General features: G+C 35.7%; 2 protein-coding genes and 1 long non-coding RNA gene across 3 annotated transcripts in view; 2 read left to right on the forward strand and 1 right to left on the reverse strand.

Moving 5' to 3' along the window:
* Nucleotides 1–18,746: 18,746 nt before the first annotated feature.
* LOC121429191 lies at nucleotides 18,747–37,343 on the forward strand. Its single transcript, XR_005971878.1, has 4 exons — nucleotides 18,747–18,840; nucleotides 34,067–34,177; nucleotides 35,759–35,803; nucleotides 37,007–37,343. It is a non-coding gene; the product is annotated as an uncharacterized LOC121429191 (long non-coding RNA).
* Nucleotides 37,344–47,470: 10,127 nt separating this feature from the next.
* Nucleotides 47,471–62,257, reverse strand: LOC121429088 (WD repeat-containing protein 38-like). The gene is made up of 10 exons (XM_041625992.1): nucleotides 62,186–62,257; nucleotides 60,258–60,343; nucleotides 59,299–59,419; nucleotides 58,505–58,621; nucleotides 58,125–58,222; nucleotides 53,684–53,764; nucleotides 52,654–52,785; nucleotides 51,717–51,866; nucleotides 50,486–50,533; nucleotides 47,471–49,967 (listed from the first exon to the last, which is right to left on the reverse strand). The coding sequence occupies exons 2-10, from the start codon at nucleotides 60,333–60,335 to the stop codon at nucleotides 49,788–49,790; spliced, it is 1,005 nt and encodes a 334-aa protein (XP_041481926.1). The 5' UTR covers nucleotides 60,336–60,343; nucleotides 62,186–62,257; the 3' UTR covers nucleotides 47,471–49,787.
* A 3,579-nt stretch (nucleotides 62,258–65,836) lies between these two features.
* LOC121428358 (transforming growth factor beta receptor type 3-like) overlaps nucleotides 65,837–72,089 on the forward strand; it is a 16,114-nt gene continuing 9,861 nt past the window's right edge. The window contains exon 1 of the mRNA XM_041624938.1: nucleotides 65,837–65,934. The gene's annotated coding sequence lies outside the window, so the exon portion shown is untranslated. The remainder of the gene's footprint in view (nucleotides 65,935–72,089) is intronic.

Below are 72,089 nucleotides of genomic sequence, written 5' to 3' on the forward strand. Positions count from 1 at the left end.
TAACTGCATTTCTGGAATGTCTTGACCGATGATTTGAAGAGAAACTTAAAAGAGACGATTTTGGCCCATATCCTTCAATCCATCAGTCTTTGAGTTTACGAAATTAATTAATTCCTAGTTCGAACCAAGTTTACTATCAACATCACCATCGTCATCATTTTCATCATCATCATCAACATAATCAAAGTCATGATGATGATCATCATCATCATAATCACCATCATCATCATTATCATTGTCATCATCATCCATGTTATCACCATCATCACTATCATCGAATTTATTGAATGAATATTGTAAACTAAATCTCACTTTTGATCTATAACAAAATTCTACTTTCAAGCAATTCTAAGTATTATGACTCCTAAATTACGAATAATTTTACAGCAAATAATTTAATTCGGAATAGTAATTGCTATAACTAACACGTCTTTGGTTCATTGTCAAAACGTAAAATGCCGTATTTTTTCATTCAATTAAGAAGTAACCAACAACATAAAAAATTAAATAAAATCCTGTTTCATTATCACAGAAATACAAAAAAGAACCACTTACTTTTATATTCTGTTTATTCATGAACATCATACAATCATAAGCCTATTAAACCTACTTGTAGTTTGGCCTTTGCAATCCAAGGATCAAACATTTTACAAAGCATTTCTAAAAACCAATCAAGCTTTTAGTTTATCTTAACCTGTTCGATTTTTGTAAGCTTTATTTTATCAAGCACAGAAGCACTTCAGTTTTAATTCACCGAAAGTCACTTGCAACACCGTGAGATTGGCGTAACGGAACGTGGCCTAATGCCAGGCCGCGAGGGACCCGAGACCTTCACGTCTTCACACCGCATGGTGAAGAAAGGTCGACTAATGAGACAAGTAAGCTCTCTTAATCCAGCATGGCTTGAAACAGATTGTTCAAAATATTTCCTTTCCCCATCTTTTCATTTGTAATCCGTTGCAGTTTCTTTATGAATAAGTTAGGCAGGAAGATAGGAAAGTAGTGTAATTTCTTTCTCTTCTCTTACTCTTCTTTTTTCTATTTTCTTTCTTCATAATTATTCATTCCCTTTTTTATCATGTTTATCAATATCAGTAAAAATAAAAATGACGTGAGGCCTATACACCCCTCGTTTTTCAAGCAATCGCCTCTACATAAGAGGTATTATAGTTTAATGCATCCTTATTTTAAACCTTATTTTCAATATTTTTCAATCGTTGTATATTTTGTTCCGTCATTATAATTGTCCCCCGAATCGCTGGGAACCAGTCGCCGTGTGATAAATAACCCCCCAAAACCATATAAATATAATTATAGTCCCATCAGAGCTGAGTACCTATTAACCTGTACATTATGGGAAGATATGATTTTATTAGGGCCTATATCTGCACCCCCTTCTTATATGTCAAAAACCTAATGTCTTAGATCATTTTTTCTTTCTATTTATCATATTTTGTATTTTGTTTTATTTAGTATTTTGTTAGCTTTCTCGCTTCGCTGGCTCAAGATGTTAAAATACCATTTAATTTTTGATATCAAACTCTGCAACCGGCCTCATAAATGTCGGTTCATCTCAGAAATGAACATTATCAAATACAACTTATTTTGGTATTATTACTGTATCAATATATTCATGCACTATATACTTTACACCCTAGACAAACGTATTGGTCTGTGATGAGTTCAAATGATGTAGAAATTGTAAGACGAAAGAGAGGGAGAAAAAAAACTAACATCCCTAAGGAAAACGATTTTGATTTGACAATTCCCTTACAAGTTTCCAAACTTTAACTCAACAAATAATAAAATCACGGGGCAATCTTTCAAGAAGTCCAGACCACCAAAGTCAGTTTAGTCAGACGATAGCATCTTTCACGGTTTCAGGTACACCAAAGCTAGGAGGAAAGCGATAGGGTTTCTGACATTGACAAACGAGGAATTGATCACATACAACTCAAATTTCGTACGACGAGCGACTTCGCGCAACAACGCATGCATCGCTCACATAGCTGCTCACCTTTTGGTCTCGTGGGGGCCTCCTTCATGGTTGGCGGACGGAGCAGGTCAATGTCAAAAAAGATTTTGGGAAGGAGTCGTGGGGTGGGAGAAGGCAAGGGAAGGGGAAGAAATGGAAACAACGGCTATGATAAACATAAATGTGACAAAAAAGGTAAAGTCGAAGACTTTTTTTAAACTATCACTATCGTCTGGATATTTCTCTCAATGTTGTTTTTACTTCTCAGACTTTGATTATATTGCTGTGCTTAAAAATCGATAAAAATAAAGAATTACAATATTTAAATAGCCTTATGAGATCTTGCACTATTTACTGCTTAAACAATAAGCACCAATGATATTCGAGTAAACCATCCGCGTTTAATGAATTGAAATCGGATGGACTAAATCTGTGAGGATATTGTAGAGATATTGTGGCTCAGTTCTCAGTTGATAAGTCTTCAGACTTTGAACCATGAGGTCTGGGGTTCAAATCCCACGGCAGCACTCACACCCTTCCTTTGGCAAGGTGTTTATCTACATCATCTCCACCCGGTAGGGTGGAGATGATGTAGATAAACTGTTGTCTGATTTTCCTTCCCCTTTCCTTTTGAGGCCTTCATCAATTTCAAGCTCTAAGCTTAAAGATAAATTCCAGTATTGGTAACGATCTCAAAATGACTTTTTACAGAATCTATATAATGACCACCCAAGTGTCTGTTTGTATGAATAAAAAATATGTGCCAAAGGATTCTTGAAGAAATTGTGTAATTGCTGAGAAATAAGCAAAATAAGCGCGGATTCGGTCACTTCCGCCGGGTCTTTATTCCAGCAATAATAATACACTGTCCCACGTGTTCCTATCTGTGTTGGTGATTTTCAGTGTGAACATTTTTCAGCGTAGATTTCAAGATTTCACAAAGTTCAGTTTATGTAACTGTACCAGATCTAGATCCTCGATGATATACTGACAATTAAGCCTGGATTTACAGACTTTCTCATGAAATCAGTGTTTACTGCAACTACTGGCATTTCTCTTTAAGATGAGGTCTCCCACATTTCAAATGTACTATGCTGTATATGTATATATATATATATATATATATACATATATATATATATATATATATATATATATATATATATATATGTATATATGTGTATATATATATATATATATATATATGATTTTTTCTGCTATTTTTGTTAGAATTAAAAAGAAATATCAGGTATAAATATATTTTGATTAGATTATTAGATTGTATATGTATATGTTATTATTTATATCATTTACTTATGTTATGCTAAGAAAAAAAATAATTTCACTTGTATATGATTTTATTGGAATGTGGAAATAAATAAATAAAATCAAAATCAAATTCCTTGAATGATCGAGCACTACATCAGGGTAGCTGGGCTAAAGCCTGTGTAATAGTATGCATCGCTTAGAAACATTTGTATTACGCGCTACTTTAATTAATGTTGTATATTATTATTATTTATCATATTTTGATAGTGGGACAAGAAGACTAAAGCTTAAGTCATATTTTTTATTCCAAGATTTAATAGAGTCACACGACTATTCCTTTTTTGTCCATTTTGTTCCCCCTGTCCCCTAGCTCTCTTCGACCCCCTTTTCACGACTTAAAAATCACAGGGCGGTCGCCTCTGCCCATCACCACGTGGAGCCAACCGAATTGGATTCACCATGAGCATCTTAAAACATGGATTTTAAAAAGAAAATTACATTGGAAATTTTCAAGGAATATCATCAGATGAAGAAACAAGACCATAAATGAGCATGCGCGAACGAGTAAACTTCACAAGCGTCCACCTTTTGAGAGTGTGAAGGTGTTGTTTTGCCCCTGGGGCGACAGATAATGCACCCCTTGTCAACGCATTTCTCAGTTTGGTGTAACCATGGACCTACCTATATAGGTCCAGTTTGGTGTAACGGATTGATTCTAATGAGGCGGAACAAGGCCAGGAAGGTATCGGGTTCAAAGCCCAGGATAAACGATAGTTCATTCCGAATTGTTTGAGGAATGGTATATAAGAAAGGTCGTTGTTATAGGGTCAGTATAATGAAAGGGACAGATAGGGTTGATTGTAGAAGAACGAAGGGGAGGAGGAGATGAAGAAGATAATGGAGACAGAAGAAGGAGATGAAAAAAAAGAAGAACAAAAGGTGCTATATAAATAAAGTGTATTATCATTATCACTATAAGGAGGGGAATGAGAACCGGAATAGAGGGGGAAAAAGAAAAATAGAAAGGGTAGAAATCAGAATAATAAACGGAAGAAGAGAAAACATTGCTTCTTAAAATAAAATTTATGATCTTAAAGTTTCTATTACCAATTCAGTATTTAAAAAAAGGAGAAGCGTGTTTTTTCATCAAATCATTCACCAACAATGCAACTAGTATTAAGAAAATTAAGAAGAAAAGGCATCCAGCAATGGAATAATCAAATGACAGCAATGTTTCTTCATAATAATTAATAATTAAGTGAAAACCCTTACATTTCATACAAAAATAAAATGTCTTGCATGGTTTGTCATTTTCGTTTATCAGGCTTACGGATGTCCCCTTCTTAATCCTTCTTTGCTCCGAAAGATCAAAAGAGCGACTCGAATACCACGCATTTCATGCTTTCAATCCGACCAAAAACGAGGTAATGATTAAATTGTTAGTAAATTAAAAGGGAAAAAAATAAAAAGACAGAAAATGGATGGAAAATGTGCTAAATATAATATTTTCTTAATGTCAAAATCAATCACAAAATTCGATTTTATATTAAAAAGTTCAGTTTTGTCTCGCTTGTAGCTTTGTAGAAACTTTACCACATACGCCATGTCTGGCCGGGCCCCTCAAAATTTTAGGCCAATTGCGCTGCTGGTCTGTGTACTTGAAATCAACGTATATGGTCTGGTTAAAAGTCCTGGACCTGTATTTTTTTTATAGTCTCGTTACAACTTTGAGCAAAAGGTGTCGTTTTTGCCCAAGATTTGACCGACAACCTTGCCCTTTTAAGAGCAAAGATTATCCCATTGCGCCAGGTTTCTTTCCTAAATCCTTAATTCTATATCATTTGTATAACAATGTTGAAATAATTCCATATATTGCTGGTTTATTCCGATTGTACAGTAATTGATAGATATTTACATATCATTGATAAAAGTCTTATACTTATACCTTTGATTAGATTATGCTTGGTTTTACTTTTATGCTGTATCAGTAATTGTTAGCCTTTAGCTGATTTACATTCTTCAATTTAAAATTACTTTGTTTTATATACGATACTATGTTAATATTTATGTCCTACACTGCAAAGTGCATAGAGATTTTTTTTCTGTTATGTGCTCAATAGATCAATCTTCATTTATTATTGTCATCATTGATGAATTGCTCGAATCGTGTTCATCTTGAACAGAACCATGAACCTATATCGGTCCACATCAGAACAATTCTCACTCTGACACCGGAAGAGCGTTTCATCATTTTCGTCCGACAAGTTGCCAGATTTGACAACCTTCCTTAAAGGACAAGTCCACCCCTACAAAAAGTTGATTTGAATAAAATGAGGAAAATCAAATGAGCATAACACTGAAAATTTCATCAAAATCGGATGTAAAATAAGAAAGTTATGACATTTTAAAGTTTCGCTTATTTTTCACAAAACAGTTCTTTGCTCAACTCAGTGATATGCAAATGAGAGAGTCGATGATGTCATTCACTTTACTATTTCTTTTGTTTTTTTTTATTGTTTGAATTATACAATATTTCAATTTTTACGAATTTGACAATTAGGACCTCCTTGCATGAACCACAAAATGTTAAAATAATGGTATTCCACGTGTTCAGGGAGGAATGAAACTTCGTTTCACATGACAATGACGAGAAAATAAAAATATTTCATATAATAAAATACATAGTGAATGGGTGATGTCATCGGTCCCCTCATTTGCATACCGAACAGGATGTGCATATAACTATTTTGTGAAATTAAGCAAAAATTTAAAATATCATAACTTTCTTATTTTATATCCGATTTTGATGAAATTTTCAGTGTTATGCTTGTTTTAATTTTCTCTTTCTATTCAAATCAGCTTTTTGTTGGGGTGGACTTGTCCTTTGATTTGGGCAGAGAGGCGCTGTTACTATGATAACCGTCGGATAAAGCATGACTTGTCGGCTAGAACGTTCGACAAGCAACGCTCTCCAGGAAGAGAAAGTCGTCGGAAAACTCCGGGGGACAACTTATTCAAAGATCAACTTCCCTGAGAGATTTTCCAGTCACCAAAAGAGTTGTTATCCCTAACAGACATTGGCGGCGGAAGCCCAAAAAATTTGAGGGGGTATACCTGAAATTTTGTGATGGACACATGTAAAAAAAAATTGACAAGCAAAAAAAAAGTCATAAAAATTTTAGGGGTGAACGAGGGACATTTTAAGGGGGGTCCACCAGAATTTAGGGGGGACGCGGGTAACAAAATTGACAAGCAAAAAAAAAAAAGGTAATCAACTAAAAAATTTAGACTGGGATCGTCCCCCTCATCTAAATTTTTTTGGGGACCTGTCCCCCCCCCCCCCGCTTCCGCCGCCTATGCTTACAGATCCTAGATCCATTCCTAATGTACATGCAAACTTTCCAGTACTGGGTCATATTCAAAAGTTAGATTAATATTCCTCAATTAATCTTTAGAATTAGAAATCAAATGTTTTGAGAGTTGAATATATTCTCAGACGTATATGAGGGGCCAAACAGGCAATTGATATGACAACTATGCAAACATACATCCTCTCAACAATTGAGCACATTTAGAAATAAGGTTTCTTTTAAAAAGCAAATTTGGAAAATTCAGTTCTTTCTGTCCCACTCAGTTTTTCACCCCTCACTCTATCTCTCTTGCTCTTCTTTTAACTCTTATTTGATGTTCGCATCATTGAATGTATTCTTTTAGCCAATGTATAATTATTTATCATTGTATTTTTTCTTAGAACATCATGCTCCACTCATGTATATACAATAAGGATGATTACACTAAAATGAATATTATGTAATGTTTAAAATGATGTGTATACAGTGCGTATCAAAAACAAAGTTTACACTTAGAAAAAATCCTGTAAAATTATGTATTTCTAATATCCTGACAATTTTTCCACATTTTTCATCAAATCATTCACCAACAATGCAACTAGTATTAAGAAAATTAAGAAGAAAAGGCATCCAGCAATGGAATAATCAAATGACAGCAATGTTTCTTCATAATGATTAATAATTAAGTGAAAACCCTTACATTTCATACAAAAATAAAATGTCTTGCATGGTTTGTCATTTTCGTTTATCAGGCTTACGGATGTCCCCTTCTTATTCCTTCTTTGCTCCGAAAGATCAAAAGAGCGACTCGAATACCACGCATTTCATGCTTTCAATCCGACCAAAAACGAGGTAATGATTAAATTGTTAGTAAATTAAAAGGGGAAAAAAGAAAAAGACAGAAAATGGATGGAAAATGTGCTAAATATTATATTTTCTTAATGTCAAAATCAATCACAAAATTCGATTTTATATTAAAAAGTTCAGTTTTGTCTCGCTTGTAGCTTTGTAGAAACTTTGCCACATACGCCATGTCTGGCCGGGCCCCTCAAAATTTTAGGCCAATTGCGCTGCTGGTCTGTGTACTTGAAATCAACGTATATGGTCTGGTTAAAAGGACCAACAAGGATGATTACACTAAAAGGAATATTATGTAATGTTTAAAATGATGTGTATACAGTGCGTATCAAAAAAAAGTTTACACTTAGAAAAAATCCTGTAAAATTATGTATTTGTAATATCCTGACAATTTTTCCACATTTTAGCATTGGTACAGATCCATTTAAGCAAATGACGATATAACTGTCGAAAAATAATTCCGCTTGAGTGAGCACCACTTACTTTTGAAAAGTTGGTGAAAAATGATTTGCGCAGAACTTTTAAATAGTTATGCGAATAAAAGTGGACCTTAATCATGAAGAACACGTGGAATTTAGCTAGTAAAATTGATTTGAAGATATCTTTTACCTTTTTAAACTTGTTTCCTTGCCCAAAACACTTCGAAGAGTGCATTGCGCCCCACCCCACTCCCCCACATACCGAGTCCATCGTGACGATATTTGCTTTACACTGAGCTGTGATTTACATGAAATGGCTTAGGCTTGATTTTCATTTTGTTAATCATTGCCAAGCTTGGGAAAAGTGTGGAGAAACAAGTATTAAATGAAAAATGAAATGTAAAGCCACTTTAAATGATAAAAACTTAGTGAAAAATGCTGGAGATGGCTGATATAAACTTTTGTTCAGATTCAGTAATGTCCTCAGATCCAGCTGGCACAAAAAGGGTAAAGGTTGTGCTTACTAAGTGTTAAAATTTCAAATTTGGGCGGCAAAATTGTTACAAAATGCTTGAATGTATCTGTTTTATTTCAATTGGCTAAATGTGATAGGGAAATTTATGAGAAATGCTTCGCAGGGTAAGTTTGATTTCGCCCTTTCCCCTTGACACAGCGTGAAAACAAGCATTTCTGCGCAAACAGATTTCTGCGAGCTTTACAAAAATGGACAGTGCTCACTCAAGTGTAACATTCTGTCAAAACTTTTACTTTCATTTGATAGATGAGACCCAAACCGATAATTATATGTGAAAAAATTACCCACATGTTGTATAATTTTTAATTCCCAGGGCTTTTTCAAAGTGTAAACTTTTTTTTGATACGCACTGTATATATATATAAACCTGACAGAATGCTACGTTCAAGTAAAAAGTCATTAGTACAGGTCCCACATACTGTGACAAAGTCATATGGGGAAAGATCATTTTCACATGCAGCTGCTATTTTATGGAATAATCTGCCAGAATATCTTAGAAATATACAACCATACGAATAGTTTAGAAATAGCTTGAAAACACCTTTATTCACCATTTTGTAAAAAATTAATTTAAGAACCCAGTGCTCTTTCCTCCATCTCTACTCCTTTTGTAAAAAAGCGCTTAGAGACATGCAACTTTGCTTGTGTATTTTGCGCTATACAAAAACGTTTCATTATTATATAATTATATGAATAAATCAAATCAAATGATGGTTTGTACTTACAGTCACCATCGATCAGCTCTCCACATTGAAGAAGGCAATCTTGCATGATTGCGTGCAGAACATGTCCTGTTAATGACTAGCGAAACCGGCTGATTCAAACTTTTCCAAATTTCCTGCGTGGTGGGCTGGTGGCTCCTGAAGCAACAGAAGAAAAAAGAATCCTCTTTATAAATTTTGATCTTCAGAAACCTCATAGGACCGCATAATTACAACTGACAAACGGTAGATAAAGCACCTATTTCCGGAGATTTTCGTTTCGTAATGCAATCATTATTCATGTTTTTCATTGTGATAAACATTTCACCCCATTTTAAACTGATATAATTGGAGTAATTACTATGATTAATTACATTTCGTTTTCGTCGGAAAGGAATAATGATGTTCATGGCGTAACGGTCCCACTCAGTTCCATTTTCTTTCATTCGTTTGTTTTAAAAGGGAAATAGAAAATCGTTATTAATTAGACGATCTTCAATATTTTGTGTTTTTTGTGTGCACTATTATCTTTTCGAGGTCTTAAGACACGTGCCGTTAATTTGTATGTTTGCTACAATCCTCAAGTTCTGACATATCAAAACATATCTCATTTCCGGCTGGTTATTATCTTTAACCTTGTTGCTTTGAATTTATCAACATATGAAGAGTTTATTCTGATCAAAAGGCATGCATTATCCTCAGATTCTCTCTGCTGGTATTAGGTTTTCGGTAATCTTTGCATCCAAATGTACCTGGTTCAAAATATAAAATCATCTTTGGCTACGAATCACTTCAATTTTAAATCCAGCATGGCACCAAGTAACTAACAGTTCTTCAGCACGAAAATTAATATCTAATAATAAAACAGTACTGTTGGTAAACTTCTTGTTCACTGCAAAACAAATACAGTACTTGAAATCATAAGAATGTACAGAATTGGTGATATATGCACCTTGGCTAGGAAACGAACTTAAATCTTTACAAATAACTGGCAGTATCCGTTATGAAATAATTCCGAGAGTTTCTTATATAAGTGATAAAGAGGGCAATTAATAATCACTTAAACGGTGTCACATTATCAAATCAAGCAGAGGACATCCTTTATTAAATTTCACGTATTATCACAAGTTCACCGGCACCAATGTCACATAACGTGCAAACAAACGCTGGACCTTGCTAAACCAAACCAACAAACGTGGATCGGTAAATCCTTTATGCAATCCATAACTTGTCGTCGGCACTATTTCAACCTTCAAGCTCCAAATCCGTATTGCTCTGGTCAAATAATATAGTAACTTCATAACTTTTTAACCAACAAACCAATTTGTATCGTCATCAAACGTTCCAAAAACTAGTGCTCTATCCTGCAGGGTTAAATTAAACTCCGCATTGTCGCTCTTGAAAACCACATAATTTAATCAATGGCAGATTTCCATGATATTCTGGGGGGGGGGGGGGTTCAACTGAGTGGACTTGAGAGTTGACTCCAAAATCCAGAGACAAATGGGTTACTCCTAATCTTTCAAGGGTCACACTTTGGACTAAGATTATAGATGACCGTTTCTGTTAGACTATAGGCGGAGAGTTGAGATATCTGAAGAGGAATAAATATCGGGTACAAACGGCCTTGTTTACCGAGACATTCCATGATACAATGTTGGCAGAGGATGCATTTTACACATGGAAATTAATCAGAGAGACGAAAGTAATTTCGTTCCAAAATTGAGTTGAGCAGGAATACATGATTGTGTTAAGAAGAAGTTTTAATTGTGGTTACTCTCCAATTCCAGACTATGCTAAACTTGGTCAAATAAAATTTTCAATTTTAGATGGACTCTTATCAATATCTTAAACGTAATGGTTGCCAAAGTTTTCATGCTTTTACAAAATACCACTAGCGTACCTATGGGGGGGGCAGACTGCCCCCTTGATGAGTCACAACCCATGAAAGGGACGTATAACTGCCCCCCCCCCCCCCCCCGTCGAGTCACAACTTATCCCTGATGTACGAGGTCAAGCGAGTTTCAACAGTTACTAATTCTCAATATTAATAAATTCAGTTATGAAAAAATGAAAATTAAGCTCTTTCTCATATATCTCTCTCTTCGCTAAGTCTCCCATGTCAAAGAAAATGACAGGAATATGAGCATGGTGGGGGAATAAGATGTTTGTTGTGTTTCTTTACCCATGTATCTTACGTGCAAAATATGCGTTAACTTTTATATGTGAATTGGGGTGAGAGATACACTGTTTGGGTCAAACAGAGACTTGTGGCAGCCTATAATGTTTGCTGAATGAACCAGCGTAAGGTGACTCATGTGGGGGAACTAACGTCGTCGGATGGTTGTATAGGGAAAAGATGACGTAACTAGGTGCCAAAAGCATTGTAGGGGAACTTGATTTGATTTGGAAATAATTATTTACAATTGACCTGAATTTTATCTATTGCACACTTAAATTTTACTTGCAACAATGTTAAGGGGTTTTCCCCGTTAATCTGTTACTTCCAATTATATTTCATGAATACGTGATTGCATATTTTCACGTACAACACAATAAAAATCATTGTTTACAATTTTATACAACGTTGTTTACTATATGAATCATAGAGTTTACACAAAATGCTTAATTTATTGAGAATTAGATATTAAGAAATTACTCTTTGTTTAAGATTATAAACACTTGTTAAATTGTGCAAATAACTACTGTACATCTTAAAAAGGTTGGGCAAAAGGGACCTAATTTGTAATCGTCTCTGGGCAACATACTGTTCACACAACTATTGGTTAAAACCTGTCTCAGTTGGGTAATAAAAACTTAAAATTGGGTAATAAATTTGCTCAATTGGATAATACTTTCCCAGAATATATACATATATATATTTTACAAACATACATTACCCAACTCACAGTGGACAGTATGTTGCCCAAAATTTTAATTGTGTATATACGGTTAAAGTAAACAGCGTTTAATGAAAATTTTAAACGTTTTTACTGTGAATTGTGTCAACAAACAAACAAAATAGGTCTGTGAAGAACTTCTGCTATCAAATATTATACAGATATTTACTAATTGGGTGTGTAATATAAACATTCTTTGGACCGCCGGATTTGTATTTTCCAGAGGGGTTATAGTTTCCCGAAGCGCGCAGCGCTGAGGGAAAATATGATCACGAGGGAAAATATTAATCCTTTACGTGGTCCAAAGAATGTTTTTTTTTACACATCCCATCAGTCAATATCTGTTATATATTAGATAGCCAAGACAGATAGCCAAGCGCGATTGGCCCATAGCGCGTCACGTGATATGATCGATATCAATGTATTTTCCCAGCCGGTCCACCTTCGATGAATATATTGACCAACCGGTCCATGAATATATTTTTCTACGTGTATGGCGCCCTCTTGTGGATTAGATGTTACCATTATCGGCCTGCCTTGGGTCCTGGACCTGGACTGGGCTCGAATTTAGAGTTAGATCTAGGGCTAGGCCTAAACAAAATTGATTTGATTAGAAAAGGGTCATTCACTGCGTTAGACTAACGTTACTTAGATATCTATAGATCAAGATCTAACGTTAGATCTATACCAGTTCAATCAATAACTGTGAATATCATAAACATGCTGCACGCATCGTTAGGCCTAACTTTATCTTCATCATTAGAGTCTATCTAATATAACAGATATTGACTGATGGGATGTTTAAAAAAAAATCTTTGGACCACCTAAAGGATTAATATTTTCCCTCGTGATCATATTTTCCCTCAGCGCTGCGCGCTTCGGGAAATTACAAATCCGGCGGTCCAAAGAATGTTTATATTACACACCCCATCAGTCAATATCTGTATAATTAGATAGCCTCTAATGATGAAGATAAAGTTAGGCCTAACGATGCATGCAGCATGTATATGATATTCACAGTGATTGATTGAACTGGTATAGATGTAACGCTAGATCTTGATCTATAGATAATAAGTAACATTAATTTAACCCTTTTCTATTCAAATCAACTTTGTTTAGGCCTAGCCCTAGATTTAAATCCAAGTTCGAGCCCAGGACCCAAGGCAGGCCGATAATGCATGGTAACATCTAATCCGCAAGAGGGCGCCATACACGTAGAAAAATATATTCATGGACCGGCTGGGAAAATACATTGATTTTGATCAGATCACGTGACGCCTAATGGACCAATCGCGCTCGGCTATCTGTCTTGGCTATCTAATATTTGTTTTTATTCAAATATAGAAAAGGGAGAGAAAGTATAAAGGTATTTAAACTCAAAGCATTCTTAATGCTGTTACATTCAACAGTGCAAACACTCCAATCAAAATGAAACAACAATGAAACAAACCTCGAGTGCGGTTATAGGTGCAACCAGCACCTTCCAGACCTTTCAAAGTTGCAAAAGTGCACCGGTTAAAGCTTCTTCCTCTGTATAGTATTGCATGGTTTTTTTTTTCTAAAGCAGTGTAAGGGTGTGTTGATTGAACTGTGTATGTATATCACAGTCATGTGGCACACTGTAAAAATGTGCTAATTTACAGTGCTTGTATAGAGACTGTACTACGAGTGCTGATTTTCTAGTTGAAATTTGAACTAGAAAATCAGCACTCGTGGTGCAGTTACTATACAAGCACTGTAAGTGATAAATTAGCACTTCAATTTTTACAGTGCAGTCTTTAATAGGTGAAACAGTAAAGGGGTACTCCAGGCTGAAAATGGTATTATTCTTACAGATAAAAAACATCAGACAAACAAAACGCTGAAAATCTGATCGAAATTGGACAAGGAATAAGAAAGTTATGACATTTTAAAGATTCGCGTTATATCAGTGAAACAGTTCTATGCATATCTTCATGGGTGTCGATCGGTATTCTTGGTTGGGGGGATGATTGACACAAATAGTCATGTGGATGGGGATCTTTCAACATTACCCCCACTAAAATCACAAGTTAGGACATTTGAGAGTGGTTGATATGCATGGCGTTCTCGGAAATTCCTTCATTGTTGTAGTGTACTGAAAATTCAATTTGTGTTACAAGTAAGCCTATTCTAAACTAATACGAAAGAAAAAAAATGACAAAAAATTGTCTGGACCATGTACATAGTGATCTGTTTATTGAGCATTATGTATACACACATATATATGTATATATATAATATATATATATTTATATATATATATATCACCTTCACCAACAATGCGAGCGCGAAGTGCGAGCTGAAATTTTTGAGTATGACATGAAAACAGGAAAAATGTACCTGTTTAGGTTTGTTTTTAGTAACTCACTAGAGAGCGAGCTGAAATTCCTTTATATTCTGACCTGAAAGCTTGACATTCTAAGCATTTTTGGTACCAATGATTAAAGGGGAATCCTACCCAAATAAAAACTTGTTTTTATAAGGAAAAGAAAAATCAGACAAGTTGATAGGTGAAAGTTTGAACGATATTGGACAAGCAAAAAGAAAGATATGAATTTTTAAAAGTTGTAAATATTGGTAATCACTATACCCATGGAGATTTCAAATTGGCCGCATATGGGATGTCATAGTGATGTAAGGCAAGGACTACTCTTCCATGTACTCCAATACATATTATGGCTAAAATGTCATTTTCCCAAAAGTTTTATTTCAAATTATATTTTTCTTTCATGAGGACATAAAACAATATACTACACGGGTTATATTTAGATTACTGCCCCAGGGGAATGGGTACTTAGGAGAAAACCACAAATCCCTGATAATAAAGTACATGGCCTATGGGAAAGTTGTCCTTGCCCCTTGTCATAATTTACTTACCCAGTTGCCAATTTGAAATCTACATAGTATTAGTGATCTCAATTTTAAAGCAGCCATAACTTTCTTATTGCTTGTCCAATTTCTTTCAAACTTTCACCATTCTGTTTAATTCATTTTTCTCCTTCCCAACACAACATTTTATGGCCAAGGCTGGATTCCCCTTTAAGATGGGTATCTAGAAAAACAATAGATGCGAGCGCAAAGCGCGAGCTGAAAATTTTGATATTTCGATCTGGGGGCGTTTCATCAATATTTTCGTCCGACAAGTTGTCAGATCTGACAACTTTCCTGGATTCTGATTGGTTGAGAAGCACTGTTACTATTTTTTTTGTTTTGTAATAGTATTTATTAATCATTCAGTTCAATACAAATCATCGTACAAATACTCATGGTATTAACATAATCATATACAATGGATAAATTCAATAACAAAAATTAACCATTATTTTATAACCAATATAAATTCACAAAATCATACAATAGTTATGTAGAAAATTTATTACTCAACATTGATTAAACTGAATGAAATCTACAAAAAAAAAAAAAATATCCGATAGTTACTATAGTAACTATCGGATAAAACCGGACTTGTCGGATAAAACGTCTGACAAGTCCTTTCATGAAACGCTCCCCTGGAAAAAAAGATAGTTTAATGGACGCTTTTACTAAAGAACAAGATACATTATATCCAACAAAAGATTATTGCAAATCGAAGCGGGAGTTCTTTTGAGGTTTAGAATTGAAAACGGGACATTCTATTCACCTGTTTAATGATGAAAAGTATGGGTTGTTGGTACAGAAATCATGCGAACGCGAAAACTTATATATTCCAATCTGAAAAGCAGACATTTTGAGCACGATTTTAAATGAAAATCGAGTTGGTATCTCAATCTCGCTTGCTGATTTCAGTGTAGCATTACAATCTTATTCTATTTTTTAGTTGCACATGCGGAATTATTGGGGGGGGGGGAAAACGATATCCTTTCCCCCCCCCCCCCCCGATCGACGCCTCTGTGTATACAACTTCTCTAAAATATAACCCGACTGGCAATATCTTTTTTCTTAATGCATGATGATAAAATGCAGATTCGGACCAATTAAGACTAGCACAAATTACAAACTGTGTGGCTTCTCGTGCGCCATCGGGCTTACCGTCATTCCATAGAGCTATTACTGTAATAGCTATATGGTCATTCCTTAGACGATTTATCTTGCCACCCTTTTACTCTGGTTTATTTTTCCACCCTTTTGAATTATTTGATTCATCAAAATTAATTTATTCACCACTGGCTGGTGGGATGAAACTCCTATCAAAAAAAGTTGGATTTTGTTAGGGACCTTTTATGTCATGTGTTAAAAAATACATACATAAACATTTCATTCTTTTTCATTTGAATCTCCACCCATCTGTTTAATAGTCCTGAAAAGGAATGTTTTTATTTAATAACAATATACACAAATTGCGAGGGAAACAAACTGATTGATGGTATACTATAATCATCATGATCAAACTTTATTTTTTCATCATCATCACTATTAATTTTCTACCCTAAATTATTGGGGGGGATGATCATACAGGCCATCCCCCCCACTTGAAATATTGGGGGGATATATCCCCCCCCCCATCCCCCCGTGATCGACACCCATGCATGTCTTCAAGAATTATCCAATTAGCAAAGCTGATCGAAGACCAGGAAAATTAATTGAAAAAAAACATGGCCGTCCGCTGAAAATTTTGCAGGGGGTGTGAATTTTTTTATAAACCAAAAGCGAGGGAGCAAAGCGACTGAGCTTGTCAAGGAGGCGCTTTTGCATTATCGAAAGTGATTTCGTGAACACTTTGGGTGAATTTTGTGAAAAATGTCAGTAATTTTTAAAATGTCTGGATGGGAGGCAACTTCCTCCCTTCCCCGCTGTGTAAATGGAAACACTTTGGAGAAATGTTTTCCTCACAGGCACAAACATATGTGTGTGTGCTGTAGATTCATATTCCAATCAAAACAAAGCAGGCCAAAATCCCCATGTAAAGTATCCAAAAGTTTTTCAGTTTGAAGTAGGTCTAGTGGTCTTTGCTATGATTCAGCATAATCCAAAATCTTTTGAATATAGATATCAATAAATATGCTTTTTAAATTTAATATAATATCAAAAGAATACATATATACTTGCCATAGATGTGCATCTTTACCGAAAATTATATCTTCGTTGTTCAGTTCTGCGACCGGTTCTTACAAGCCGGCTACCACGGCGTCCACATCTCCTCTAGATCGCAGGAGGGATTCTGTCCTCCGAACTTTTACTTCCACATTCAAGTTCCTAAATTCGCACTATTGGATGAAGCAAATGAGAGGTTCCAATGCATGCTAACTATGGCAATGTCGAATAATCTATATGAATAAGATAATTCACTTACTTTGCTGGAAAAAAATCCTACATGCAATGTTGTGCACCTGTTACCTGCTTTTCTCTTGCGCAGACAATTAAGATCACGTGACGACAATCGTAAAAACGAAATCGATCAAAGTATCGATACCTCTTTTCAATTTACTGCTTCTTTCAATAATATTGCATGACTTGTATATTAGTTCAAAATAATTGGTTCGAATTATTTTTACATTTTTGCTTTGTGAATTGCAGTGTATAAATTTGATTTGAGGGAGGAACAATAAAAATGAACAATTACCAAGAATGCAAACAGAATATTAAATATACTTAAAAACTTCGAACATGTGTATATGGAATACATCATGATTATAACTCGTTTTATATATAATAACATCATAAATTGCTCAACTTCTGTAAGCCTAATCACATTACTGCGTATTGCCCCTTATAGACATTTGCAAGCATGCATTACCGTGAAAGAGTAATCAATAAATAAGCCAAAACTATCTTTTTATATCATTCGTGTATATAATTTCCAATCAACCGTGTTTCTTAAAAAGATATCACAGAAATGAGAAATCTTTCTTCATTCCACAATCACGAAATTTAACCTATTTTGGGGGTAAGATTTCGCTTGCTCGGCTGCAAGCTTCGTCAGACCTTCATCGTAGCTGGCGCTGTTGCTGATGCAGCACGACGGAAAACATTTTTCATTGAATTTGTTATCATCATACTCTCAGATGTTTTAATTGCTATATTATTCTTTACCCTCTCTCTCTCCATTTTTTCTTCTATATGTTGTGTATGGGTCTGTTTCCTGTCTCAAAATTTATCTTAGGTCTTGTTATTATAGTCCTAATTGCAAATTTCCAATTGTTGCTGGTCCACTTTTTTGCATGAATAACTATAAATTGATTTGCTCTTGTTAAAAATGTTCTATCACTTGTAAATTTGTCACTGATTGCAAATATTTTCCGCAACAACCCCTTTCGTCTCTTTTTAATCTCTCTCTCTCTTTATCTCGCCCACCCCCCTCCTTCCTCCTTACCGATTTGAAAGTTTACCGTTATCTATCATAACTAGTGACTGATTTCACGATGTATGAACCTATTCTAACCCCGCCCGCACCTAAACACTTTTTCATTGTTGGCCTATACAGAAATGCCTCTCCCAAAATTCGATAATGCTTCAAAAGACTTGATTTGAAAAGAATGCACGCCTACCCGCCCACTATGCATTCCACTCAAGTTGGCTTTAAACATAAAGTTTGATAACATAAGCTTTTGTTATCTAACTTTATGGTTTTTAATACATTTTTTCCTTCGATATTATGTGCAAGGAGCTACATTGAGGAGTAATTTGCTGCCCTCTACGGCAACCCACACATTTCGTTATGGTCTGCAAACTTTATAACTCTGCTCAATACAACAATAATGCCAATGAATACCCCGAACAGGTCATAGATCCACCACTTGTTGATCACCCTTCTTCAGCAGCAGTGCATGCCGCCGTTCCGCAGTCAGAACATACAATCGGAAACATTGCACAAGGTATGTTAAAACCTTATTTACATTTAGTAAGCTGGAACGTATGCAAACACTGCACTGTGAATGATCTCTACCAGTGTTGCCAAAATGTTAAATATCACTGTAAAAACTGTGGTGTTAAAAATGACACCAAATGGTGTTAATAGAGGACCACACCCTGAGGTGTTAAAATAAACCCCCTATAGAGATTGAACATAACACCAAAGACAACCATAGGTGTTGTAATAACACATATAGGTGTAAAACTAACACCACCATTTTAACACCGGTGTAAAATAACTGGTGTGGTCCTCTATGTACACCGGTTAACACCACAGTTTTTGCTGTGTACAGGAATTTTATATCTACAATGACATGTTTATTTTGTAGAAGCGGTGTTAACTGTTTTGAAATAGGGTGGATGTGTTCAATAGTTATCTTTGTGTAACGTGCAACTAATTCTCATAAAACACCGATAACAGAGGTTTGTTAGGTTACAGTCACACCAACGAAACCGACTCCAAACCGACCGATGGTGTGTCATTGATAATAACGTAATAGCTTTGATCGGTCGGGGATCGGTTTCATGGTGTGACTATTGCACACGTCCTACCATAGTACCTGTTCATCTAGCTCACGACACAGTAAAAAAAAGTTTAAAATTTGATTACAAATTACTTTGTTAAAAACCCCATTCCACCGTGAAACTTGCTTGATCTTTCAAGGGTCTTTCAACAAACTTCCAAAGATCTCCGAGGTCTTTCACGATTCCTGGTGTATCTTTCAGTGGTCTTCGTAGTCTCCATGATCTCCAAAACTTTTTGAAACGGTTCAAAACAGTCTTTTAGCGGGCTTACATAAAAATAGTCATTTGATGGTCTTTCAGTGGTCTTTCAATGAACTTTCAAAGTTCTTTTTAGTATTTCCATGATCTTTTGGCAGTCTCTAAGGATCACTGTAAGACTCATGAGAGATCGTTGAAAGATCATTGAAAGACCAGGCAAAGTCCAAGGAAAGAATTCTGAAAGATCACTTGTTGCATAAAAGATCTCTGAAAGACCACTGAAAGATCTCTATAGGACTAGTCTAAGACCAGTAAGACAAGAAATATCCATCAGTCTTTCAGAGTTCTTTGAGGGGTTTTCTAATCCATTCCACAGAGATGAAATTTTTAGTGATCTTGGAGACTGATACAAGACCTTGCCAATTTTTTATCTTTGAAAGGTCCTTCAAAGCTCTCCTCTCTGTGGAATGAAGGCCAAACTTAACAGTAATAATTTACAGAACTTACTGAGGATCCGCACATGCCATCTTGGTAGTGTACCAAAGCGGATGAGTGAGTGAGTGGGGGGGGGGCTATTCGCCCTTAGTAACCCCAAAACAAATTATAATTAAGACAAATAGTGTTTAAAATCTTAAATAACAAAAAAAAATCATATTTAATATTTGATAAAATTGACTTGCCATCAATTGCGACTGATAAAATACAACTACATTACATTAAACTTTGCTTTTGTTATTGTTCCAAGACTGTACGACTGGCTCATCGGAATTTTTGTCTCATTACGCCACCATGTTATACAGTATGAGCTTTGAAAATGTTTAGACCTACAGTGTATTTCTTCTTTTGAAACAAATATAGGGGAACTGTTAAAAAATTCAATAACGTCAGAACAGCCCAAATAGCCTGATGTAAAACCACTACATGTGTCTGGTCCTGTATATATATGTGTGTGTGTGTTTTCATTGAAGATAATGCCATTTTCATAAAACTTGTTTGTATAACAAATTTCGAAATCGCAGTTAAAAACTACTGACACCCTTCTATCTCATTAGCTGACAGTGCATTTCTCACTACACAGTAAAAAAAAATAGCACGTTGTTTAAGTCTGTCACTCGAACAACAGGTTTTTTAAACTGTTTTGTTTAAACTTTTTAAACAACTTGTTTTAAAAAGTTAAAACAGTTGTTTAAAAAGTCTAAACATTTGTTTAAAAAGTTTAAACAGTAGTTGTTAGAGTGACGGGCTTAAACAACGTGCTTCAAATTCTAAACAACTTTTTTACAGTGTAATGAATCGGGAACCTGGTCGCGCGTTGCATTTCACTGCGTACAGGGGAAAAGAATATGTTTTTCACGTACACGGTAGTATTTTTGTGTGCAAGTTTACTCATTATTTAGTTGAATGCGTAAATACCAAATATCATTATTTGCGTTTTGAACGGGAAAAAAAGAACTAAAGGGATTCGGGATACCAATATATCATTTTCACGTGTGTGCATGAACCCATGCGTCACCGCCATTAAACAGAACTATAGACCTGTGGCATTTATATACAGTGTATATATAAAAATGCAGAAAAAAAATCTTTGATCTTCTTGGTCTAAATTCTTTCTCATTTGGACGTTAATTATTCATATATTAAATATGGAGTAAAAAGGGAAGTCAACTTCAAATTGCATATACCTACAAAAGTGATCACGCAACACAAATCAAAATAATATTGATCTTCGAATCCATTCCATGCACGCGAAGCATATGGGACTTACAGAAATCACAATGTTTACTATTATATTAGGTAGACAGTCAACGGAATATATAGCCTCGAATATATTTGTCGTACTCGTGTGAAAATGTATATGTATTGCAGAATTCTTCCAAATCGAATATTGCCTGATATTAAACTGCAGTGCGTGAATGCATGGATTTAAGTGACATAAAGGGAAAGGTAAAAAAAAGCCGGAAGGGATGATTGTCACTGCTGATGAGATATACTCTATAAACTATTTTTCTGCGATGCAAAATAAAACTGCCCCTTTTCTCAAGGTTAAAGAAAAACACCTTGCTTTATTCTATCGCTCCTTTTTAGGGTTGCAATAATTTTCACTTTAAAAGGAAGTGGGACGACAACAACTAAATGTTATTTGAGGGGGATATAACAATAAATACAAATAATCACAATAGAAGGGGCATGGTTATCTAATTCTTGGACCCATTAAACATGCTGACCGACTAAGAGGTAAGTATAAAGTGGGGCAGGCGAAATATTTCGCTTTTTTATTGGTTTTAAATAAATTAGTGTCGCTTTGCATTTTGATAATCCATTTATTATGCAAAGGTTTATTTCCAAAGGTTTAAAGAATTCTTACATCAATTCAAATATTCATTTTGATGATTTTGTGTGGGTTTACTCATGGAAGAATGGAGGTATTCAGGTCTGGTTTTGGAAGAATTCGATGAGGTGCTGTGTGGGCGAACGAAAAAATGCATGCAGTATTACAATAGAGAGGTTTTTACTTTGCATACTTGACTATTTTGTCTCGGCTCTTGTCGAGCACAAAATACCATAACAGGCCTACATCCAACCTCCATAAATAGGAAGGATACTCTGTAAAAATATATTGGGTAAAATTTTAACCAGCACGAGGGTAATCATATGTCCAACCGATTTGGGGTAGTATTTTACCCAATGCGCAGTGGCTTAGCTACGGGGGGGCCGGGGGGCACATGCCCCCTGACATTTGGTGTGCCCCCCCCCACTCCTGGGACCTCTGACGTAATAATGATAATAATAAGAATAATAATGATAATGATAATAATAATAATAGCTGGATTTATAAAGCGCCTTTTGCCTGAGGATACAAAACGCTGCTATTATTACCCCCGGCTTTAGCTCGAGCTACCATCACCGGCGCTCAGTGCATGCAAGGAATTACTCCTGCCGGGTACGCATTCACCTCACCTGGGTCGAGTGCAGCAGTGTGGATAAATTTCTTGCTGAAGGAAAACATGCCATGGCTAGGATTCAAACACACGACCCTCTGTTTCAAAGGCGAAAATTAGAACCACTCGACCGCGACGCACTCACACCCATACACAGCAGAAATTGTGGTGTTAAACGGTGTACATAGAGGACCACACCAGTTATTTTACACCGGTGTTAAATTGGTGGTGTTAGTAGGTGTTATTACAACACCTTTTGTTCTTACATTTATACTCTTTGGTGTTATGTTTAATCTCTGTAATTTTAACACCTCAGGGTGTGGTCCTCTATTAACACCAATTGGTGTCAGTTTTAACACCGCAGTTTTTACAGTGCATAACTACCCTCATGGAGCGCTTTTACCCAATATACTTTTCAGTGCATGGAGCATTTTCCCCCAATATTTTTTAGAGTGTAAAGCGCTAGAAGATGGTATTTTTTATGTCGTTTGATGACTACTCTGCCAGCTAGAATGAAATTGATGTTATAATATTATCTTAAATTGCTGAATTAGACTGTCATATTATTCACCGTTTAATTTGTCAAATTTCATGATTTTCTTTAAAGAATCGAAAAGTGTCATATATAATACATATATAGTTTTATATATATATATATATATATATATATATATATATATATATATATATAGCAATTGTCTTTGTCGACGACGGCGTCACCTGCTAAGTGCTTGATGTCAAAATAGCAGCACACAAAATTAATACACACTGTCGTGATATGAATTCCAAAAGACACTCGAATAATGTGATAAAAATACACCTTAAGAGAAATAAAATTCAGTTTAAATAAAATATTGTATTATGACACGAATGGCAGTTGGGCTATACTGTCTGCTTGGTAAGGTCTTCTGTAAACAAATAATTTTGTATTTCTATTCCGTGTTTTTTTTATCTCTTGTTTTTGTATCGTTAGTGTTTTTAGATTAATCTTACACTTCAGCAGTTCAAAAGAAAAACTCCTAACATGGAATTTGGTTTATCACTCACCCTCTGCGCTTGTTCTAAACTTTGATTTTAAACCTCTGCTCTGAGCGGCAACATAACTATCATTCAGAGTTCATGACCTTAAATAATATTTATACACACGGATTAAGTTTTGTTGCATATTCACATTCTGTTTATTATGATTAAATGAATATTGCTAAATGAAAGGTAGCAGAGCATTCGCTGATCAAACATAAACCGTATTCAAACAAGTGACAGAGTCCGATATGGTTATGCATTTCAACAATGTGGAATATGTGATATTTTTTTAATGATCTTTGACTAATCGTTGTCGGTCTGTGGCATCACTCATTTATTCACATTAGATTACATTTTATTATGTCAATCGCAATATAATCATCGGTCCCTTACTTGTATGCCGACTAGGATATGCATTTAACTCTTTGGAGGAAAATAAGCCGAACATAAAAAGCAATCACTTATTTTATTTCACATTCGATTTTAATGAAAGTTGTCAATCCGGTGCTTGTTTGATTGTTCTACAACCATGACAACTAAGCTGTTGAGAAAAAATTGGTACATGCTAAACGGTTCGCCGACACAGTAAAACACTGTTTAACACTATTTACTATATATAAGCTCTGTAGAAGATATTTAACAGTTTAGTTTTTATTTTGATGTTGAGTCTTCAATAAACGAACATGGGTTGTTTTAAAACTGTAAACACTTGTTAAACTGATATATAAATTATGCCTTAACTGTATAGTAAATGATGTTGAATTAAATTTTCAAAGAGCGTTTTTTGCAATTCCTAGGTTTAACTTAATCTTTCGTTGTCTTTTATTATGGCTTCATTATGCCTTAACTTTGCAAAGTTAAAGACAGAGAAAAAGGTCCAAACTGTCATAATACATTTAACATAATTTAAGCAATTTTAGCACTTACCCCTTCCCCCCATATGCATTTGGTTCATCGAATCAAATTTGTTCACACTAACTTGTTATTTATAGGCAAAACTCGGCATTTGAATTAGAAATAGACACAGGTTTGAAACATATTTCTGTATACTGGGGTTGATCTGAACTATTCATCTCTTTTTGTAACAACACGGTGGTAAAAGAGTGGAATTCAACTAGATTTATTTTTTAAAGAAGATTTACTCGCGGATACCCAAATGGTGTGTTTGACAATGAATTTTGATTGATGTGATATAGGGGATACAAGGAAGGGATTAAATTTTATGATTCTGAAATTACGTTACATTATAGCAAAAATGATGGGTTTTTGTGAAATTCCCACATCGAGTCAATTCAATAGAGAGGTTTGCCACAAAAGATAATGATTCGGTTTTATAAAAGGATCTTTCCTTGGGGCGTTTTGTACACTCAAATCACCGGGCGTATTCAGATGGAGGGGGTCTTGGGGGACAGGAACTGTCCAAAAGTTTCACTCACCTAGAAGTGAATGAGAAAAGGAAAGACAAGGAAAAGACAAAAAGGTGCAATATGGTATTTTCTGAATAATGTTAAAATCTATCACAAAAATATTTTTTATTAAAAACATCAAAATTTGTTCAAATACACCCCTTCAGAAAATATTCCCTATTATACGCCACTGTAAAATAGTGCTGTGGATATACAATAATTGAGTATTCAATGTGTAAGACGTAACCCCATCCAACCCTTTAAAAAGGTAATCAAAATAGAGGGGAAAGAAGAAGGGAGAAAGAAGAATACAGGAGAAGTCTTGGTTGTAAAACATAACCCTTATTATTTCATTGGGGGAACTGACGTCACTTTTATGTATGTTTGCCACCCCCTCAAAATACCATCATGTCACTGCCGAGACGGCGCCATACTAATCTGTTATGGATTCATAAACTACAATGCTTTAAGTCTGTGTGAAGATTAATCAAACTTCAGATCACTGCAACTTATGGCTGTCATAATTGGTGGCTTCCAGAGAATAATAAAAGTACTCTTAGTTAATGGGTTATGCAATGGGCCATGTCATTCAATGCATACATTATATACATTTTGTTAGGTATTCTTGAAGCAGCATTCTATGTTTTTCAAGATTATGGCAAGCTTTCTTTCTCAAAGTATCTCGTTATCATATCCTCCTCATTTTCCCCATAATCATCTCCGCGAGGTCTGCTAAAATTTATGGAGTCTCGGATGATTTGCAACAAAACGAACATGATCGATTTTTAAAAGACTTTTTGGAGACTTTTTCAAGTCTTTGCGATATCTCCAGACCTCTCCGCGACATCTCCATTAGTTGTAGAGACGTCGCGGAGACCGATTACATCTCTGACTGCTGAGGCGTCTCCGTGATGCCTCTGCGATGTTCTTGAGACCTCTGTGAGACGGCTCGGAGACCTATATAGGAGACCAGAACGACTGCTTAAGGTCCTTCCTCACCAGAGAGACGTCTGTGTGCCGTCTCACAGAGACTGGAGACGCGGAGGCGTCTCGAACGTGAAAATTTGTTCGGTCTGAACCAATGAGGAATCTCTGTGACATCTTCATATAATTTAAGAAGCATTTCGCCCCACGGTCGTTAAGATGTTGCTTCATAATCTCCAAGTAGTCGCTTCAACGTCTCAAAAATATCTCTGAGATGGTGCTGAAAAGTCTCCGAGACGTCGGAGAAACTACTTGAAATTAGCAGCAATATTGCCACGACTAGACTATAGGATAAATCGCTTGACACTTTGTCTGGAGACTTTGCAGAGACTGCATCCTTGGTTAAACCGAATAAACTCTTGTGTTGAAGACGTCTTCGCGCATGTAGTCTCTGAGATATCATAAAAGCGTATCCTTATCATTAAGTAGTCGTCTTCACCACGTCTTCTCAGTCTTTCTGGTCTCCCGCAAGTCCCCGCGACGTTTTTTTGAGGACTCTGAGACTTCGCAAAGACGTCTTTGCAGCTAATAGATATGTCTCGAAAACGTTGCGGAGACATCGCGGAAACTGTGAAAAAAATTGTCTCTAAAAGGCTTTTTTGAATGGTATACTTTGATTTTTACGATCCTGAGAGACTACATAATTATCACGAGATTTCTCGAGACGTCTCTGTAACTAGACAAATCTGGAAACCAGTCGCAAACTACAGTTGCAAGCCAAGTTGAGATTCAAGATCAAATTCAAAGTTCAAAGTCATTTATTTATTTCTCTCCACTGAAAACCAAGAACAACACATTCATCCATGTACAAATTCAATAAGGTTATGAAAATAGACAAAAAATATATATGCTCATGAACAAAGAAATGCGAACATCAAATATATAGGACAGAGGTGGTCTGTATAAAAGCAAGGCTTGTTAAGCATATAGGTCAGCTTTGTAACAACAGTAATAAGCAGAAGTACAAGACAAAAACCTGTATAAAAGATAACAAATTCAGATTAAAAAGAGGTAGACAAAACATACATTTACAATACAGTAGTGATATAAAAAAAAACAAGATTAAGACAGAGGAATGTAAGTACACGTGCCCACAGAAGGGCGGGAGGGGGCAAGATATCCCCGTCATTCTTCGCATCTTCTGTTAGTTCACCCCTATTGGAAGAAAGGAATATATTTAAAAAAGAGGAATATTTTGAGAAATTTACATGCTCTAGTTAATAAGAAATGTTAAAGCAATTCGATGAAAATATCATTCAGAGCAGAACGCCATATTTACTCTGAATAATGTTCAAACGAACCTTTAAATTTCTTTATGCAAACTCTAATTTTGAATTGACTTTTTATACATTTTTAATGGAAGGAGAGGCAGCCACAAGAATTGGACTGTGTGGGCATATTTTCTTGAACATTTTATTTATGTATGTTTTATCTACTTTTTTATTCGAAAGTAAAAAATAGGCTTTTCTTCCTCGCTTTTATTATATCTGTCAATCAGCCAAGGTAATGGTGGACAGCTGCAATATTGATAAGAAAAATATATTTTTCATTTTCCCCTTCTGGAATTCCTTTTAGAAATAATTGGAGCGTGAAGTAATTTTGATAGAATTGTAGACTCGGGATAATGCCATGAACTATCTATTGGCTCAATAGTCTGAATTGGATGGAATTTCTTTTATCCATCTTAATAAATATTATCTGTGGTTCATGAAAGAATTGACCCCGTGTTAAATATATCTCGTTACTGGTATGCACTGAGTACACAATACAATGCTGTTCACTACATTGCAGTATAGTTGTTTAAACGGTTTAGACAAGTGTTTAAAATCTTTAAAAAAAGTTTAATTTGTAATGTTTAGCTCTCAATGAATTAAGCATGGTTGTTTAAACTGTTAAACAACTACTGCAAGGTTCATGATAAACAGCGTTGCATAACATTTAAAGAACGTTTTACTGTGTATATGATATATTAATAGCCCGTATTATGAACTCTGATTCAACTAAAAACATGGTCTAGATATGTAGTTTAACTATGGAAAGCCAAATGTGACTTTAATCTCTACATAGTTACACTGCAAAAACGCCGGTGTTAATTTAACACCAGCCTGGTATCTATATCTATCCACACCAGAGAGGTGTTGAAGTAACACCGGTTTGGCGTTAGGCTAACACCAATTTGGCATTTAAGCAACACTAATCAGTGTTAAACCCATATCGGTTTGATTCTTAACTGGTGTTGTTTCAACGCTTCTCTGGTGTGGACCTAAATATTGGGCAACATACTGTCCACACAACAAGTTGTTAATATGTTTATCCAACTCTGGGTAGTTTTCAACCAATAATGTGTAGTTTTCACCCAAAGCAAACCTTATTGCTTAAAAACTACCCAGAATTGGATAAAGCTTTAACCAACTGTTTTGTAAGACAGTATGTTGCCCAACATTTTTAAGAGTGTATAGATACCAGGCTGGTGTTAAATCCACACAGGTGTTCTTGCAGTGTAGATGATCAATCACATTTGTCATTCAAATCATTAATAAAATTATTGGAATGATAAGTACAATAGTTTCTTCATCAGCCACCGAATATACAGACTATAACACTCAATTAGAGATATTGTGAGGTTTGTGATTCATGTTGGGTTTTAATGTTGACTGGAAGTTTAAATCCGCCATAGAATGCACGGTTTTCGTAATTTCATTTGAAAAGTAGCAATCATTCTCACGAACTTTGAAATGTAGGGCAAACATTTGACACGTCGGTTTCCCCCAAATGATCAAAGAAGATTCAAGTGCAAATGACTGAGAATTCACGTCCTACTAATGCATTTCTCAAGAATGGCTTGCCATAATGACTTGCTCACCGAAAACATAACAAAAATGCAGAATTACTTCTATCTAGCGTGTCTACACTCCCCGCAGTGAGAGGAATTCAACTTGTTGAAATAGTGATCTTTTCATTGTACTTTAAAGAAATCCGCCCATTTCAAATCTCTATTCATGACCTTATCTAAACATGCGGGGGAGAAGTTATGAATCCTACTTTATGAGATTTTTTTAATGGAGGAAACTTGATGAAATCAACAATAATTATGATAGTTGTCAAATCAGATCAGGGAGCATGTTCATGGCTTACCTGTAAAACTTTGTTGGGAGAGCAAAACGTTTCTGACAACTATACAAAAGAGGTGAAATGTCATTTTGCCATTTAGTGAAAAACTTTTTTGGCAATAAATAAAACAGAAAAGAGGTCAACGGTCACAACCATTTCTGGAAGAACTCTGATGCCAAAGCTTTCATACCTAAAATTCGACCCTCTAATTCTATTTTGGGAGTCTCATATCACCACAGTCAATACTTGCGAATGAGGTGGATTTGTGAAACCGGGTCGTTCATTGCTTTGGTGTATGCATATATGCCTTTATCACAAATATAATGTGACGTCGATAACAAAATTTCCAACCAGTGGTACAGTGGTCGAGCATCTGTCTCACGACTGGGAGGTCGTGGGTTCGAAGTATACCAAATGATTTTTAAAAATGGGACCTCATCGTTCTGCCAATGCCATGTGCTCGGAATATCATTATGAAGAGGGGTAATATAACAGCATAACATTCTATTCAGGCCCGCTGGAAGACCAGCTATGGTAAACACTAGCGTAGAGATGGGTTGCTTGGGGGCCATGGACCCCTAAAAGTGTCACGACCAAGAAAACAGAAAAGAGAAAGATACAGGGAAAGGGGTGAATTACACTATAAATCAGTCAGAAATGATTAGTTAATAGGGTCATCTGGGTGCAACTGTTTTTTAATCATCTTTGACAATTTTCTAGTCATATTTTACTTTTAAAAGAGTTATTTCTTACTAGAATATATGTCAGAAATGTGACTAGCATATCAGTTGCACCCAGCTGATTACTTGTCTAGTCAAGTTGACTGATTTGTTTTAAGAGTCCATGATATTGTTTTCTGAATGTAATGTCAAAATCACCCGGGTTCGATTCCCAAGTGGTGCGCTAGTGCCCTTGGCAAGGCATTTATCCTCATTACCAGGTCCCTCGGAGAGGACCTTAAGCCATTGATCCCCTGGTTGCTTGCTCACAGGCATTCGTGCTTTCTTAGCAGTCAGGTAAAACACCTCGGTATAAAAAAATCACAAAATTAGATTTCTATATTAAAATGTCTGTAATAAAGATTACTCGCTCGCTTCACTCGCTCAGAGCTTTTGAACATTTCCCCTAGACACCATCATATCTAGTCCGTCATTTTAGGGGGTCATTGCCCCACTGTGAGTAAATATGAGCTGTTATGATGATTATTACCGTTATTATACTTTTCACTGTGTACTTGGAATAAAGATCGTACCTCACAACCAAAAATAATTTGTATAATTTGCATTTGATTTAAACAATTTGCATAGTTGTCGTGAACTTCCATATTTCAAACCACTGCATTTTCACCCCCCGTTTTCATGCACTGGTAAGGCCTCGAAAACAGCAGAAACGCATTTCTCTAGATTATTTTGTTATTTTGGTTACCCCTAGGTAAAATATTTCATCATTTCAACCGCACAGCCATTCTAAATTTTCCCTTTTCTTTGTATAACTTCTGTGTGGGAGCGCCCAGAGACCATAACAAATCCTTGAAAATGAGATTTATTATCTCCTTGATCTCAAATAAGTTCAATGTCGTGTTATTATTCTTTTGTGAGACATGGTGACCCGATAGGGGCGGCACCAGGTTATGGAGGGGAGGGAGGGGTTAGCTGACCGAATGTTGACGTCATCATTTTTTTTCCTAAATTGAATTAATCGGGGTAATTCAAGAGTTTCATTACTTGTAAGACTTTTTTATACTCTTGATTCTTTCTTTATTTTATTCTTCTGTTTTCCCCTTATTTGCACCCATTCTCACAGGTGGCGTATTTCGTATAAGCTATAAAGATGTTCGTACGGTAACGCCCTTGAAGAATAGGAGAATTTTGATATCAGCCCAGAGTTTTCCTGAGCTTTTTAGAACTGTTGCTGTATTTTATTGTTTTAAATAATTGCTATTCCCATTATTCAACGCATTTTTTGATGAAGAGAAAAGCAACTAAACTACGTTTTTTACAAGTGCACACCTAGTTACCAAGAAGGGGTACAGCATTTCCATTTATTTGAATGCAAGATAGAGCAATTTAATGCCTTGCTCGCGGGCGTATGTGCCGCGGCCGAGGATCGAACCACGGACTTTCCACTTTAGTCAGGCGCCTTAGACCACTCGGCCACAGCACCTCCACATGGAATTTACTATATCTCCATGCGTGATTTTTTTAAAAAAGGTTAGATTAAGGAACTTGGGATTGTATCATGAGGTATCTTGTAAATGATTTTCTCAAAAACCCCTTTGTTCTTAGCCAATATAAGATTGACAGATTTCCATAGCTAATAACAGTTGACAGTAAAAAGCACTGACTACTATTATATTATCTTGTTTTACGGAAATGTTAAGGTACGATAATGTTAAGGTACGATAATACGCCAGTGGCGGACTGTACCAGACTGGAAGAAGAAAATGTTCCCCATTTCTGTGCGCGTTGCAGCGGGCAAGTAAATAGCCTACCATGCACATTTCCGACTTGACAGTCCTAAATTTTATTTGGTGCAAAACAACAAATCCTCTTGAATGTTGCGTTCCTTTGAAAGATTTGTTCGTTTCCACCAAATGATTGGTTCACATAAAAACCTTTAAAGATTGAAGAGAGTGACACGATATCAAGAAGATAATTAGTTTGTGTTGCCCATTTAACGAACTTGCAGGCTTAATGAATTCTTTAAGAATTTCATTACACGAGATCATGCGTTTCTAATTGCTCTTTTAAAAAGCCGCAAACCGTTTCCTCCATATAATTGTCATTTTTGTTATGGCGTATTTTAGTATCCTTGAACTTCATGAATTATTATTCCATAAATTCTAGGATTTAGACTTAACCTTTTCGGGCCAACACCAGACATCAAAGGGGGTTGTTGCTTCAGTTTGTACAATGTCGTATTTAGAGTAGGTGTGTATCATTTTAAATGGAATGTGATAAATGCCAGCATTAATACGTGCAAAAATACTCCTTAAGCTTGCCCCACCCCCTCTTTTTCATTTTATATTTTATTTTTTGCTAATCAATAGCTTTCAATGTTTGTTCACAGTAAAAAAAATGGCTCATTGTTTAAGCCTGTCGCTCTAACAACAAGTTGTTTAAACTTATTTGTAAATGCTTCAACTTTTTAAACAACTTGTTTAAGAATTGTAAACAGTTGTTTAAAAAGGTTAAACAGTTATAAAAAATTAAATAGTTGTTTAAAAGTTTAAACAATAGTTGTTAGAGTGACTTAATTTTTTTAAACAGCGTTTTTACAGTGTTTTCTTCTATGACAGTCCAAAAATGATTTTGATCGAGTTAGGAGGATATCAGGGGCCCGTCTTACAATGAGTTGCGATTGATCCGATCAACTATGGACGGCCAGCAACGTCAAAATATAAAATACATGTTTGTTCAAAATGTTTTCTAGATATGACGTAAATTACGTAGATTCATTGTTTTTGTGTTTTTTTTGACAATTTGGTGTGTTCTCTTTTCTTACAAAAGACATTTTGAAAATTTTTATTTAGAAAAATTATGACACTGATGGATTTCCATAGAGTTACGATAGATTTGATCAATCGTAACTCTTTGTAAGATGGGGCCCCGGTAGATCAAAGATCTTGTGAGATTGCATTTTGCCACGATCTCAGGGCAGTCCAGTGTTAATTTTGAGGAGGATATTTCGTCCGCGAAAGAAATTGACAAGCAAAAAAAAAAAGGTCTTCAAGCACAAATAAAGGATATCGTACAAGAAAAAAAGGTATTCAAAGTCTTCATGTTAAAAACGTTGGTTTTCTTTGCATTTTAACATTTCAAATTATTAATTTGCTTCTCAAAAGGGGGAAACGTCCCCTGGATCAGTTGTGACTCGTCAGGGGGGGCAGGGGTATGTCCCCTGCGCATTGGTTGTGACTCGTCAGGAGGGCAGTCTGCCCCCCCCCCCTTAGGTACGTTAGTGGTGCCATATCAGGAATAATAGTGAAGTAATACAAATATCTAATTCAAACGGAAGTCTTATTTTCAATTCAAACCATCTTAATAATAAAAAGGCAGATAGCATTTTATTTGGGAAGGGTATTATTGGGAAAGGTCCATGCACGAGGTCGAATGATAAGTACATTTTTCTACGATCAAGATGTTCCGCTCAGCCCGATCTTCGATAGTAAATTGAAATATACTATCCATAAAAACGTCATAGCTCTATAACCAAGTAAAAGTAAACTATGCACCTACGGGGTTTTTCACTGAAAGAAATGTTTATAAGGTAGGCTTTTCAGCAGAAAAAAAAATGATCTAGACCAAAGTATTCCTCTGCCTCGTAGAAAAAAACACTTTTACCCCTTTTTGTATTCAGATGTTAACTATATTATATTATTGGACTATCACCTTGTATTTTGTACTTAATTTCTAATATCAATTAATCTCTTGATTTATTCATTTATTTATTCACTTATTTATTCAATTGTTCGTTTATGTATATTTTTTTATTTGAATATGCATTATTCATTATTTCTTATTGATTGATTGATCCTACTTATTGTGTAACAGAAAATACCGCATAAATTGTTCACTCGTGTATGATACTTTTGATGATTTATATGCAAAATTATTGTTTCATTATCTTGATGTTAAATTTTTATTTTTCTTGTGAAGATTTATGTTATATGAAAAATGTTGCAAAGACCAATAAATGAAATGAATTAAAAATTGAAAGCATGTTATTGTTGTAGTCATCTATTCATTTTTGTCCCGTCCCAAGTATATCTCTCTCTGAAATGATAACCCTTCACGATATTCAGGTATTTATCTATTTATTCATATACCTATTTATTCATTAATATATTTGTTTATTCATTCATCTATTTATTCATTCATTCATTTAATTAATTTATCAATTCATTTAGTTTTTTATTTATCTCCGGTAGATAACCTACCTATCATTCATACATATATTTTTCTCTTCATTATCATATTTCTTCTTTTATTGTTTGTCTTCAGATACTTTTCTCTTCTCACCTTTCTCAAGAACAGAAGTATTCACGATGAGAAAGCTTGTTCTGGTACTCTTAATCTCGATGTTTCTCGTGACTGAGATCATTCAAGGCACAGGTATTCTTACTGACAAGGGCGCCGGAAGCGGGGGGGGGGGGGCAGGGGGGCAAAACGAGATTTTGCCCCCCCCCCCAATGTGCCCCCACCCCCTGTAGGTTGAAAAATTATAAATCATTTAAGGACAAAAGTAAACGATGAATTAGGCACTTTTCTGCCTAAAAATTGTCATTTCCATTGTCAAAAATGAAAAAATTTCGCCCCTGACGTGGCAATTACATATCATAGTAAACCTGCGTCTTTTGACGAACATTTTCCTCTGTGAAACATATCTTTGATAAGCCTCTTTTCCAAGCCCCTGAGCAAAATGCCGAAAATTTCGTCAAAATCGGATAACAAAAAGCAAAGTTATTGAATTTTAAACTTTAGTAGGCCTAATATTTTGTAAAAACAGTAGTCATGAATATTCATTAGGTGGGCTGATGATATCACATCTCCACTTGTTCTTTTGTATTTTATTATATGAAATATCCAATTTTTTTCCTCCAAGAACTAGAAAAATTGGATTGACAACTGATTTAGTGCATTAGATATTTATTGCTGCAACTTATTTCATTATAAGGGAGACATATTATTCACACAATTTTGAAAAAAAATCATGATTCTATGTAATAACATAAAAAAACGGAAAGTGGAGATGTGACATCATCAGCTCGCCTAATGAATATTCATGACGAATGTTTTCACAAAATATTGCTAAACTTTAAACTTCAATAACTTTATTATTATTTGTTATCCGATTTTGATGAAATTTTCGGCGTTTTGCTGAGTGAATTCTACTCTATGTATTAAGATATAAATATTTTCAGCATGGACCATCCCTTTAAACAAAAATTTACTCGACTATCAACTGTCCACTTCCTCCCCTATCAATTTCACTTCTTCCTCTATCCACTTTTTCGAAAACTCCACATGGTGTACCGTCAACCACATCCGCTATTGGAATGTAATTGTTTTCTTGTAAATAATGTTACATAATGTACATTATGAAAGGGCTTCACTACAAAAGGAAGGTCATTTTGGAACCTTGAAATTCGACAAGCAAATAAAAACCAAAAATGGTTTCACTACCAAATGAAGGTCAATTTGGTACCTAGAAATTTTCTTATCAGAAAAAAAAAATCCCTATAAAATGAAGGTAATTTGTAATTTGGTATTGGTTCCATAATGAAGGTCATTGCTTTTTTTGTTTTACTTCTCAGCCCAAGGGCTTTACCCCATCCCCCCCCCTCCCTGTATAGATCCGCCACTGTGGGTTTAAGTTTGGTCTTTAAGCATTTTTAAAATAATTGATTTCATTGTTTTCTTTTAAGATATATATGATTCATGATTATATCAAGTTAGTGAAAAAAGTGAAAATATGAAATGTAAAGTATTATATGTGATTTGAAATGTTAAATTAAAATCTTATGTAACTTTTGTTCATGAAATCAGAATAAAAACAGTATTCAAAACAAAAAAAAAGTGTGTGTGAGGGTGTATGTGTGTATGAGGTTGTGTCTATACTGTACATACTGTATATTAATACTGAAATACTTCCATGTCACATAATGATTTAAATTTATTTATTTTATATTGCAGATGCTGGTAGCGTGTTTGGTAGACGTAGAGGGGCTGCTCCATATAGTAAGGACCATGCGTTAACCTCTTTCATAAACCCAATTATGCGGCTAATAGCAGCATAATTTGGTCGTAAAATTGGAGGAGGACCAGGGTTATCCGCATCGGGACAAGATTTTGAGTTTATAAACGCATTTTGGAGCGGATAATTGCCATGGTGCGGTCACAAGGTCACCCTTTTCCAACACAACCGCATTCGAAGAGGGCGTGTCCAGTTGTCATGACGATTATCCGCCCTTTTCAGGACGGGCGCATTCGTAAAAATAATGCGGCTTATTTTCGGAGTTTGTGAGCGCAATTTTTATTGAATTATCCGCATTACTCTTAGGCGACTAATTGGAAGATAGGTTTATGAAAAGGGTATCAGAACCAGAATGGTCCCTGCTTGTGATAGACCCAAGAATACCACTTTATTTACGATTTTGTTTTTACGCCCCCTCCCCCAAATTTTTCCATGGACAAGATCACTGGTATGGGAACGATTTGTGAAGAGGGGGTGATGATTTTGGGAAGAAAAAACAAGCAAAGAAAAGGATTTTCACGGTATTCCTTTACTTTATTGCTTGAAAAGCAGTGCGCATAGCAAGGGTAATTATGCACAGCAAAAACTGTGGTGCTAACCGGTGTACATAGAGGACCGCACCAGTTATTTTACACCGGTGTTAAATTGGTGGTGTTAGTTTTACACTTATAGCTGTTATTAAAACACCTTTGGTTGTTACATTTACACTCTTTGGTGTTATGTTCAATTTATAGGGTGTAATTTTAACACATCAGGGTGTGGTCGTCTATTAACACCAATTGGTGTCAGTTTTAACACCAGTTTTTACAGTGTGCTGCCTTATAGTGAGTGCAAAGCACTGTCTGACCTAGTACAGGCTTAACTATTTAATAAAATCATTGTCAATACTTCACTTTAAAAGCATCAAGTGTGGACAGGGGTATATGAGAGAGTTGAAAAATGTCGAGGAACGTTTTTCACTTTTTTTAATTTAACGCAAAGGAAAATGTCGCCACCCTTCTCCAATAAACTTTTAAGCAATGAACAGTTGAATGTTAATGTGCTATTAATTTGCAATTTACATATTTTATATATCTATGTACAGTATAAATCAATCATAAAGACTGCATTTCTGTTTATTAACATAACGGTATTGTTGTCCGATATTATTTATTCGATTCTCTGTAACCTTTTGATTTGGTTTGCAGAGAGCAAAAAGAAAGGACGTACTCACTTAGAAGACCAGGTTCCGGGTGTTCCTAAAGTTGATGTCAACGTGAATAGCGGATCGAAAATGGGAGAACTTTAGCACAAAATTTTTCATCAGGGGTCCGTTGCAGAAAGAGCTGCAATCGTATTGAAACTAAGTTACTGGGGCTTGCCTCCCATACAAGCTTTGCTTTCCTTGGCAAGCCCCTCCGTTCTGTTTTATATAGCTATTATAGTCAAAGTTGCTTTAGTTCGCATCAGTTCTCATTGTTTATACCTTTTAATTCTTATGCATTATTCCGATTGATGTTGTACTTTAAATTTGACTATGTATTGTTTGATTTTGTTGCGCTTTGTGAACAGAAAATGAATAAATCTAAATCTAAAATCTAATCGATCGCAACTCTAAAAGTCATGTGCAATTTGATTTTCAACAAATCAACAGCGCGCATTTGGGACTTGCGATTGATTTTTTGGCTTGCGTTTAAACGCAACCCTTTCTACAACGGGCCCCATATCATCAAAAGGAATCATCACGATCAGCGATAACATTCACAAAGAAGCCTCGACCCTCCCACCGAAAAGTAATTAAACTTCTTGAGACCCATTCGGACCGAAAATGATGAAATATCTATAAAAGAGAGAAAACAAAAGAATATAATATTATTTACTTTGGCAGCAATCCTACCCCTCTTTCAAGAGTACAACGTGTAAACGGCCCCTGATGCTATGCGGGAAAAAAATACAGAGGGGAAAAAATGGTCTTCCATATCTTTGCTTGTATTTCTTTTTTTTATATTGCATGTAATCGATGTTATTTATTGTTGTTTCTCAACTTTTCGTTCTCTTACCCCATTCCTTGATATGCTTGATCTATCTCTCTATTTATATATCCATATTTCCTTCACACACACACATACACCCTCACACACACGCACACACCCTTACACATACACAGCAAAAACTGTGGTGTTAACCGGTGTACATAGAGGACCACACCAGTTATTTTACACCGGTGTTAAATTGGTGGTGTTAGTTTGACACCTATAGGTGTTATTACAACACATATGGTTGTTACATTTACAATCTTCGGTGTTATGTTCAATCCCTAGTGTGTTATTTTAACACCTCAGGGTGTTGTCCTCTATTAACACCAATTGGTGTCAGTTTTAACACCACAGTTTTTACAGTGTGCATACAACCACAGTCATGACAGTCCTATATTTTGACAATCAGGAATCACTTGTCATCAATCGCTTAAGTGGGGACGTGTGTTCGCGGTCTCGTACACTCAAACCTAATCCACTAATTGGGCTCATTTTCGGATATACGTGAGCATAGCCACTAAACGGGGACGTTTCCAATTGCCCTAATTGCTCACAGAACTTCAGTTTGATTGACTAAACGGTAACTTTAAAAAAAACATTAGTATAACGGTTTCAAATGAGACAAGGGATCAACTGGCTTGGTCATCCGGGCCGAGGACGTCCCCGGTTGAAATGTAAAATGTAAGAAAATGTCCCCAGAAATACAAGTCATTTCAAACTCACACACTTCTTCAATTACTTACTTATTACTAATCCCTTTTCTCTTTCTCACTAACCCAATGCTCATATTACGCATGTATATAGTGATGTCTTTCTCAACAACTTTTGATCAATTTAATATGTTTTTTTAATGTATTTATATTTATATTTATGTTTCAATTATAATCATAAATAGCGTAGAAACCCAAAACACAGTCATTATTATCTTTATGATGATGTATGTGAATAATGCAGTAATTGTTACGTTATAGAATCAAGCCAATCTTTATTTCCAATTTCTTGTCTAAACATTTTGCTTCATTAGTTTTATATCAGGATGTTTGATTGTGAAATTGAGTATGGAGAAGAAAGTAAAAGAATGCAAGATTATACCTAAAAGTACATTGTGACAAATAAATTGATTTTCTGCATTTTAACATTGTACACACTTGTCTTTTTCGTGAATTTATTTCCTCAGTGTTGTTGTTTTTCTACCTTATTCATTTTTAGTTGATTTTGTTTTAATGGGTACTCTTGGCTAATAATTATGATTTCTAAATGAATAAAATAAAAAAAATACCGATCACTACGCTGAAATTTTCATCGAAATAGGATAACGACAAAGTTATCGAATAATAAAACTTAGCAATATTAGATGCAAAAACAAATCTGCACACCGTCATGAATAGGCAAAAAGAAGAGGTTGTTATTAATTTGAAATCGAAATCTTCGTAGATTTTATTTATTTATCTATTCATCTATTTATTTATCTATCTATTTATTTGTTTATTCATTTATTTATTCATCTATCTATCTATTTATTTAATTAATTTTCCCCTTGATCTGAATGTACGAGATCAGCATTAGGTTTTGCTAATATCAACAGACCTCCGTATTTCTAAAGATTTAAAATGAATTGCAAAGTATTATTGTGATCATGGTTCTGGGAAGCAGAAGTGTTGTGTATGACATTTAACATAGGCAGCACTCACTGGAAATCAGTTTTTACAAGCAAATAATTGTTCCAAAGTGGCTGAGATTTGGGGGCAAAAACCTTTTTTATTTTATTCAATTTTCTTACCTTCATTTTTATCATTATTATTGATTTTTTTTTTTTTTTTGCTTATCAATTATTTTTCAGACACAATCCTCCTGAACCAAAGCACCAGGGCCCTGATTTTGATTGAAAACAAATCCAATGTTCTGGTCCCCGTTGCATACAATTTACTATTGTGGTAACTCTTTCATCCAAAGGTAGCTACCATGGTAACAATGTGAACAGCCAATCAAAACCAAGGATTTCATGGAAGTTACCCTTATTTTTACGCAACAGGATCCGGGGACCGTTTCATAAAAGCTTTTCGTAATTAAGAGCGGCTTTAAGAACGGCTGGTGATCTTCTCTTGTGGTAAATGTTATTCACCATGAACTGTTCCTTGGTGATTATTTAGCGCGTGAGAAATGATCACCAGTCGTTCTTAAAGGCCAAGTCCACCTCAGAAAAATGTTGATTTGAATCAATAGAGAAAAATCAGACAAGCATAATGCTGAAAATTTCATCAAAACCGGATGTAAAATAAGAAAGTTGTGACATTTCAAAGTTTCGCTTATTTTTAACAAAATACTTATATGAACGAGCCAGTTATATCAAAATGAGAGAGTCGATGATGTCACTATTACTTTTGTTTTTTATTGTTTGAATTATACAATATTTCAATTTTTACGATTGCCTGAAGCACAAAATGACAAAATTATGGAATTCTACGTGTTCAGGGAGGAATGAAAATTCATTTCACATGACAATAACGAAAAAATCAAAATATTTCATATTCCATGTAATAAAATACAAAAGAAATAGTGAGTGATGTCATCAGTTCCCTCATTTGCATATAGACCAGGATGTGCATACAACTGTTTCGTGAAATTAAGCGAAACTTTAGAATGTCATAACTTTCTTATTTTACATCCGATTTTGATGAAATTTTCAGTGTTCAGCTTGTTGGATTTTTCTCTTTTTATTCGAATCAACTTTTTGTTGGGGTGGACTTGTCCTTTAAAGTCGCTCCTATCTAACGAACAGCTTTATGAAACACCCACCTGGATTGACTTGAATCAATGCAAAGGATTAAGAATGAAAAAGTTTTAGAAGTCTACGGAAATTGTTTTAATGCAAGGTTGAACTCTCAAAAATATATCTATAACGACGAAATAGTAATAAACCATTCGAAAAAAATGACTTGAAAACTGGTATCAGTTGTCAATTATTGGGCAAATATTTCCCGCATTTTTCACACATTTCGCTCTTTTAATTTGTTGGAATATGATCTCAACAAAATGGTTTTATGAAAGGATCGAGTGCGTAGGAAGTGTTTTCTAGCTGTTAGAATTACAGGGCCACCCCTACAATACAAAAGACTGTATTTTCTCCATGAATAAATTATTGAATGGGGTCTCGATGGGGAAAAATCAGTCATCCAGAAAATTAAGCACTTTTTGAGAATTCTTTGTTTGGTTCAACGATAGGAGTGGCCTGAAATATCAATTTTAATAAATGAAACCACTGGAACAAGTTGGCTTGTATGAAAGCAAAGGAAAATGGATCAAAGAAACAAATCACTCAAAGTTTTGGGACAATTGAACAAACAAGGAGAAAGCCATGAGCATTTCAATGTCGAAATCACTAATACTACGTACATCCTTCTATTGGCAATTCGACCAAGATTTGAGATGTCACAGCAGCACAACTCTATACACTGAAAATATGCCCCAAAACATCTATTTTTGCTCATTCTAATGGTAGTACACGCTCTTGGTCCATGATATACTTTATTAAAACCTCTTTTACAATCTCCCATGAAAAAACAACCCTGATCTATGGATTTGCCATGATAAAAGTGACAATTTAAGTAAGATACGTAATAAAGTAATTAGGGAGTTGCATACTCTGACATCAGATATAGTATTCGTCGTAATCGCATTGCCAATTGTGGAGGATCTCCACATTATTAGTGACCTCAACATTCGAAAAATGTTTATAACTGTTTTATTAATTGTTAGGTTTTTTTTATCAAACTTCACTGATTTGTTTCTGTTCCGTTTTTCCACATAAGCCACATTAACTAATTTTCCTCCCCAGATGATTTTCATTCTCCATTAAAGGCATGAGTGTGTGGTTATAATTTCCGAAAGTCATTGCTTCTTCTTGTAAAAATGGTAAAACATTAGTGTGATTTCTTTTTCAGATTCTTACTTAAAGGTCAAGTCCACCCCAGAAAAATGTTGATTTGAATCGATAGAGAGAGAGAAAAAAGTAACGCTGAAAATTTCATAAGAAAATCAGATGAAAAATAAGAAAGTTAAGATATGATATTTTAAAGTTTCATTTATTTTTCACAAAACAATGATATGCACAGCTCAGTGATATGCAAATGAGAGAGTCGATGACGACCCTCACTCACTATTTCTTTTGTGTGTTATTAGTTAAATTTTACAATATTTCAATTTTCAAAAGAAGAGCAAACACAAAGTTACAGACTTCTTGTGTAATGCCCGTCACACCGGCTGAACCACCCCTGACAGACCAATTCTACCACGCTATTGTATGGAAGCTTAAAAGTGCCACCGAGATGTTGAGATAATTATCTTGGGAAGTCGATATCTTGATAGCAAAAGATCAGATGACTAGATCCTGGATCTCATCATGTCGACATCTTTTAGAAGAGATGATGAGATGACAAGATCCCGGATCTCATCATGTCAACATCTTTTAGGAGAGATGATGAGATGGCAAGATCCCAGATCTCATCATGTCAACATCTTTTAGAAGAGACGATGAGATGACAAGATCCCGGATCTCATCATGTTGACATCTTGTAGAAGAGATGATGAGATGACAAGATCCCGGATCTCATCATGTTGACATCTTGTAGAAGAGATGATGAGATGACAAGATCCCGGATCTCATCATGTCAACATCTTTTAGAAGAGATGATGAGATGACAAGATCTCGGATCTCATCATGTCTACATCTTTTAGAAGAGATGATCAGATGTCATGATCTCGTAACTCGTCATGTCTACATCTTTAAGAAGAGATGATTAGATGACATGATCATGGATCGAAGATCTTGTCATCTGACCATTTCTTCTAAAAGATGTCGACATGACGAGATCCGGGATCTTGTTATCTGATCATCTCTTCTAAAAGATGTCGACATGATGAGATCCGGGATCTTGTCATCTGATCATCTCTTCTACAAGATGTTGACATGATGAGATCCTGGATCTTGTCATCTCATAATCTCTTCTAAAAGATGTCAACATGATGAGATCCGGGATCTTGTCATCTCAACATCTCTTCTAAAAGATGTCAACATGATGAGATCCGGGATCTTGTCATCTCATCATCTCTTCTAAAAGATGTTGACATGATGAGATCTGGGATCTTGCCATCTCATCATCTCTTCTAAAAGATGTTGACATGATGAGATCCGGGATCTTGTCATCTCATCATCTCTTCTAAAAGATGTCGACATGATGAGATCCAGGATCTCGTCATCTGATCTTTTGCTATCAAGATATCGACTTCCCAAGATAATTATCTCAACATCTCGGTGGCACTTTTAAGCTTCCATACAATAGCGTGTTAGAATTGGTCTGTCAGGAGTGGTTCAGCCGGTGTGACGGGCATTACACAAGAAGTCTGTAACTTTGTGTTTGCTCTTCTGTATTTTAACATAAGATGGCAGCAAACACTTTTAGCCCATCGTATCCCACTGGTTTTACTTCGCAAGCAATAATTGGGCGACAACGGTTTCGATGATTTTTTTTCAAAATCTAAAGTCATGTAAGTTGGGATACTCTGTTTCATATGTTTTTTTAAAAAAAGTAGCATACAGCATATCTTTCAATGATCATTTTCAGCTTCTCCCACCCCCTCCCTTTCTCCTTTCCCCTGCCTGCCTCCCTCTCCGTCGTTACAATACAGGAAATATACTTTAGATATAGATGCAATATTATTAATCAAATATTTAATGATAAAGTTATACTTTATCGACATATACAAAATATGAATATCGTTAAACTTTAATAAATTAAAGTCATTATTTTCTTTTCCCCTCCCTCTTCTTTCCTCTCTCACTCACTGTATCCCCCCCCCCCTCTCTTTTTCACTCAGTTATTGGCCCTGTCTTACAAATAATAATTATGATAGATTTAAATCAAACTCAAATTGCTACTGATCTTCAGTCAACAAATTTCCATCATTCATTCTCAGTTCCATGACATTTGCTCTGGCGACAATTGCTCCACTGTAAACTCCACACACTAGCAGAATGATCAACTTCAACACTGGACTTAGCATTATACCCTATCCTAAACCTAACCCAATAATAATAATAATAACAATTTTATATACCACAAATTCGCAAATTGTCTCTAATAACTAAAATAAAACCCTATTGTAACCCTAACTCTATATCTTAGACGAAACAAAGCCCGGAGTAATTGTCGTCAGAGCAACTGTCATCAGGGCAAATGTCGTGTCACCTCATACTTATTCACTTTTCTTTTCACATTATATTCAAGAATTCAAGAAATGTACTTTCTGAAAAATATGCAAGATTATTAAAATATTCAATGATAAATCTATAGTTTATTGATGATATATATATATATGCAAAATATAGAAAATGAAAATAGAATGAATTGAAGTAATAGTCTAGTATATAAAAATATGAATATGATGCAAATACTGAAAAGCAGCATGTAATGAATGTAAAATGTTAAAACTACAAGAAAGGCACAAAACTTACTAGAATTACAATCTGAAAGACTTTTAATCTTCTTTACTCCACATCACTACTCAAGCAAAAGAAGAACAACATCCTGCCTTAATAAGGTCAAACAAGTGGAACGCCTCTTGCAGTCTCACCTGCATTACGCAATTCGATATAGCAGCAGTGCTGACTTTGAACACAGCTATTAAATAATTATTCACAAAAGAAAACACTCATATGATAATAAAATTCTATGTCCATTGATTCAACATGACCTTTGACCATGATCATGTGACATAATACATGTGCAAAACAATCATTAATACTTGATTACCCTTATGTCTATGTTTCATGAACGACATGTGTAGATCTATAAAGTTTCTAAGTTATGATGCCAATTCACAAATACCCCCAAAATTGACCATATAAAATTGACCATAAATGACCTTTGATTTTGGTCATGTGACCAGAAACAATCACAAGATATTCAGGCATACATGGTTACTCTTATGTCTCAAGTTTCATGAACTAGATCTATAAAATGTCAAAGTTATTATGACAATTCTCCAAAATACCCCCAACATGGTCAAATTTCATTGACCCTAGTGACCTCTGACCTTGGTCAAGTGACCTGAAGCTCAGGCAGGATCTTCAGTTATTCTTATGTCCAAATTTTGTGAACTAGGTCCATATACTTTACAAGTTATGACGACATTTCGCAAACTTAACCTTGATTTAGATCTCGATATTGATTCCCTAAACATGGTCGAAATTCATTGTCCCTAAATGACCTTGGTTATTTGACCTGAAACTCAGGCAGGATGTTTAGTAATACTTGATTACCTTATGTCCAAGTTTCATGAACTAGGTCTATATACTTTCTAAGTTATGATGACATTTCAAAAACTGAACCTTGGTTAACTTGAAGATTTCAATATTGACGACGTCGCCGCCGCCATCGGAAAAGCAGCGCCTATAGCCTCGCTCTGCTGTGCAGGCAAACAAAAAATTAAGATCATATTGGAAGCCAAACAAATATGAATTAATGGAAAGCTGTGAAGAATCATAAAACAGTTTTGTGCACTTTCACTGCTTACCAGCTAGGTATTTTGCTTTATAAACAATCAAATTCATTATTCCCCATAATCGGCTTTATTGGGCTTCTCAAAGACCTGAATTATATTAGGTCATCCTATGTGTCGGAGTTGAGTTTACCTGTATTTTGTGCAGACAGGATTGGTAATTTTACTGTTTTCCAAATTACAAATTGGAAATGTGAATATGCACAAAAAACAATATTTAGAGTAGTTCCTACATATATTGATGAAACTCAAGCTTTTTTGGCCAAGTTTTCCTTGCTGCTTTTTTTTCCAGCAGCTTTTCACCTGTATCTGCATTGAATTTGTATAAAACATTTAATTAGACATGGAGGCGCGATAGCTCAGTCGGTAGAGCGGGGTATTCGTATTCCGGTGACCCGGGTTTGATTCCCACTAGGTGCGCTAGTGCCCTTTGGTAAGGCATTAATCCTCAGTACCAGGTCCTTCGGAGAGGACCTTAAGCCGTCGGTCCTCTGGTGGCTTGCTTACAAGCATTCATGCTTTCTTAGCAATCAGGTAAAAAATCACCACCACTCAAAAACCAATCAATATTCTGAAAGATCAAAAAAAGAAAAGAAATGAAAATATGGTGTTAAGCTGTTGTTAACATTGGTTTAAGCACTACTTGATTCCAAAGACACTTTTCTTTGCCAATCTTCTCAAAATATTTGAATTTGTGAGGTGGAAAACAAGCAAATAATCCAACTTATCTACATGTAAATGCGTGTAATCCCAACTCTGTCCACATAACATGATGACATAGCATTCTTGCTGGTGAATAGCACAATGACACTCATTATCCAGTGTGCAAATCGGAATGTTTCTATAAGAATATTCATCTGGTAAGCTGTAAAAATGCATGAAACTGGCTTACTTGTATTGAAGCTTTAAAGCTTTCCATTAGTGTACGATTTATCAAATGAATTATTTACTTCCAATGAGGTTTCTAAGAGTGAAGAAAAGGATGAATTCTCGATTGCACACAGTCAAAATATATACCTCCATCATTGCTGGACCAGAAATATATTACACACCTAACTTCTATACGTCAAATAATGGCCTATGTGACCTTTGACCTCATAAGCAAAAAATGTAAAAATCTAATTATAATCATTCTTATATGCATACATGAGCAAAGTACAAAATTGTTCTTTGGTAGTTTTTAGTCATCAGAAGGACATGGAAAATTTACCAAATATGCATTACCAAATCTGAAATAAAACAAAACATTGATAAATAAATTGTTTAGTTATTGCAAAAAACTAGATATTGATAAAAAAATCAGAACACAATTGGATTATAAAGTGTGTGGTGTGCTTTGCACGTTGCTTTCTCTCTCTCTCTTGAGCCTTTCCTGTATTAAATTTAGATTTTTTTTCATCGAACTTCATAATTCGTATGTCCCCTAGCTCTTCCCCTTGACCATGTCTATATCTATTTTATTTTTTTAAACCTAAAAATCCTTAATGCTTTATCAATGCTCAACTTTTAATCCTTTGGAGGGATGTGGCCCAGTGGATTAGTCTCCAGACTTTGAAACAGAGGGTCGTGGGTTCGAATCCCAGCCATGGCTTAATTTCCTTCGGCAAGGAATTTATCCATATTGTGCTGCACTCAACCCAGGTGAGGTGAATGGGTACCTGGCAGGAATGTAATCCTAGTAATCACTGCTGCCGAGCAACAGCTGGGGTAATAATATCTAAGTCCTTTGGAAGCACAGAGACATTATTCATAATTGTGATATGCGCTATACAAGAACTGTGTATTATTATTATCATAATCTAGGCACGTGCAGCAGCGATAGGGAAGCAATTATGTCCAATGCAGAAGACTACAAACCATGGCTCCAAATCAGCCCCAGCCTATACACTCTATATCTATACACTCTTGTCTTGCTTTAGTCGTTCCTTTTACCGACCACTACCCCGTTGCATAAAAGTTACCATCATGGTATGTAGCCAATGGTAATTTCCCTGAAATTACTGATTTTGATTGGCCATTGATCAGCGTTACCATGGTAGTTACCATTGGATGACAAAGTTACCACTATAGTAAATTTTATGCAACGGGGCTCAGGATTCGGTGCATGTTTTTTTTTTTTACATCCCTCATTAAAAAATACATACACTAAAAGAGACCGGAGTGTACAGGCGATGGCAGCTTTGCAGTGAAGCCACTGTTGGTGGTGTCCCGTATGCTTCGCCTTCACAGCATCAGACTCATAAAAGCAAAGTTAATAACTAGATGCCATGGAATTTGAACAATAACTTTAGATCATTTAAATGTGAGGGGGGGGCAATGGTGCTACCAAAGATACTACAAGGGGAAGATCGGACACTTTGGTGATTTTTTCGAAACGCTCGATAAATGCTCCTGAGGCAGGGCGCCCAACAGCGTTGAGTAAGTAAACCATCGCACATCGGCACGCAGCTGGGAATAAAACATATGGAGAAAATGAGAGAGGGGATTTTGGAGAGGTTTCAAGGGCCGCGCATGGGAACAATTCCACCTTTAATTACCCACGATCCTCAAAAATATATTCATCTTTAATTTCATAGAAAAAAAATGAATAAAAGAAATTATGTTAAAAACATCTATTCCTTCACCCCTTCACCATTTCTCTCATATGTTTTGTACACAACCATCTCGCGACATGCAAAGGTTAAAAAAATTCGTTACTTACTCAATGCTGTACTGCGCTCTTCCCGAGCATTTCAACGCGGTCTATATACTGTCCGATCTTCCCCTTGTAGTATCTTTGGTGCTACATACAATGAATGTGTTCTCATAATCGTGCAGTTACTTTGAAGGAAACCTCAGAGGGTACACCATACAAGGCTTATTGCAAAGACTGTACGGGAAACCTATATGGAAGCGCTGTGGTGAAGCGGTTCTGACTCTCGCCTTGTAATCAGAGGGTCGTGTGTTCGAATCCCACCACGGCCTAGTGTCCTTTGCCAAGGCGTTAATTCACACTCTGCCTCTCTCCACCCAGGTGTTAAATGGGTAACCAGTGGTATGTGAAAGCTAATATGCCTAGCCATTGAGTCTTGGAACTCTTGTTGAAATGCTCCCAAGGGAGTGGAGAAGGTGCATACATTGTATTCGGGCATGCAAGGATCCAATGACCGGGGTAATGATATGTCTGTAAATGCTTACACAAGTCGTATTAAGTGCTATATAAATGCGGAATATTATTATCATTACAATATCTACAACATGCCATCATCTGGTACAAATCTGCTTGGCTGAAATAAACAAAATGGCAGAACGGCAGGAAGATTCGACATGTCAAATGTCTGTGATATGATCTGTGATTCTCCTGCAACAAATCAAATTGCAGTTACAGCTTGTTGCTAGTTGGCACACACCATCTGCGATTTTGTTTTAATTGGATCTCAGTCCATTCAATTTGCTTTTATTCTTATAAGAATTGTAGTGTTCATAGATGTGAGTATTCATAAGATGATTTAGAATTTTAAACAGTAAGGTATTCCATGTCGCACTATTTGGATAAAATTTACTAAGTTTCATTCCAAAATCGGGTCGCAGACCAACCGTAAGGTGTGCGGTGATCTTAAGGTATTGCTATTCCCTCAGTCACATTTGACCTGCAAGGCCAACACAGAAACTGTGTGCAGTACCACTTCAGTCTCAGTTAAATGTGACTGAGCCTACAATCCTAATAATGAAAAAGGAATTTGAATATCCAATCGTAATCGAGACATGGGACGCGTACCATTGGCTATGATCTGAAACCAATTGGCCTTTACTCCAAAATACAGGCTTGCCATCATAAAAAATTGTTAGAGTAATATTCTTACAATCGATTTGAAATTTCAAATAAACGGATACTTTTCATTCACATTTTCCATAAATAAGTGTATTGTTGCCTTGCATAGAGCCTGAATGAATGAAAGAAAGTTATGTGAAATACTAACAGGTGCAAGCATAAATCTTGGGCATAGAGCCTGAAGTGAATGATAGAAAGTTACAGGTCAGACTGTATTGTATGCCTGCACCAGGCAAGGTGCTTAAAGAATAGAAACTTTTTTTGGTTTTTAAGGTGTGTCCTGAACAGGACCATTGGTACATGTATGTATTGAGTAGAAAACATGTACCATGCTAAGCAACCTGGCAGTTGACTCTTCATGCTCTTCAACCTTGTAAATGTAGTTGTATGTGAACTCGGTTTTTGTTAAGTCTGAAGACTATTGGAGCTAAAAGCTGAATAAAGTGAATATCAAAATGATTTTCTGACATCTATATCTGCGTCGTTATCTTGTACCCCGTATATTTCAACAGCGAAATGCGAAAAGTTCTAAAATTGGATCTTGGGCCAGTTGTAAGGTGTGCATTGGCCTTTATGGTACATTAGCTAACCACCTTCATCATCCTCCTCCTCCTCAACTGTTCCTTCATCCATCTCCCTGTTCACCTCCTCTTCTTCTTTACTCTGTGTCTCCTTTTTCTCGGCGACAGCCATTGCTGCAGCCCCGGATGCAAACAGCGCCCCCTCAGACGAGAACACGCAAGTCTGAAGCTGCTCCAGATCACTCTGTAAAGAGAAATGGGAATAATCTTTAGCTTTATCACTGGATACTTACTCACAATACTTGTTTCCTTCATGAGACAACAAAAAATGCGTAAAAATATCAAGCCATCTACGGTTTTGTCTCAAAATTATTTTGGGACGGAAGACACTTTGTTCGAAGATCACTGTCAAACTTTGTAAAACTGATTATAAAATAAAAATAACCTATTATAATAATAATAATATAGGGTATTTATATTGCGTACATATCCACCTTAATTGTTAGGTGCTCAAGGCGCTCCTATATTAACTGGCTAAGCTAGGCATTCATAGCACACCCATTTACCTAACCTGGGTTGAGTGCAGCACATTGTGGATCAGTATCTTGCTGAAGGAAATTACGCCATGGCTGGGATTTGAACCCACGACCCTTTGTTTCAAAGTCCGAAGACTAATCCACTGGGCCACAACGGTCCACATAATTGATCTTTAAATATGTATTTGACAACAAAATCTTTGGATAAAGGGCCTTGAAGTCTTACCTCAAGCGTCTTGGCACATTCACCAGTTCTCACATCCCATACCTTGACCTGAAAACAGATATCAATAATAGAGAATTACAAGATTATTTCAGGAGTATATAGCCTTAATAAGGGTGTACAATCATCTCTGTTATCATCATCATCATCATCATCATCATGAATCATCATCACCATCAATCATGACCATCATGACCAAGATTATTTCAGGAGTATATAGCCTTAATAAGGGTGTACAATCATCTCTGTTATCATCATCATCATCATCACCAAGACCATCATCATCACCATCATCATCGTCATCATCATCATCATGACCATCATCATCACCATCATCATCGCCATCATCATCACCACTACCATCATCATAATCATCATCACTACCATCATCACATCATCATCATCATCATCATGAATCATCATCACCATCAATCATGACCATCATCATCACCATCATCATCATGATCATCATCACCATCGTCATCATCATCACCGCTACCATCATCACCATTATCATAATCATCATCACCACTACCATCATCTCATCATCATCATCATCATGAATCATCATCACCATCAATCATGACCATCATCATCACCATCATCATCACCATCATCATCACCATCATCATCATGACCATCATCATCACCATCATCACATCATCATCATCATCATCATGAATCATCATCACCATCAATCATCACCATCATCATCACCATCATCACATCATCATCACCACTACCATCATCACATCATCATCACCACTACCATCATCACATCATCATCACCACTACCATCATCACATCATCATCACCACTACCATCATCACATCATCATCACCACTACCATCATCACATCATCATCACCACTACCATCATCACATCATCATCATCATCATGAATCATCATCACCATCAATCATCACCATCATCATCACCATCATCATCATAATAGTCAACATCCACATCATCATCATGACCATCATCATCACCATCATCATCGTCATCACCACTACCATCATCACATCATCATCACCACTACCATCATCATAATCATCATCATCACCACTACCATCATCACATAATCATGAATCATCGTCACCATCAATCATCGACATCATCATCACCATCATCATCATAATAGTCAACATCCACATTATCATCATGACCATCATCATCACAACCAGTACCCATATCATCCTCTTTCATCTGAAGGAGACATCAATTTTCCCTACCGTCTCATCATCACTTGCACTGGCAACCATACTGCTATCATTAGTGAACGCCAGCGCCCTCACCCAACCGGTGTGTTCCGAGAGCACAAGAAGACAGCGAGCATCTCGTGAACTCCACAGACGAACAGTCTTGTCCCATGAACCCGTTGCCTACGAAGAAATAAATCAGGAGACAGAATCATATACTCCGATGTTAAAGTGTAATAGGGCAATTCCATTAAAAAAAAACAACCTTTTTGTACATCTGACCCCCATTTTTTTCTCAATTCTTATTTCACTTCATGAACCGACCAAGTCATGATAATAATAATAATAATATGTCCATTTATATACTTAATATGTGCATATACTCAACTGGCTTTGATACTTAGAATCATATTAGTACCCCAGCTGTAGCTAAGCCGCCATATTAATAGACGCTAAAGCGTTCAATAAATAAATCCTACCGGGTACCCATTCACCTCACCTGGGTTGAGTGCAGCACAATGTGGATGAATTTCTTGTTGAAGGAAATTACGCCATGGCTGGGATTCGAACCAACGAACCTTAGTTTCATTTTATAAAGGGGTCATGTGAAGTGGTGCAGATATGGGTGCACGTGCAGGTGAAGACGGACAGTCAACCTGTCCGAAACGTCGAGCCTCTCTTCTACTCATCATTTCTACTCGCCGACTCAAGCCAGCATCTCCTCATCAGCTCTACTACTCAAGCTGTTCTCACTCAACATTCCTTCTGGTTTACAGTCCTTTTCAGGACTACTTTCAAGAAAGAATACTCTACTCTCAAATCTCCACTTTCTTGCCTATGCATTTCTTCTCTTCTTCTATCCACTGTTTTCTATAACACTCCACATGGTATACCGAAAACCACATCAGCAATTGGAAATGCATTTGTTAAAAAAAAGGGGAAAAATCCTTGTTAAAGTGTAAGTACTCACCAGCATGCCAAGTTTAGAGAAGGCCACTGCGTGGACGTTTCCTGTATGACCTTTAAGAACCCTAACCTGGTCAATACCTGCCTGACGACACAGCGCCCAGAGACGTACGGAATGGTCCCATGAACCTGTAGCCTGGATTTAAGGTTGGTGGACATATCACGGGGTGTATTCAGGTTTCAGAAGTGCTAAAACTTCTTGTCTCATATTTATTTTACTTTGTTACTTCATTAATTCAACTACAACAGACGCAGGACCAATATTACTAATCTTTTTTTTTTCAGCACTCCAAATGCATTTTATTCAGTCAAATAATATAAAAATATACACATAATTTTTTTTACACAATCAATAAATTAACTCAAACAAATAACAATACTTCACATTTCTCTCAAGTAAATGAAGAAAGAAGTGACATTCATCTAGTATCGGATTTGTTAAACAAACCCGATATAGAAAAAAATAAATCTCCTCTCCATTATACTGAACATTTATTTTCTTTGCATACACGTACAGGAATTTTGCTGTTTAACGTTTGTAGAATAAATGTTGCTTAATTATACTTAACAAAATATTTAATGCATCATTTCTCCTCATTGAAACCAAAGATTTTTTTTAAACTAAACTTGACATGCACCTGAGCACCTTCATTTATCAAAATTTCTGTTTTCCATTTTTTTTTAAATTTACATTTAAAAATGTATATCTTCCAACTCCCTATTACAAAATAAACCTTTTTTCATTTATACCACTCTTCATCTTTGACAATCTCCGTCATTATTAATTTTTTTCTAAAAACCTTATAGGTACATACTTTTAAGGGGGAAGTTGGTTGTAATCAAAGCAGAACACGGAAATATCGGTATCATAATCCACAGTTTTTGGAATTCTGAAATCTATGAATACCTTTATTATGGCATACTCAACACTAGAGCATGTATTTTAATATATGTTAGATATTATTATTTCTCTGAGAGCAGAAATGGAGTTGGGGTCATTTTAGATTAATAATTTGTGCCATCTAGATACTTACTAGCAAACGATCATTAGCGCTAAAGGCACAGCACTGCACCAAATTCTTGTGTCCAGTTAGTATGTTTCGGGGGGTTCCAGTCTAGTTCAGAAAAAAAAATGAATCATTTTTTAAATAAGAAAAACATGCACATACAATGATGCGTGGGACTTGCTCCATGAATGTCCATGGTGCCATCCGATCGCCAAAGGAAGTGACTGAAGCAACTGATTCTTTTCAAAATTGACCTTTTCTCTTAATTAGGTGGTCTGTCTATGACAGATCACCTATTGATTTCGTCAGAATTTTCTTTATTTCTTTCTTTCTTTATTCTTGGCACCTATGTTTGTCGCCAACTTTTCTCGAAATTGGCTGAATCAATTTTGCTGATTTTTTCGTCATATATAGAATCTATCATAGAGACGGCAAACTAAGCTTTTCAAGGTCATATGGTCATGATGACGTCATCTACGCGCCATTTTGTAAAATTCTTCATTTGATCATATCTTCATTATCAATAATCAAAAATTAACAATATTTACATGACATTAACTTCATGTCAAGGGTCAACTGTCAATGTCATCAAAGGTCATGACGCGCGTACGCGCTCGTCAAAGGTAAAAAAATTGTCCAAATGACCTATAAATTTTTTTGGGTACGTTTCAGGTCATTTTAAGCATTTCAAAAATTTGCGCGCGCGCGTTTCCGCGCGTTACACCTTAACGCAACGCAGAAAAACCGTTTCTTTTAATATCATTGCATTGCTAATAAAATTCTGAGCAATTTGATACCTTGATCAACCTTCTACAACCATTAATATACAAATTAACACCCATTAAAGTTTGCAGCACGTGTGCGCGCGAGCTCTCACTATAGGCCATATATGGGCAAAAACATGCCTATTGTAAATTCACTGTAGCTCTTTAAAAAGTCCGTTGACCCCCAACTTTTTTTTCATATATCGATAGAGTATTAGTTGTAGATTTGATTTCATGTCACCATTGTCCCTAAATTATATCGTGACGTCATCAAAATGGCGCCCAAACTAAAAATTTCATTTTTTCAAAAATGACGTCATCAAATTTATGCAAATTTGGCTGTAACTTCTCGAATATAGATCATTTTTCGCCCAGATTTCAACATGTTGTAGTTTAGAATGTACTCTTTCTCCTCAGTTAACATGAATCTTCGTTTTGAGAAACGCATCATTGCGTAAAACAGCGATGAAAAGAGGCCTGTCATTTTTCCTCATTTTGCGTGTAATCTCTATGGGACATGATTTTTTCTCAAAACTAGATTCGACATTCCTCTATTTCGTGAGCCATATCTCCATTTTTTCTGGTCAGTTTTCTTTAAGCTTTTAGTATGTTGTAGCTGAGATTCTGAGCTTTCGCAAGTGTGCCCTTCATTTTTTGATCAGATGCCGGGATCATGCCCGTATTTCACTTGCAAAATTGGACTTGTAATTCTCAAAATTGCTTACGTGTATTCTCTATGGGGAATATCGTGGCTCAATGGATAACGCATTTGACTTGCTTTCTCGAGGGCGGAGGTTCGAGTCCTGGGGTGAACAAGATGATTTTTTTTTCAATTTTTTTTTTCTTTTTGCCACCTCTTACATGATCCTTTATGATAATTAAAAGGCATAAAAGTTTAAATTTAGCAAGATAAAACAGATTATAATTGCTTTTTTCATATCACATGTATTTTGCGTGTAATCTCTATGGGACATGACTTTTTCTCAAAACTAGATTCGACATTCCTCTATTTCGTGAGCCATATCTCCATTTCTTCTTGTCAGTTTTGCCGGAGCTTTTAATATGTTATAGCTGAGATTCTGGGCTTTCGGTAGTGTGCCCTCCACTTTTTGATCAGATGCCGGGATCATGCCCGTTTTTCACTTGCAATATTGGAATTGTAATTCTCAAAATTGCTTACGTGTAAAGTCTATGGGAAATATTCTAGCTCAATCGGTTAGGCGTCAGACTTGCATCTCATTCAATCATGCGGGCAGGGGTTTGAGTCCGCGGGTGAACATGATTTTTTTTTATATCTTGCGCACGATCAATTATAACAATTCTAATAAATAATAGCTAAAATATTGCAAAATAAAACAGATTATAATCACTTTTTTCATATTATATCTATCTAATCATATCCGTCCATCCGCTATCTGTTATAAATCTATGTATATTTCTTTCTATCTATCTATCAATCCATCCATCTGTCTGTCTATCTATCTACCTACATGACATATATGTCTATCTCTCTGTCAAATATATATCTACATGTTTGAATATGTCTCTCTCTCTCACCCTATCTATCCATATATATGTCTATCTACCTACTTTGCATATTATGTATCTGTCTATCTATCTCTCTCTGTGTCTAATATAATATACCTATCTGTTTAGATATGTATATCTATCTATCTTTCTATATATCCATCTATCTATCTGCCTGTCTATCTATCTTTCTATATGTATGTCGGTCTGTCTGGCTATCTATCTATCTATCTATCTATCTATCTGTCTATTTCTATTATATATATCTATTGAATATGTCTATCTTTCTATATCAATCTATCTGTCTCTATCTATCAATCTATCTATGTTTTATTAATATAACCACCTATCATTTATCTCTCAATCCATCACTTGATCCATCCATCGCGCCATCCATCAATATAATCATGATCTATCTTCTATATATCTGTGTGAATATGTATGTCTGACGATTGTCATCACCACATTAATAATCACATTGAGCAATGGTCAAAATTTATTCTTAGGATGTCTAGAATCAAGATTATCAATCATATCTAAGTGATTCATTTTATACATTAGCCGACTCTGAATGAAAAATCATCACAGACCACCTAATTCGTCCGCATGACGAATTAAATTCTAGTTTAGGAATACTGTCTGTATGCTCAGCATGATGCTAAAGGAATTAGAGTCAAATGGCCCCCAATATCTAAAATATCGAACTTTCAAATTAAAGTAACTATGAATTTCTATCCAGAACAAGACACATTTTTTTTCTAATTTACTGAAAAACTCCTTCCACAGAGTTACTTGCTTTTTCATAAAGGGTGGGGGTGCAGCATAGACAATGCGTGCACTCAATAAGTGAACTTTACTCTTTTTAAGCATCGGAGGGGGGGGAAATACATACTTTTTATAGGACAAGTCAATGCAAACAAAAAGTTGATTTCAATATAAAGAGAAAAATCCAACAGGCATAACACTGAAAACATCATCAAAATCGGATGAAAAATAAGAAAGTTATGACATTTTAAAATTTCGCTTAATTTCACAAAACAGTTATATGAACATTCTGGCTGGTATGCAAATTGGCAGACTGATCACGTCACCCACTCACTATTTATTTTGTATTTTATTATATGAAATATTCAAATTTTCTCCTCAATGTTCTGTGAAGTAAAGTTTTATTCCTCTCTGAACATGCGGAATTACCATTGTTTTAACATTTTATGGTTCAGTCAAGTTGGTCCCTATTGTCAAATCTGTAAAAACTGAAATATTGTATATGGAAATAAAGAACAAAAGAAACAGTGAGTGAGGGACATCATTGACTCTCTGATTTGCATGTCACTATAAAGTTGTACATGCAACTGTTTTGTGAAAAATAAGCGAAACTTTGAAATGTCATAACTTTCTTATTTTACATCTGATTTTAATGAAATGTTCAGTGTTATGCTTGCTTGGTTTTTCTTTATTGATTCAAATCAACATTTTGATGGGGTGGACTTGACCTTTAAGTAACTTGGATTTCTATAACTACTATTAATGCAAAGGTCCAGTGGACAGATCTATCATATCTGGCAGGACATGAAGTGGGCATCACTAGTACTCTTTGTATAAAATAGTGTATGTTATTATGGACAAGATGTAAAAAGAATGAATGTATGTACAAGATTTATGTAAAAGAGATATGTAAAATAATTCAATAATAAATAATAATCATATGGAGCTTTTATATAGCGCTTATCACAAAACAGTTTCTAAGCACTCTACAATTTAAACAGAACGTGAATAAAACAAATACAATACAATCAATTTAATAGAAACAAATTATGAATAAAATAGAAAGAAAATAACATACAACTGGATAAAATAAAATAGAAAGAAAATAACATACAACTGGATAAAATAAAATAGAAAGAAAATAACATACAACTGGTATTCAATAAGTGTAAAACATAAAGAGGTAATGAAATATCAATCATATAACAACAAATCAATAGAGAGATAACAGATAACGGGTCATTGCAACAGCTTACTTGTTTTGTTGATTAAAAAGATGGGTTTGAGTCAATTTTTTAATTCATCGACAATAAGAGAATTTAATTTGTTATTGTTTTGTTTACATTATGAAACAAAGGTTCTTTTTTGTTCTCTGGAATAAAATGAAAGAAAAAATTTATGACAGGACATACCTCTAAATTCCAAACAATAGCAGTGCAATCCCATGATCCTGAGCAGAGTAGCCGACCGTCACTTGAAAACCCTACCGTCTCAACGCATCTTGAGTGACCTGTAGAATCATAGATTAAAAAAAATATATATATATAATGCAGACAACGTAGGTACTAATGACGCATCTAAGGCTAAACAAGTCATTCCAAAGCACTACTTCAGCGCTACAAGCACCAGGCACTGAGAACTGATGGACTAAAGAATGAGCGAATTGGTGCAGTGCACTAAAAACTGGGCCTAAATTCATCGAGAATATCATCGCATGGTGAAAGACCACTTGTTGAGTGCATGCAAATGCTTAACATTCATGAATAGATAATTTGCATTCGGTTCAACTTACCCTGAAGTTTGTAAATGATATCCGAGTTTCTTGTCCTCCACACAATCACTGTTCGGTCGTAGGAAGCGCTGGCGATGTAGCGACTATCTGGAGATACAGCTACCCCTTTGACTGCACCTGTGCATTATTTTGACCCCAAAAAATATAACAATGAGCATCGTATCTATACATTCAGACAGAATATTGATAAAGCTATGATGGTCATGATGATGAGGAAGATAGATAGATAGATAGATATAGAGATAGATAGATAGATAGAGATAGAGATAGATAGAGATAGATAGAGAGAGATAGAGAGAGATAGATAGATAGAGATAGATAGAGATAGATAGAGATAGATAGGTAGGTAGGTAGGTAGGTAGATAGATAGATAGACAGGTAGATAGATAGATAGATAGAGATAGATAGATAGATAAAATGGATTTTATTAAAAAACATCATGTCTCGCAGTACAAACTGAAATGAACATGAATTACAGATAAAAAGAATTACAAGACAATAAACAATATACAGTATCTAATATAGGAAAAGTACTGGGGGTGATACAAAGTCCTGATAGTCTTATCCACTTCCAGAATCCTTATTTTTCTCAAGCTACTACTTGTGGACAATCCAACAACTTTTTCTCTGTTTTCCCATTTTTCTTTTTACAGGGGAATGTTGCAAATATTCATGATAGTACTTGCATATTTCTCTTTGTTTTAAACATGAGGTGTTCTTCATTCAAACATCAACATTAAAGATGTTATGATGTCAGAAAATAATTCTTGAACCATTCCTCTATTTTTTTTTACCTGTGTGTCCAAAAAATCTGCAAACCAGGATGTTTTTCGGTCTGTTCCAAACACGCACCCTGCCATCATCTGACCCAGTGACCATCATCTCCAGATCCCTGGAGAAAGCCACGCAATTGATCTAAAATAACAAAACATTTTTCAGAAATAAAATCATGAAAGAGTGTTGAGAAGACATTGATTAACTTTGTAATTTGAAAGTAGCACCTGACAATGTTTACAATTTTTTTAATATCTATCATATAGAAATATATATATGTAAATTGACCTCTGTAGCCTTTGCTGCTGGTAAACATTTACATCATGTACCAATAAATGTATGCAAATGAAAATAAATGAAACATAGTCTGTACACTTGAACAATTGCTGTATGGCTTAAAATTTATAATTATTATTGCAACAACAGCTGTATGGAGATTTTTGTTTACATTATTATTAAGTCCTGTAATTTACCCCCCCCCCTCAAAAAAAAGAAGATTAATTACACTACAGCTACTTCTTTTACATGGTAATAAAAACAACAATAATAATGATAATAATAATAAAAGTAAAAATATTAAAGAGTAGATTTTAAAATGATATTTCTACATTCAAAAAAATGAAAAAAATTCTGGATAACAGTTTCCTTGAAGAAAAAATTGCAGAAATATCTGTCTTCTTCCCATTTTGATGTCACCTTGTATGAAACTGTGACAAATGGATGTATAATCTTTTCTCAAAATATCATTTCTCTTTGGGGAGGGGGGATATATTTAACTGCCATATTGAATAGCATAATTTGACCTGTAAGCCATGACAATCAAGGATATCAGAGGAATCAAATGCTCATTTAATGTAATAAATATTATAAGGTTTGATCCATTATTACTCAAAGTGTATGTAACATGTGAAATGGGTGTTATTTTTAATGTGATAGAAAATAATTTTCAAATGAAGAAAAATTAAAACAAAAAACCCACCTCATCTTTGTGTTTTTCATATCTTGTCTTCTTCTTTGCACCAAAAGTACCATCAAGCTCTAACCGAGCTGCCAGCATGGTTTGATCTATGGCAAAGAATTAAAAAAAGAATCCAGCCTTGGTCAAAAAAATGTTGTGTTGGAAGAAAAAAAAATCAAACAGAATGGTGAAAATTTGAAAGAAATCAGACAAGAAATAAAGAAATTAAAAATAGAGCTCCCTGAAGACTATATTTTGAATTTGCAACTGAGTAAGTAAATTATGAAAAGGGGCAAAGACAACTTTTCATAGGCCATGTAAACAATTATCAGGGATTTGTGGTTTTCTCCTAAGTACCCATTCCCCTAGGGAAGTTAATCATGACCTTTGACCTTGGTCATGTGACGTGAAACTCATGCAGGATGTTCAGTGATACTTGATTAACCTTATGTCCAAGTTTCATGAACTAGGTCCATATATTTTCTAAGTTATGATGACATTTCAAAAACTTAACCTCAGGTTAAGATTTCAATGTTGATTCCTCCAACATGGTCTAAGTTCATTGACCCTAAATGACCTTTGACCTTGGTCATGTGACATGAAACTTTAATAGGATGTTCAGTAATACTTGATTAACCTTATGGCCAAGTTTCATGAACTAGGTCCATATACTTTCTAAGTTATGATGTCATTTCAAAAACTTCACCTCAGGTTAAGATTTGATGTTGACGCCGCCGCCGCCGTCGGAAAAGCGGCGCCTATAGTCTCACTCTGCTTCGCAGGTGAGACAAAAATCACGTAATTGGTTGTGATTTTATTTAACTTTACACCTTCCTACACCTAATGCGTAGGAAGGTTTAAAAAACAGGGGGAAAAATAAAGGATTTTTACCAGACCGATATCGCGTAGTCCCCTCGATCCACATGTAATACCGATGTAAACAATGCAAATAGAATGGCTTGTGTGTGTTTTGAGTTTTTGACAGACGTGTATCAATCAGGTATGATTATTTACGTCTGGGACCGACCTTTAACATCACCATCCGAAAGACGTGATCAGGGCTCAAACCTCGAACCTCTGCATCAATTTGTAACTTCCCCACAGCATGGATTACAGGCACACGCCACAACGCCCAACGCGTCGACCCTTGAACCGCTTATGTATTACTATTACATACTTCCGGTTAGCGATGCCATTCTAAAGATCAATTTATAGATAAAAATTATTATTTTACAAATAAAATATATTACGTGATTATAAATTATTAATAGTATCATATTAATTATTTATAATTACGTAAGAAATTTTCATATTTGTAAAATAATAATTTTTATCTATAAATTGTTCTTCAAAGAGTTACGCAAGTACGTAATACATAAGCGGTTCAAGGGTCGACGCCATTGTATTTGCGTTGTTCACATCGTATATTAAGAGTCTATTACAACAGTGTCAAGACGTCAATGATGAAGAAGCTAGTATATGCCAGAAGAAGTGAAAGACTAATAGAAATCTGACTGGCCATGATTTTTTGCAAATCAATTATTTTAATATTAGGCCTAGCCCTAGACAAATTAGAATATGATAAAAAGACACAAACTTTGTTCAATTTTAATGAGAATTTTGGCACACATAAAATTTAAAAATATAAGGAACAATATATACTGATCTTGTTTACTTGTTTAACCTCCTTAAGTTCATTTTTAAAATTAAGACAATTGCAAGACACTCCTTATACACTAACATGAAATTCATTATGTGGGAAAATCAAAACACAAGATTCGTATGATCCGAACACCCGCGAGTCGATGCCTCGAGGAATTACATTACACAAATCAAGTTCATGAATTTTTGAATCCATACCATTCCCCATTCACTCCAATGCCCTCTAAGCTAACATATAAGACAATAAAAACATTGATATCTGCATTAAAACAAATAGAAAATCATACCATGTTCGTCTTGTTGTGAATAACAACGGAACGCTGTCAGTTATTATTCTAAGTAAGGCACCTCTAAAGGGAAAGCAAAGTAGAAAATATATAGGCCGCGCCTATCGGCCATTTAAAAAAAAATAATATGATGTTTTTACTGTTCAAAGTAAAACATTTCCGGACTGTGTGCATATGAATTGCAGGTACCACACATGCATTTTATCATAAGATATTTCAAATCTATGATTTTCCTAGATTTGAGTAAGATCTCGATTTTCATTTGATTCCCCCGAAAATTTGATGGGGGCCAATTTATGTGTTACTTATGGGCAAAAAATAAAAATAAATAGATAAAAGAAATTTGAAAATTCTTCCTTCAGAAAATCCAATGTATTCTAATCAAGTTCACCGATTCGTGAAAATGTATAGTTCCTATCATTTCAATTGCAAACTTTGCAATAATTTTACATTTTATACCCCGTGTATAATTCTCTGCCGTTATATCTTGTTTGACGTTCCATACTTTCAAAAATAATTAGCTAATAAGCTAGAGCTAAAGGCCCCTCAAACATTGGGATGCTGAATCAAATAACAAATATAAAAAGACAACCTCGTTTGGGCAGGAGATCTCCTAGCTGCCCCCTTCCCCCCCCCCCCCCCCCCTCCGACACGGTGATCGAAGAGAATGCGGCAGGGAGGAAAGGGGTAGTGTGTGTGTATTTGAGTTTTGTCAGACGTGTATCAATCAGATATGAGTTACGTCTGGGACCAACCTTTAACGTCACCATCCGAAAGACGTGACCAGGGCTCGAACCTCTACATCAATTTGTAACTTCCCCACAGCTTGGATTACAGGCGCACGCCACAACGCCCAGTAGGAAAATGCGTCGCAGAATATGATACCTCTATTTTTTGTCCATTTAAAAGTGTACCCCAGAGAAATAACGAAGTGGCCATACATTGCCTTCTTCCCCTTGGGGTTGAATTGAATTGAATTTATTTTCATACTTCACAAGATAGCAAAATAAAGTACTACATTTGATTACATACAGTAATGGCAGTAAATACAGTGAAATATGAAGGAACCTGCATGCATAAAAAGCAGAGCTTGTAATGTCTGCAGGGTTGATACCCCCGCCATTAATACGCCTGTGGTGTACCCTGTGCCATATTAGTCTGCATGCACAGACCCTCATTGGAACTTTGATCAACAAGTGTGCCTCTATACGCAAAGACTATAGCACATATTCCAATACAGGAGCGAGAGAGCCTTCAGTACACAAGGCATAAGTAGGCTGCACATTCAGACCCTTATTTCGAGTGAAGGGTTTGCCCAGCAGACTAGTGCCATATCACTATTAAAGTTTTTTTTTAATAATTCAAAGTTATCAATGATAACATGTCCAGTTTATGATTATCGAAAAAAAATCAAAATTTCCTTCATTTCACTTCTTCATAATTATTATCACATATAACGCTGTAATTTATACTATAGATGATAGCGTCCGCCGACGAGTATGCCATGCACATGCCCCCGTGAAAAGTTTGCTTCACCAATTCATTTTCCTCTTCTTCTAAGTTTACAATATAAGAAATATTTTTCATTTTACTCGCACTCAAATGAATATTTTCACGTGTTATGATTGAAATCCTTTGCAATAAATTTTTACCGTGTTTAATTCCCAGGAAATCTATCTTTAATAAGCCAGTTCGTAATTCCTTCCATCTACGCATGATCAGAAGAAGGTCATTTGTACTAAAGTGACATGGTGGTTTGAAATCTAATGAGATAAGCACCAACTTTGATGTCTTGATTATTCATATATTCTTTTGAATTGTCCTTTTCATTTACATCCACAAAAAACAACGATGCTTCCACGAACGACTGGTATTTCACAGTTTGTCAAGTACATTGTGCAACATGCTAAGATATGCATTCAAAGTAGGAATGCAACAAATACCTTCATTAAGTGTTCATTGGTTTGCTATTCTAGTCACCTGGTCTATTCAATTTCTTCATCCTGCTATGTAAGGCAAGCTTACGTAATATCTTGCTTTGAAATCTGCTCATCGTGATGAAAGAAATGAACATTTGACCAAAATTGCCCATGAAGTAACTACGAACTGGTTTATTGCTTCAATCGCGACTTTCCATTTTTACAATGACCATACCGTGGGATATATAGGGATGAAGCCCAACCCAGAAAGATAAGAGGAGGAATAAAAGTGAATGTAATAATGTGAGGTGTTAATTGGAAAGAAGGAAAACTTTCAGGTGTCATCGTATCTTTCACTCGCAATTTTGCAAGTTGAGAGAGATGGGTCCTTATTTTGTTCAGGGGGGTAATAAAGGTATTAAAATAATGATACCTTTTTTAAAACAACATAGCTCGCACTTCACGCTCGCTTGGTGATATATGTATTTTCTTCATGAATCACTAAAAACAATTCTTTAAAAAATGAGTAAATTAAAATAAAATGAAAATCAGCTTGCGCTTCTTACTCGCGTCATTATTGTTTAGTTAAATACAGTACTCATCTTGTTCATGATTACAAACATGCAACTCTGCTCAGATTGTTTAATATTCAATTCGGGTGTAAATACATGAAAATTTAAATTTGTCCAAGAACTTGAGCTTGATTTTTTTTTCAGGCGTTATTATCCCACCCCCACCACCATCACCACCGTCATCATCATCATCATCATCATCATCATCGTCATCATCATCATCATCACCATCATCCATCATCATCACCACCACCACCATTTCATTTCATTTCATTTATTTCATTTTCAACAAAATATAAATCAAATAAATACAATCATAACAAGTGAACATCATAAAAATATATATCAATGTCATAAAATCAACTTGAGAAAGCCATGCTATAAAACAGTTACATATAAAATAATCATGTGTAAAGAAATTGTGATCTATAATTTGTGAAAATGGAGGATCCCACTAAAAAGCTAGGCTTGTATGTTGTGGGCTCCTCAAAATCTGACAAACGAGAAATTAATTTTATATATTCAAATCAAATCAGAAACTATGAGAGCCAACAGGAGACATCATTAAAAGAAAATATCAAATAATCAAATGTGAAAATTACGCAAAAAACTCAGGAATGAGAAAATATAGAAAGAAAGCGAATGAATGAAAAAAAAGAGAGAGGGAGAGAAGAATGGGGGGGGGGGTGAGGAATGAATGTGAGAACTGCATATGAACTAGGCCTAAAGAGAGAGGAGTGAAGACAAGAAGCAAAGTAGCGCATGACTGAAAAGGAACTGTGAATAAAGATAAAATCTGTGATGATGTATTTTTCAGACTTGATTATAAGATTTCAGTAAGAAATCATTCAATACCTTCCTCCAGAGTCCTCTTCCTCATCCTCATCGTCGTCGTCGTCACCTAATATCTGCACTTATCATTGTTGCTTAGATGAATTAATGGGGGTACGGTACCGGTACTGTTTTAGTAATCAACTTTGCACGATATAATAAGTTTTAATTGTACTTATTTTCTCCGACCGTCAGCTCTTGTCTTGTTTCTTTCATAGCGCCCTCGTACCGAGGACGATGTCGATCGCCTGCACGTGCGGTATACGGCCGGCGCGCGTCGATCGTACGTACTGCGTACGCGTGCTGCGCTGATTTACTGTATTATATTCCTAGCTGTCGAATTTGTGACCGGACTCTGCTTCGTTGTGCTTCTGGAAAAGTGTGTTCTAATGTCCTTAGACTCGGCTATTCTCATTCTGTATTACCGGTAAGTAGTTCTTTTGGATCTTTCAAGCTGTATGGGTACCGATATGTTGACAATTTTGTGTTAAAATTCACAATTTGACATAAATTATGGAATGGGGAGACTGGCAACCAACCCAGCACACTGACGTGACAGGGTCGGCCAACGTTGCACAGCCCGGTGCTCAGGCGTGGCCGACTGGCGTAGGCCGTAGCGTAGCAGCACAGCTCAGTATACCCAGTTGTTGTGTATCCGGACGGGTTGTGTGTCCGGACGATCAATTTTAGAATGTCATTTGGAAAAAATTGCAAGCGAAGTTTTATTAATTATTAGTACAAAATGTTAGGAAATATTATAAAGAACAAAATAGAAAATTATTACAAGTAATGAATTCATATTTAGTGTAATCCACAGACCAAAAAGAAGGCTACAAAAAGATAAAGTGTCCGGACACCCGACCCCCCATCCTACGGTATGGTAGTGGATCGTATTACCGAACACTTTTCATGAATTTGATCATATCAAACACATTATTCCAATGAAATTCACCAAACTTTCACCATGAATACACAAATACCTACAAAATATAAATATGCAGAAATTTTGTCAAAATTGTTTTTCATTTTTACGACATGAGCTTCCAATCGGATCTCTCTTCGCAACTGAAATTTTTGGTCACTTGAAAAAGGTATCGTATTTATACTGAACGTGTGTTTTCTATGGAAAAGTTGGGAAAACGACAAAGTCACTGAAGAGCTATTTTGACCATATTTTATTGTTTTGAGGATATAAAGACTTTGAAATTGTGTTTTTGATCATTTTTCATCTTTTTTCTTTTCAAGTGCCCTTAGGAAGGATGTTGCAAAGGTTTGATCGTGTTTGATTATTTTCTGACGCATTTGATGCGCGCGTTCGGTAATACAAGGCCGGCAGGTAATACAATCACTCACTATACTACTACTAGGGCTAGGAGGCTAGGATAGGATTAAATTTGCACAGCTCTGAACTGGGATGTCTGTCGTTCCACAAAGCTCATTCTCCAGATTATGCCTTAGGTCAAATCATTGTTACTGTTTTTTTATTAATTTTTTAAGATATGAACATTTTGATGTCAAATAGGGACTTGTAATTTTGCCATTTTCGGGGATTTGACATTTAGATTCTTCAATTTCCTGTGTCTTGTTTTTCATGACTGTTAGAGTTTGTTATGTCTGTTGTCATTGTTGAGGAAGTTGAGATTGAGTCTGAGAGCGTGAAAATTCAAGAGAGGACAAGACAATTGTTATAGTGCCTGATGAGTGATGATATTACCGAATGGCCTTGTAATTACCGAACACGCGCATCGTACGCATCAGAAAATAATTTTATACGCTCAAAACTTTGCAGCATCCTTCCAAAGGGAACTTGAATAGAAAGATGATGAAAATGGTCAGACACATTTTCAAAGTATCAATATTCTAAAAATTATAAAACATGGTCAAAATAGCTTATCAGTGATTTTGTTGGTTTCTCAATTTCTCATAGAAAACACACGTCCGCTAATGCGATACCTTTTCCAATATTTCACATGCGAAGAGGGGTGTGATTGGAAGCTAATAATATAAAGAGGAAAAAGATTTTGGCAAAATTTTTATATATTTATACTTTGTAGGTAATTGTGTATTTATGGTGAAAGTTTGATGAATTTTATGAGAATAATGTGTTTGATATGATTGAATTCATGAAAAGTGTTCGGTAAGACAATCCACTACCATACTGTAGATCCTAATAGTACACAGCTGAAATTATGTTGTTTCAGTCTACAGTTTTTAAAAAATATTTTCAGATTTTTCTCAGTTCTATTACGGCAGATTGAAGTTTCCAATATCTCGTACTAGTGTTGGTTCACTGGGTTGGGGTCACTTCCATTGCTTGGGCAGTGGACAGCAACTGCAACAAAGAAAAGGCAGAAAAAGGCAGTCCTTCACGTTTATAATTTCGTGGAGCTCAATAAATCCCTCTCCTTATTTTTTTGAGGAGCTCAATTGAGCTGCTCAGAATCGCTCTCCGAGAGGAGTTCATATCAATTCATTACAATACATAGGGCTGGGACTAAAACCCGGGTACCCGGGTCCCGCCCGGAAGCGTCGGGTACCCGGGTAGAAAAATCAATACCCGATACCCGAAAATTGCACCAGTATAACGTACATTTGATTTGTATTGCGTAGTGTAAGACATGATTGTAAACTCATCACAAAAGTACACAGGTCTCATTTTGAATCTACCCAATTACCCAAGTGATGATGATGTGACTGAGATCGTTCACGTCGTTCAATCGTCGCCATGTTTCTTTTGCAGCGCAGTGACGTCATCCAGCCACTGCGACGCAAGCCAATTTATGAATGAAAATATAGTAAGCATGCGCATTGCAAGCCTCAGCCCCACGCAGTATTCCGTCAAAACAAGTCTGCAATACTCTGTCACCTCGTACCAAAATCGACCCAGAATTCCACTTTCCTGTATTTCATATGAATTATGAAAGGTATTCTCAGAGGATCTGTTTTCTCACCGATACCACGCAAGTAAGGAAATTTTATTACTTCTTGCTTTTCCGTCAAAATCTTACGAAGTAGCGTCGATGTTGCATCGTGTTTGTGAGTTTGTAGAATCTATCGCTACGTGAACAAAGTCAATTGATTTCCGGGTTTCGGAGCATACGAGGCGCCAGCCAATCACGTTCTTGATACCATCTTCAGTTCATCATAAACCGAAAATGGTAACAAGATCGTGATTGGCTGGCGCATTTGACGCTCCGAAACCCGGAAATCGATTGACTTTGTTCACGTAGCGATAGATTCTACAAACTCACGAACACGATGTAATATCGACGCTACTTCGTAAGATTTTGACAGAAAAGCAAGAAGTAATACAAATTTGCTTACCAGTGCGGTATCGGTGGGAAAATTGATCCTCTGAGAATACCTTTTATAATTCAAATAAAATATAGAAAAGTGGATTTCAGGTCGATTTTGGTACGAGGTGACAGAGTATTGCAGACTCGTTTTGACGGAATACTGCGTGGGGCTGAGGCTTGCAATGTGCATGCTTACTATATTTTCATTCATAAATTGGCTTGCATCGCATTGGCTTGATGATGACGTCACCTATGGGGTTTTTCCACCAGTCATATTTCGAGCGAAATGATTTTCGGGTACCCGCCCGAAAATTACCACGGGTACCCGAAAAGAAAAAAACCCGAAAGTCCCAGGCCTAACAATACATGTAGGTATGATAAATAGCAGATTTTTCTTAACATTGTATATATGCAATAGTTGTGTTAGCTTTATATCAATTAATCTGGTGAAACTAGGCCTGGGTCACGTCAATACATTAACAAGATGTCGTAAGCGCTCCTGCTAAAAAAAAAAAAAAAATTAAGAATGTTCACCTCTTTCTTGACTCTGATTTGAACTTACCTCGGTAAATATTGTAGTCCCACATGTGTCCCACTTCCATGGTGTTGCCATGAAAATCTACATATGGGACTACATGGGACTGCAATATTTACTGAGTTTCAATTAAAATCAGAGTCGGGAAAGAGATGAATATTCTTCATTTTTCTGATAGTTTTCAACTAAATCAAAGTAATTTCAAGGAATTATGGAAAAAAGAAGGCCATTTCATGGATTTAAAGATGTGAAATGTGAAATTTTAGCAATTTTTTTTTTTTTTAGGAACTCGATTTTTTGCTCTCCTTATTTTTTTTAAGGAGCGCGGTAGGAGCGCTGGCGCTATCGCGCTCCTCAAAAATGAGGGTCTGAAAAGGGGCATATTTTGCAGTTAGGAGCGAGCGGAACGTGATGAGAGTGTCACAAGCGCCCAAAATGAGAAAAAAGCCGTGTAAATCGTGATGGCCCAAACATGAATAGAGTCGCTCATTCAATGAACAAGGGGATGATATAACCTTGTTGTCTGTTACTATTCCCTGTGTGGTGAAATAAGGTTGGCAATATTTGGCTTATTTTTTCTTGCTCTTGGGACAAATGCTTGATTTTTTGACACTGTCAGCTACCATTAGCATTTCAGCTATTGGTTATATAACTTTGCTCTTTAAATTTTCTTGCAATTTTACTTTCCACCAATTGAGGGCATACAATAAAATGTCCCCAAAATTCAAGGTTTTGAGCACTTTGGTGACTACAAAAATGATTCATAAGTTACTATTGAAAATTAAATTGCAAATGTATGGAAATAAGTTTCTATGGTCACAAAAGTGATATTTTAATGAATTTTTTAGTGAGTGCTGTGTACTGCATTGGTATACCTACCTGTAGATTCCCCACAGGACATGGCACAGTGGTTGCAGTGAGCAATTGGAATAGAGTGTGTAATTTGCATCGACTGCAATGGGAATCTCATCCGGCTCAAATTCCCCAATATCAACTGCAAAACACTAGAAAATATTAAAACACATTAGTGCTTGCAGCAGTTTCCCCTCAGTTGTTACTCCTAGAAACATTTTATCTAACAAATATTTTGAATCCAGTTTATGTAGCACTGGATTGCATGTTGATTCCTGTATAGACTGTATTTTTGCTGTGTTTGTTTTTGGTAGACGTTGAACACGAATAATGTCAAAAGCACCCAAAATCATTAAAGAGTGCAAATTTGGGACATCTGACAAATTCTGCATTTACCGGTGGACTTAAGAGTGTCCTAGTGGGCTGTCCTTGAATCCTAGTTCAGAGTACTTTTGTCAGGAATATTTTCGCAAATGCTGCCCTCTCTTCGATGGCCATGCCCCCCCCCAGTGATGAACTGAAGACAGCTTTGGTTGTTCTGCTTTGAATAGTGGGGGCGTCTTGGTCTAGTGGTTTTATGACCCTCGTCTATCAATCTGAGGGACGTGGGTTCGATTCCCAGCCATGTTGTGTTTTCCTTCTGCAAGAAAAGAAGCACTCTGAAAATCCAGCTAAATGTGACTAGTGTGTGATAGTCGACTGGTCCAATATTTGAAACCAGTTTGGATGGATTCGAAATTTCCCTCAGATTCTTTCCCAAATTTTTCTTTTTATTCATTCCAGCTGAGTGGGCTTGAAATCTGCTGATTCCAAACAATTGTAATGGAAATCTGGGTACGCTGGTCACGCCCGGAAGCCTCAGGTCCCCGGATAAAGAAATTGTACCCGAGCCGATACCCAAAAATTGCCTACCAGTATTACATACATGTATTTGATTTGTATTGTGTACATGTAGTGTGAGACACGTTACCCCTTCCATCTGGACATGGACGTTACTCTTTGATAGTGACATCGAAATTAGGCAATTGTTTCCAAAATGATAAATATCCCCATATTTGATCAAAATACCAGTTCATAAAAGACAGAAACATCAAATTTTGTGAAGCAATCCTTCGCAATGGTCGAAGACAATTAGCGTGTCCGCGGCTGAGAGTTTGAGACATTCTAGGCCAATCATGGGGTGTTCCACCAGTCATATGATCCACCAGTGACAAGATGCACTGAGGACTTTTTAGCTAATGAATTTAATCACCGCCTTGAAATCAATCTTTATAACTGATGCAAACGTAAAAGATGCCATTATGGTTTGCCATCCAATGGTATCTTGTGTTGAATCCTTGATTTTGATTGGTTGTTATCAACGTTATTATGGTAGAATACCATTGGATGGCAAAGTTACCATAATACATGTATACATACATGTACATGTAGGAACTTTTATGCAACAGGCCCAAATATGCAATCAAAAAGTTGCAGTATGTGTACTGCATTGTACATGTAAGTAAGGGCTGTGCGAATAGCATAAAGATGCCTCAGTTTACACATGTACATGTACAGTAGGTAGATGATTTTATATTTGTATAATTTTCTGAGAAAACTCCAACATACTGTATGTAATAATTAAGAGTACAAAAACCTTGAATGTACAATGTCATTGTACATTCACGGTTTTTGTGATACTTTAAATTCATTTTGTGATGTATTTTTCTCGAACTAATCTTGAGGTTCTTACTTTGTGGGTTCTTACTGACTCTGCCTCACGTGCATGTACCGTGATCAGTATAGGGTTTCCTAAACGTACGTCCATGTTGGATTTGAAGCTGATGGGCGCCAAAACCAATTGGTTAAACCGGTACGGCCGAAAAATAACCTGCTGGTTCCTGTCCCTAGGTATTAGCC

This window comes from Lytechinus variegatus, chromosome 15 (assembly GCF_018143015.1).
Source record: "Lytechinus variegatus isolate NC3 chromosome 15, Lvar_3.0, whole genome shotgun sequence".
Classification (NCBI taxonomy): domain Eukaryota; kingdom Metazoa; phylum Echinodermata; class Echinoidea; order Temnopleuroida; family Toxopneustidae; genus Lytechinus; species Lytechinus variegatus.

What these genes read in the sequence shown, in the direction of transcription:
- LOC121429088 (XM_041625992.1), bottom strand. Translation starts at nt 60,335, where the DNA reads ATGCTGGCAGCTCGGTTAGAGCTTGATGGTACTTTTGGTGCAAAGAAG. An exon ending in GCGCTAATGATCGTTTGCTA is followed by an intron (nt 52,786 to 53,683) that starts GTAAGTATCTAG and finishes CCTTAAATCCAG; the next exon opens with GCTACAGGTTCATGGGACCA. An exon ending in GTGCAAGTGATGATGAGACG is followed by an intron (nt 50,534 to 51,716) that starts GTAGGGAAAATT and finishes ATCTGTTTTCAG; the next exon opens with GTCAAGGTATGGGATGTGAG.